Source organism: Vipera ursinii (assembly GCF_947247035.1).
Source record: "Vipera ursinii genome assembly, chromosome: 5".
Classification (NCBI taxonomy): Eukaryota; Metazoa; Chordata; class Lepidosauria; order Squamata; family Viperidae; genus Vipera; species Vipera ursinii.
This window is the reverse complement of record NC_139518.1, coordinates 4,007,266-4,064,796: the sequence shown is the minus strand read 5'-3', so window position 1 is coordinate 4,064,796 and position 57,531 is coordinate 4,007,266. Positions and strand designations below refer to the sequence as shown.

Below are 57,531 nucleotides of genomic sequence, written 5' to 3'. Positions count from 1 at the left end.
AAGGGGAGAAGCAACCTGGAACTAAGGAGGAATTTCCTGACAGTGAGAACAATTAACCAGTGGAACTGCTTGCCTCCAGAAGTTGTGGGTGCTCCATCACTGCAGGTTTTTAAGGAGAGATTGGAGACAGCCATTTACCTGAAATGGTTTAGGGCAGGGGTGGGCAACCTCGGCTCTTTTATGACTCATGGACTTCAACTCCCAGAATGGCTGGCTCAGGAATTCTGGGAGTTGAAGTCCATGAGTCATAAAAGAGCCGAGGTTGCCTACCCCTGGTTTAGGGTCTCCGGCTTGAGCAGCGGGTTGGACTAGAAGACCTCTAAGGTCCCTTTGAACTCTCTTATTCTGTCTTATCTCCTGCCTGTTTTTCGTGCCTTAACATCTTGTTGAAAGCTAGCCGGTGGGTGAATTGACATCTTGACATGGCATAAGTAGCAACTCTCAACTTTGGCCGCTTGATGATGTATGGACTTCAACTCCCAGGACTCTCCAGCCAGCAAAGAATTCTGGGACTTGAAGTCCTACACACTGTTAAGCAGCCACAATTAAGAACCATTGGTGTAGAGCAGGGGTCTTCAAACATGGTCCTTTTATGACTTATGAACTTCAACTTCCTCTGGCTGAGGAATTCTGGGAATTGAAGTCCACAAGTCATAAAAGGGCCACGTTTGAAGACTCCTGGTGTAGAACAAGAAGCAGATCAAATGTGTTGTACAAACGGAGTTATAGGGATCTGTTGCAAGTGAAGCACATGGACTGATCCCTTGATGTGCCATGCGCTGGTTCCTGTCATAACCTAGATTAGGAACAGCAGGTGAGATGAGGAAGCGGGGTTAACCTGGTGGTGCCTACAAAGGCCATTGAGGTGTTTTGCATGCCCGAATTCTTACGGAGTTTTATTTGATGGGTTTACGTGTGTGTTGTTTTCACTGTTTGGTGGCCCTTCAGGGCGGTTGCAAACAATGTGGGCAACCGAAGAAGTCTTTTTCTGCCTTTGAGGATCAACCATCCAGGGTTCAGGAACAAGCAGTCAAGAAGCACGCTGCAGACGAGCACTTAGTAAGGCAGTCATTCAGATGCCATCAAGTAACAATACGTACTGTTGAAGGAAAAATCTTCATCAGGGTCCAGTCCAAGCCGGGAATAAATGAAATGGAGACTGCTTTAGAAAGAAGGTTGCAGTTTATCGAAGAGGAGAGCCAGAGAGAAAGATGGCTCTGGAGAAACTGACCACATGGAGCAGGGAGTGGTGGGATTTTATATCTTCTGGGGCTCGAGGTTGTTTCCTGTTCCTATTTGAGGCTTTGTATTTCCTGTGTCGTGTACATTTCAACCGAGTCTGAGTGTGCCCCTTTGGCATCTGTGGGTTGATCCTATTATGTTCTGTCTTAAGAGTTTGGGTGGGGTATGCGGATTTTAGGTGTCTTTGTCTTCCTAACCTTCTAGCTCAGGGGTCGGCAACCTTGGCTCTTTTATGACTGGTGGACTTCAACTCCCAGAATTCCTGAGCCAGCATGGCTCAGCTTGGAAACCTCTCCCTTTTCCCTCAACATGGCTGCCTCAGGAATTCTGGGAGTTGAAGTCCACAAGTCATGTTGATAACCTATCTGGTAACCATAGTGAAGGACATATTAACACTTGAACATGGGTGTTCAAGTTGCCAAAACCCAAAAGGGGTTTAGCCTCACACAAGAAGATAAGATTGAACAACTATTGCATCACTGCAACATGGAGGATGCTAAACCAGTGAGTACACCCATGCAAACCGATTTTCACAACTTGACACATGAACGGAGTCCTGAGTTCGAAGATCAAACACTTTATCGCTCAGTCATTGGGTCACTGCTGTATATCAGTAGTTGGACTAGACCCGACATTGCAATTAGTGTTAATCTCCTATCACGACACGTAGGCAAAGCAAAACAGTTTCATTGGACATGTGTTAAGAAATTATTGAGATACCTAAAACACACCAAAGACATGAAGTTATTGTTAGAACCTACACATACTGACTATGCAGAGTTATGTTGTTATGCAGATTCAGATTGGGCAAGTGATAAGAAATCACGGAAAAGCACTTCAGGTTATATGATGTTTTTAAACGGATGTCCTGTTTACTGGCATGTGCGTAAACAGAATTTCGTTTCTTGTTCCTCTACAGAAGCTGAGTATGCTTGTGTTTCTGATGCATGCAATTCCTTAACCTGGTTTGATGCTTTAGTCCAGGGGTGTCAAACTCAATTTCATTGAGGGCCGCATTAGCATTGCGGTTGCCCTCAAGGGGCCGGGTGGGTATGGCCAGGGTGGGCGTGGCCTACTGGGTGGGCATAGCTAGAGTGCGTATGGCCTACTGGGTGGGCATGGCCAGCTCTACATCATTCGCATCAAGGGTGCCTATGGGGGCCTAGGCAGGAGTGGGACAGATCTGAGGGTCTCTGGCAGGAGGAGGGTCTCTGGGCCAGGGCCAAGGCAGTGGGGGCCGTTCCCTCGCTGTTTCCAGGATGGCTTTGCGGGCCACATGAAACCACTTCGTGGGCCGGATCTGGCACCCGGGCCTTGTGTTTGACATGTCTGCTTTAGTCACAGATATCTGGACACCTCCAATTCGACCGATCACTGTGATGGAAGACAACAAATCTGTGGCTTACATCTCCAAGAATCTATTTACAGGTTCCAGGTCCAGACACATTGACATCCGTTTTCAAAACATAAGACAAGCAGTTTTGTGAAACTGCAGTATGTGCCCACACGTGATCAAATTGCTGATATGTTAAACAAACCACTACCTGCAGCCCAACACGAGTATCTGCGTGAGAAGATGTGCCTTACCTGAATCTTCGCTTTGCTGACGAAAGAAGGGGATGTCACTGCACGTTTTTTTAGTTCGTCCGTAAAGCTCAATTCTAATTGTACATTTCCTTCTGTTCTGCACCTGTGTTGATAACCTATCTGGTAACCATAGTGAATGTCATGTGGTCTAGCTACGTTATGAGTTAGCTTTGCTGTGTGCGCAAGCGTTAAAAAGTTTTTCTAGTCTTTGTCTTTTTTTTTCTTTTTTTCTTTTACTGTCTGATGAGAGAGGATGTAGTTAGTTCTTTGTTTATATTTTTTTTTTCTTTTGTGATTAAAGGTTTTTAACAGAATATGCGTCGGGCTTTATTTTCCTTCACCCACACACATTATGCATCATCTGAAGCACGGTCCATCGCCCTCTGGTAGGAAGAATTATTCCTTGACAGGTGGTTAGTAGCTGAAGTGGGGTTCCTTCAAGAACCCCGAACCTCTGGCGTTTGTTCCACTCCGGCCCAAGGGGGGCTGGGGGATTCTGACAGCACTTAATGTACGAAATTTATTTCCGCCGGACGCCCAGCGACTCTTGGAGTTCACGTCCACCTGTCTCAAAGTTTCCGAGGTTGACCAACCCTGATCTAAAAGGATTGGAAGGAGTTCTCGGTTGCCACCCCAACTGAGGCACATCCTGAAGAACAGGCAGGTATCTCTAGAGCCCTCCACTTCCAGCAGCCAGGTCTCCTCGGGAGCCAGTCTTGCTCCCTAAATGTTCACATGGTCTTCTGGATTTCGGGCTTCCTTGGCAGGACGTCCCTGGTTTGGCCTTCCCAGCAGCGCCCTCCGGCTAGGTCTTCAAAATTCCCAAGGCCAGAGCAATGATTTCCGGCATGCTCCGGTAGAGCGAGTCCTGTTCCAGGCCCACCAGACCAGGGAAGCTGGTGGCCCTCCGTCCAACGATGGCTTGGATGTGAGCTCGGTAGAGGCCCTTGGAATTCTTGGAGGCCAGGTCCACCAGGATCTGAGGGAACAGGGGAGAAGAGAGAGCAGGAGCTAAAAAAAAAGCTAAGAGGGTCCTTGGTTGTATCAACAGAGGCATAGAATCAAGATCGCCCGAAGTATTAGTACTGCTTTATAAAGCCTTAGTGTGGCCACACCTGGAATACGGCATCCAGTTTTGGTCACCATACTGTAAAAAAAGATGTTGAGACTTCGGAAAAAGTTCAGAAAACAGCAACTAAGATGGTTAAAGGCCCGGAGACTGAAACATATGAAGAACGGTTGCAGGAATTAGAATAGAATAGAATAGAATAGAATAGAATAGAATAGAATAGAATAGAATAGAATAGAATAGAATAGAATAGAATAGAATAGAATAGAATAGAATAGAATAGAATAGAATAGGCTGGAAGGGAGCTTGGAGGTCTTCTAGTCCAGCCCCCTGCTCAAGCAGGAGAACCAATACAAATTCAGACAGGTGATTGTCCAGTCTCTTCTTAAAAACCTCCAGTGATGGAGTGTCCACGATTAAGCTGTTCCACCGGTTAATTGTCCTCACTGTCAGGAAGCTTCTCCTTAATCCCAGGTTGCTTCTCTCTTTGATCAGTTTCCAACCATTGTTTCTCGTCCTGCCCTCTGGTGCTCTGGTGAATAAAGTGACCCCCTCTTCTTTGGGGCAGCCCCTCAGATATTGGGATACTACTATCGTGTCTCCCCTATTTCTTCTTTTCTTTAGACTGGCCACCCCAAGTCCTGCAGCTGTTCTACAGAAAAGAAGGACTAGGGGGGACATGGTAGCAGTATTCCATTATTTGAGGGGCTGCACAAAGAAGAGGAGGGGGTCCACTTATTTTCAAGAGGTCCAGAGTGCAGGACAAGAAGCAACGGATGGAAACTCATCAAGGAGAGAAGCAACCTGGAATTAAGGAGAAACTTCCTGACAGTCAGAACAATTAACCGGTGGAACGGCTTGCCTTCCAAGGTTGTGGGTGCTCCATCACTGGAGGTTTTTAAGAAGAGACTGGACAATCACCTGTCTGAGTTGGTATGGACTAGAATCTCCTGCTCGAGCAAGGGGTTGGACTAGAAGACCTCCAAGGTCCCTTCCAGCTCTACGCTGATTGAATTCCAAGCCTGGGTTCACACAACACTCGAAACCCCTAAACATAATAAAAAGGTAAAGGTAAAGATTCCCCCGCACATGTGTGCTAGTTGTTTCCGACTCTAGGGGCTGGTGCTCACCTCCGTTTCAAAGCCGAAGAGCCAGCGCTTGTCCGAGGACGTCTCCGTGGCCATGTGGCCGGCATGACTGGACGCTAAAGGCGCACGGAACGCTGTTACCTTCCCACCGGAGTGGTCCCTATTTTTCTACTTGCATTTTTTTACGTGCTTTCGAACTGCTAGGCTGGCAGAAGCTGGGACGAGTAACAGGCGCTCACTCTGCTACGTGGCACTCGGGATTCGACCCGCCAAACTGCCGACCTTCTGATCGACAAGCTCAGCGTCCTAACCCGCTGGGCCACCGCGTCCCCTAAACATAATGACGTGGTTCAAACAGGTAGCGCCCCGGCAAAGAAACTCTGTGTTGGTTTCATGAGATGGCCTGGAAGCCAGAGTAGGGCTGAACCGAGGTTTCGCACTAACTAAGCTTACTTAGTGTGCTGTGCAAAGTCTGTCCCTGAGGCTCCACCTGATCTGGCTAAGGCTCCTGGTGAAGACAGCCAATCTCTGTCTGCCCTTGGAAGGTCAGAAGGTCAAAGGGGACCCCAGGGCTTGGCTTCCCCACGGACCAGGGTCTGCCAGGAAGTCCCGGCAGAAGGAGAAGAACCTAAGACGGGGCTGGGCGAGGTCTTGCTTCAAGCTCTCCCCAAATCATGAGGCTCAGTGTGGAAAAACCACTGAAATGTAAAGTCTTCCCTAAGCGACGACCGCATTCCGGGCAACCTTTTTAGTTGGTTTGAGATTTTTCCTCCTTTTTTCCCCACCCCTTCCCTTTCCGTTGTTGACTCTCTTTTTTTCCCCCGCCTGCTCTCTGTCTCCTTTCCTTCTTTCCTTTCCTCTCCCCCTCCCTTCCCTGGCCTTCCCCTCACCCTTCCCTTCCTCGCCCTTCCCTTCCCCACCCTTCCCCACCGTCTTTCCCTCCTCCTTCCTTTTCCTCCATCCTCCCCTTCCTCCCTCTTCCCTTCCCTCTCCCCTCCCCTTCCCTTCCTCCCCCTTTCTTTCCCTTCTCTTTCCTTCCCTCCTCTTTCCTTCCCCTTCCTTCCCTTCCCTCTCCCTCTCCCCTCCCCTCCCCTTTTCCCCTCTACTCTTCTCTTCCTCCCCCTTTCTTTCCCTTCTCTTCTCTTCCCCCTTTCCTTTCCTTTCCTTCCCTTCCTCTCCCTTCCCTTTCCTTTCCCTCTTCCCTTCTTTCCCTTCCCTTCCCTTCCCCCTCCCTCTCCCCTTTCTCCCTCTTCTCTTCCCTTCCTCCCCTTCTTTCCCTTCTCTTCTCTTCCCCCTTTCTTCCTTTCCTTCCCTTCCCTCTCCCTCTCCCCTCCCCTCCCCTTTTCCCCTCTACTCTTCTCTTCCTCCCCCTTTCTTTCCCTTCTCTTCTCTTCCCCCTTTCCTTTCCTTTCCTTCCCTTCCCTCTCCCTCTCCCCTCCCCTCCCCTTTTCCCCTCTACTCTTCTCTTCCTCCCCCTTTCTTTCCCTTCTCTTCTCTTCCCCCTTTCCTTTCCTTTCCTTCCCTTCCCTCTCCCTCTCCCCTCCCCTCCCCTTTTCCCCTCTACTCTTCTCTTCCTCCCCCTTTCTTTCCCTTCTCTTCTCTTCCCCCTTTCCTTTCCTTTCCTTCCCTTCCTCTCCCTTCCCTTTCCTTTCCCTCTTCCCTTCTTTCCCTTCCCTTCCCTTCCCCCTCCCTCTCCCCTTTCTCCCTCTTCTCTTCCCTTCCTCCCCTTCTTTCCCTTCTCTTCTCTTCCCCCTTTCCTTTCCTTTCCTTCCCTTCCCTCTCCCTCTCCCCTCCCCTCCCCTTTTCCCCTCTACTCTTCTCTTCCTCCCCCTTTCTTTCCCTTCTCTTCTCTTCCCCCTTTCCTTTCCTTTCCTTCCCTTCCTCTCCCTTCCCTTTCCTTTCCCTCTTCCCTTCTTTCCCTTCCCTTCCCTTCCCTTCCCTTCCCCCTCCCTCTCCCCTTTCTCCCTCTTCTCTTCCCTTCCTCCCCTTCTTTCCCTTCTCTTCTCTTCCCCCTTTCCTTTCCTTTCCTTCCCTTTCCTCTCCCTCTCCCCTTCCCTCCCTCTCCCCTCCCCTCCCCTTCCTCCCCCTTTCTTTCCCTTCTCTTTCCTTCCCCCCTCTTTCCTTCCCCTTCCTTCCCTTCCCTCTCCCCTCCCCTTTCTCCCTCTACTCTTCTCTTCCTCCCCCTTTCCCTTCTCTTTCCTTCCCTTCCTCTCCCCTTCCTTTCACTTCCCTCTCCCCTTCCTTTACCTTTCTCCCTCTTCCCTTCTTCCCTTCTTTCCCTTCCCTTCCCTCTCCCTCTCCCCTCCCCTTTCTCTTCCCTTCCTCCCCTTCATTCCCTTCCCTTCTCTTCCCCCTTTCCTTTCCTTCCCTTCCTCTCCCTTCCCTTCCCTTTCCTTTCCTTCCCTTTCCTTTCCTTTCCTTTCCTCTCCCTCTCCCTCTCCCCTTCCCTTCCCTTCCCTCCCTCTCTCCTCCCCTCCCGTTCCTCCCTCTTCCTTTCCTTTCCCTTCCCATCTCTGATCCACCCAGCCTGACCTTGCTCATCTTTGGATCCCTGCTGTGGCATGAAATACGTTGAAACGCAGGCACATCGGCTCAGAAACCTAGAAATTTAGCCTTCCCCCCATTATTCCCCCGCGCACACACACACACACACACACACACACACTTACAGTTTAAACACTGCTCCGTTGCATCCGTCTTTTCACCCACCGTGCCTCTCCTCCTCTCTGGCTTGGAAGAGAGATGCCCAACCTGTCAATCAAGGCTGATAGATCTGCAGAATGGGGCCTCCCCCACCCCCTTTTTATAGAGGTTAGTCTTGCAAGGGCGGTTCGCTGCCTTCCATGACAGAGGTTGTGTGTGTGTGTGTGTGTGTGTGTGTGTTTGTGTGTGTCCTGGAAGCGTGGAGTGCTCTCCCCAAAAGAGAAGCCACAGAGTCTTTACAACTACAGCTAGTTCTCAGCTTAAAAACGTTCGCTTAGTGACCGTTGGAAGTTACAATGGCACCGGGGGGGGGGGGAGGGAATTGTGACCGTTTTTCACACTTAACGACCATTGCTGCATCCCCGCGGTCACATGACCAAAATTCAGACGCTCGGCAACTGATTCGTATTTACGACGGTCGCAGCCTCCCGGGGTCACATGACACTCCACCCCCACCACCACCCTTTTGCACCCTCCTGACCAGCCAAGTCAATGGGGAAGCTGGATTCACTTCACCACAACGGGCAGTGATTCGCTTTATGACGGTGGTGAGAAAGGTTGTGAAACGGGCCAAAATTTATTCGATATCTGTCTCGCTTACCAACAGAAATTATGGGCTCAGTTGTGTCGAGGACTACTGAAACCTACTGAAATGGCATAGGGTTTCCTGCCTGAGCAGGGGGTTGGACTAGATGACCTCCAAGATCCCTTCCAACATTATTATTATTATTATTATTATTATTATTATTATTATTATTATTATTATTATTACTATTACTATTATTACTATTATTATTATTATTATTATTATTATTATTATTATTATTATTATTATTATTATTATTGATCATCGCATAGTCAGCCAGATGTTCAGACTGGATTTGGCATTTTTGTCTACCTATCGAGTCCTTACCAAGGACCTGGGATAGGCAGATGTGGATGTTTGACGGTATTACAGATCTCGTCACAGGATGGAAGCAGTTCCTAGTAAGGCCGCCTTTTGCAACTGACTAATGGCGAATTTGTCAGTGCCGATGATGGTGTTCAAGTGGTGCTCCAGTTGTTTTGGGATTGCACCCAAGGCGCCTCTTACTATTGGTACCACCCTTGCTTGCCTTTGCCACAGTCTTTCTATTTCTATTTGTAGGTCTTTGTATTATTATTATTATTATTATTATTATTATTATTATTATTATTATTATTATTATTATTATTATTATTACCTTCGTTCATTCCGCCGGGACCTGAAGACCTGGCTCTTTGAGCTCTCCGGCCCAGGCTGAGAATTTTTAACTGAGGTTTTTAGTTAAGGGATAATTTAATCTGTTTTAATTGTTTTTTAACTTTTGTATTTTGTACTGTTTGATTTTAAATACCCTGTAAACCGCCCTGAGTCCTTCAGGAAAGGGCGGTATATAAATTTAATAAAATTAAAATTAAATTAAATCATCATCATCATCATCATTATACCCCCTCCTGCTTGCTGGCGGATGGGGAGGGCAAAGGGGTGACAAGGTCTCAAGGTTGAATTGCAAAGAGGCTTGCTAACCTCTGTCGCTGTTCCACTTGCCATACAAACTTTGGGGAGGGAGAGCCTGGGCCCAAGGTCATCCAAAGCAGGTGCCTGACGGAGAAGCGGACCGTTCCCATAACCAATGTGATTGGGCCACGTGAACACATGGTGGGTGTTGGTTATGACAAGTTATGGTTAACCATCCAGATTTTCGCGCGGGAAAACTAGGTTTGATTTTACTTCTTCGGTGCCGGGATGTGTACTCAATAAAGATCATCTCTTATGACCACCTCGAGGCCGTAGAGCAGGGGTCTTGAAACTTGGCCCTTTTATGAATTGTGGACTTCAACTCTCACGTGTGCCTGGCTGAGGAATTCTGGGAGTTGAAGTCCACGAGTCATAAAAAGGCCACGTTTCAAGACCCCTGTGTAGAGAATCCACTTGTATTAAAGCTAAAGTCCTAGAAATTGTGACCGACACCCTGTTGTCCGTCTTTCAGTTCTATCAGCAGATGGTAGCAGAGACACCAAGAAGCTCAGACATTTCCAGCTTCAAAACACAGATCTCCATGCCAGCTTGAATGGACACGTTTTTCATATGTCGGCCTCAGGTGTTTGTACTCTTGGTTGAATTGGCAACCATTCTCTTCCCACCATCTTAAAATTGGACTGCACAGAATATTAGCTTTTATGTTCAAACTAGGTCAGGGACTACAGTTCAAAGACCTTTCTGATACTCACCGTTCCTGATTGAATCTGGCATTAGCACATGTATTATCAACACCAGGGGTCTTCAAACTTGGCCCTTTTATGACTCGTGGACTTCAACTCCCAGAATTCCTCAGGCAGGCACGCGTGGCACGCTGGCTGAGGAATTCTGGGAGTTGAAGTCCACAAGTCATAAAAAGGCCAAGTTTCAAGACCACTGCCGTTTTTTTAACGTTGAATTCGCCAGCCGGACAGTTGACACTCACCTTCTGGAAGTTCATGGTGAGGTCCTGCTCTGGCACTTGCAGAATCCAGCGGTAGTTTTCCCGCACCGAATGGACACGCTGGGCGGATTCATTGACTCCATGGCAGCTGGAGTTTGTGGTCAGGGCTGGGGAGAAGAAAGATACGGCGTCAATTGTTAAGATGCCTGCTAATTTCTATCACTACTCAACTTGGCATAGAAACAGGGGGGAGGGGTACAAAGCATAGGGAGGAAATGAAAGTCCAAGAAGGCGTCCATGGACCGTGAGAGCCTACAAGATTGCAAAGGTCACTAACACAGGTATCTGACGGAGAAGTGGACCCTTCTCATAATAAACCAAAGGTATATAATTGGACAACCTGAACACCTGGTGGGTGGGTGGGGTTAAGGGAAGCTACTGTTAACTCGGCAGATTTTTGCAAATCAGAGCTGGTTTCGCTTCTTCAGGTCTGAGATGTGTACTCAATAAAGACTGATCATTCATGGCACTTCGAAGATTCTGGGGTTGATTGCAGGGGTGAGAGTGAAATATAATTTTAACGTATTTTTTTTATTTATTTATTTATTTATTTATTTATTTATTTATTTATTTATTAAATTTTTATACTGCCCTTCTCTGCATCTTAAATTGCCCTATTTGATTCTCGATTCACATTTATGACCGTCGCAGTGTTAACTCGATCCCCTTTTGCGACCTTCTGACAAGCAAAGCCAATGTGGGGGGGAAGCCAGATTCGCTTAACAACCATGTGACTTAACAATGCCAATGGTTCGCTTAACAACAGTCGTACGACGGGGCAGAACTCACTTAGCAGGCGTCTCACTTAGCAACATAAAATATCGGACGCCTTTGGGCTCGTAAGTCGAGGAGAGGTGTACTCAGATCCCTTTTTTGCAATCTTCCAAAGTAAACAAGCATAAAGATTATTTTTTAATAAATAAATAAATAAATAAATACCCCATGGTGGTAGATTCTCCTTTTCTTCCAGGGGAACAAGCCCCAAGCTGCGTTTCTCTCGCCGAGGAGGGGCCTCGCTCACCAGGGAACCTGTCACAAAGCGAGGCGGGAAAGAGATAAGTTTGGCCCATCATCCCAAACTTTAACCCTCTAGAAATGAATTTCAGGCGTTAATAGTTACCGACATCCGGACAATCCTCAAGCTGATAAGAGGCGGCGAACCGAAGGTGCAGACTTATACAGATAATCCTCAACTTGCAACTGCTCATTTAGTGACCATTCAAACGGCACTGAAAGACGGCACCAAGGACTGCTTTGCGAATTTACGACCCTTGCAGCGTCCCCACGGGATCAAAATTCAGACGCTTGGCAACCGGCTTAGATTTATGAGGGCGGCAGTGTCACGGGGTCCCAGGAATCCCCTTTTGGCGACCTTCTCACAAGCAAAGCCAGTGGGGGAAGCCAGTTTCACTGTGTTATTAACAACTACGGTGGCCAGAAAGGTGGTAAAATGAGGTAAAACTCACTTAGCAGATGTCTCATTTAGCAACGTAAAATTTTGGACTCCTCTGGGGAGCAGCTGTACTAGAGCCTTGGTGGAGCAGTGGGCTAATGCCTCCTTAAGTAACACCAGCTGCCTGCAGTTAGTGCAGGTTCGAGTCCCACCAGGCTCAAGGTTGACTCAGCCTTCCATCCTTCCGAGGTAGGTAAAATGAGGACCCAGATTGTTGGGGGCAATTAAGCTGACTTTGTAATAATGCCGCTTGGGGTGTGTGTGTGTGAAAGCCCTAATAAGCAGGCATATACATAGAATGAAGGCTACTGCTAAGCTTGTAAGCCGCCCTGAGTCTTCGGAGAAGGGTGGGATATAAATGGAATTAAAATAAATAATAAAATAAAATAAATAAATAAATCAACATTTTGGCTTATTTAGTTGTGAGTTCTCCTTCTCCAACTTGGCGCATTGCAAATTCGTAGGCCGGGGGTCCCCAAACTATGGTCCGCGGCCTAGGACCGGGATCATTGGCTAGTGGGCCGTGGAAAAGGCTGGCTGGTGCATGCATGTGTGAGCGCGCATTCCCCCCCCACTCGCGCTAGCAACCGCGGCTTCATTTGTGCATGTGCACGGGCGCAAACGGGGATACTACCGCGGGGCAGGTGTCCACAGCCCGTTTGCTCACGTGCTGCTAGCCTGGGTGGTTTTCGTGGCCCGTTTGCACATGAGCAAACGGGCCGCTAGCTGCCATGGGTGGCAGTGCACAGCCGTTCATGCATGTGCACAGCACCAGCACGTGCGCTGACAGGGTTGCTAGTGCCACGCCAGTGTGAGTGGCCCTGTGGGCGCACATGCGCGCACGCACACCAATTTTGAAGCCGCTCTCCTTCCCTCTGGTCCTTGAGCGGGGAAAGGATGGAGATGCCTGGCACAGGCTACACTACTTGAATGGTTACAAATTAGGGAATTTGCTGCCCAGCAGACTTAAGAGAATAACAGAACAGAATAACAGAGTTGGAAAGGGACCTTGGAGGTCTTCTAGTCCAACCCCCTGCTCAGGCAGGAAACCCCTATACCATTCCAGACAAATGATAGTCCAATCTCTTCTTTAAAACGTCCAGCGTTGGGGCATTCACAACGTCTGGAGACTTAGAATTCTGACACCAGGCTAGAAATTTCCTAATGTCTCTCCACGTTTCACCTTGAATTTATATCTCTGCTTTGGGCACTGCCGTGTTTCTCAACCCAAACAAGCCGGCATGGCCGCTGCTGAGAATTCTGGGAGCTGTAGTCCATCCTTCTGAAGCCGACCAGGTGAGAAGAATTGATGTAACTGATAAAAAGGAACTGCCTGTCCAATACAGGGTGTCCTTGAGTTAAGCGACCGCGGTGGAGCCCAAAATGTATGCACCAACGCTGCTAACATTGGATGTTTTTTGCATTGACAACAGATGGAAATGTAGTCCTCTTTTTCCCTTTCGCTTTTAGAGTTAGATGATGCTGGAAAGGGGGGGATGTGAATGAGAGTCCAGCTAGACATAACAACACTAAACTTAGCGTGAGAATCAAGGTTACTGAGCCCAGAGCTGATAAAGAATTGGTGAGTCGGAGAGGAAGCCTGCGCTTCCAGCTAATTGGAGAATGTGATTTATGACTGTTAATTGGAGGAGGGAATTGTGTTTTGATACTAGGTGCTGGGGGGGAGGGGGGATTCAGTTTTTGGCTTCAATTGTTTAAGTGCCGATATCATGCTACTCGAATAAAAGACCCTTTAAGGTAAACAATGCCTCAAAGTTCTTTTGAAGAGCTTCATCTGTCGGGACCATGATATTATGTTTGCTAAGTGAAATGTTTGTGAAGTGAGTTTTGCCCCCTTTTACGACTTTTCTTGACGCAGCTGTTAAATGGATCGTCGCTTCCCCCGTTGACTTTGTCTCGATCAGGTCGCAAAAAAGGGGATCGCGTGATCCTGGGGACGCTGCAGAGGTCATAAATATGAACCAGTTGCCCAGCGTCTGAATTTTGACCACATGACCCTGGGGGATGCCGCAACGGTCTTCAGCGCAAAAAAACGGGCACAGGTTGCTTTTTTCCAGCGCCGTGGTAACTTTGAACGGTCAATAAATGAACTGTTGTAAGTTGAGGACTTCCCCTTTGGCTTCGGCCAAAGTAAGGTTGGCAGTTGATTTGTTCCCACAAATTTTGAAGCCTCGGCGCACCCCACCATCCTCTTCTTCTCCCATGGCCCTCCTGCTTGAGCAGGCACTTAGAACATAGAATGACAGAGTCGGAAGGGTCCTTGGAGGTCATCTAGTCCAATCCCCTCCTTGAGCAGGAGACGCTATGCCAGGGGTGTCAAACTCAATTTCATTGAGGGCCGCATCAGCATTGCGGTTGCCCTCAAGGGGCTAGAGTGCGTATGGCCTGCTGGGTGGGCGTGGCCAGCTCTACATCGTTCGCATCAAGGGTGCCTATGGGGGCCTGGGCAGGAGTGGCACAGATCTGGGGGTCTCTGGCAGGAGGAGGGTCTCTGGGCCAGGGCCAAGGCAGTGGGGGCCGTTCCCTCACTGTTTCCAGGATGGCTTCGCGGGCCGCATGAAACCACTTCGCGGGCTGGATCTGGCCCCCGGGCCTTGTGTTTGACATGTCTGCCCTATGCCATTTCAGACAAATGGCTGTCCGGTCTCTTCTTGAAAGCCGCCAATGATGGAGCATCCACAACTTCTGGTGGCAAGTCGTTGGTACGTTTCCATCCATTGTTCCTTGTCTTGCCTTCTACTGCTTTGGAAAATATTTTGACACACACACCTCTCATCTTCGTGGCAGCCCCTCAAATATTGGAATATGGGGTTGGACTAGAAGACCAGTGTTGTTATTTTTCTTATTATTCTGTTAAAGAAGTAGCCGGGGCGGGGGGTGGGGGAGGCGGCCTCCAATCCTGCTTGAACTTGGGCATGTACCATTCAGGGGAATCCTCTGGTCCTCTCTCTGGAGTTCCACATCTGGAAAGTCATCCTGGTGCAGTTCTTTTTCCAGCTGCTGAAGGAACATCTGACCTTGGGCTCGCAGTTCATCCACCTCCTCTCCTGTCAGCTAGGAGAAGGAAAAGGAAGAGTGAGATCAAAGGAGCAGACCTAATCACAACGGGCTGAGAAGATAAGGTCACTGTCCAGAACAACAGAGTTGGAAGGGACCTTGGAGGTCTTCTAGTCCAACCCCCTGCTTGAGCGGGAGAACCCAGGTGGAATTGGGTACGCCTAGTTTAATGAAGGGAAGGGCGAGGGGGTGACATGATAGCGGCGTTCCAGTATCTCAGGGGCTACCCTAAAGGAGAGGGAGTCAAGCGCTTCTCCAAAGCACCTGAAGGCAGGACAAGAAGCAACGGATGGAAACTCATCAAGGAGAGAAGCAACCTGGAACTAAGGAGGAATTTCCTGACAGTGAGGACAATTAACCAGTGGAACAACCTGCCTCCAGAAACTGTGGGTGCTCCATCACTGGAGGTTTTTAAGAAGAGATTGAATAAAATGTCTGAAAGTGTATATAGGGTTTCCAGCTTGAGTAGGGGGTTAGACTAGAAGACCTCCAAGGTCCCTTCCAACTCTCCTATTATTCTCCTATCCTCTTAGTCTGTTATAACCGCAACTGAACCGAACATTTTCGTCGCTAAGCAAGGAGGTTGTTAAGTGAATTCTGCCCTATTTTACGATCTCCCTGGCCACATTCTTAAGGGCATCGCTGCACTTGTTAAAGTGTCAAACACAAGGCCCGGGGGCCGGATGCGGCCCGCGAAGTGGTTTCATGTGGCCCGCGAAGCCACCCTGGAAACAGTGAGGGAACGGCCCCCACTGCCTTGGCCCTGGCCCAGAGACCCTCAGATCTGTCCCACTCCTGCCCAGGCCCCCATAGGCACCCTTGATGCGAATGATGTAGAGCTGGCCACGCCCACCCAGTAGGCCATACGCACTCTAGCCACGCCCACCCAGTAGGCCACGCCCACCCTGGCCACGCCCACCTGGCCCCCTGAGGGCAACCGCAATGCTGATGCGGCCCTCAATGAAATTGAGTTTGACACCCCTGTGTTAAACGATCATTTGATCAGTAAGCGAATCTGGATTTTCCCATTGACTATGCTTGTCGGCAGCCAGCTCAGAAAGTTAGAAAAGATGATCACATGAAACCAGGACACTGCAACTGTCGTAATTACCTACCCGTTGCTATTCTCCAAAGCGCCCGAAGGCAGGACAAGAAGCAACGGATGGAAACTAACCAAGGAGAGAAGCAACCTAGAACTAAGGAGAAACTTCCTGACAGTGAGAACAATTAACCAGTGGAACAGCCTGCCTCCAGAAGCTGTGAATGCTCCGACGCTGGAAGTTTTTAAGAAGAGACTGGGCAGCCATTTGCCTGAAATGCTATAGGGTAGCGATGGCGAACCTTTTAGAGACCGGGTGCCCAAACTGCAACCCCAAACCCACTTGTTTATCGCAAAGTAACAGGCCGCATCAACATTGTGGTGCCCTCAGAGGGGGCAGGGGGCGTGGCCCACTGGGTGGGCATAGCCGAGGTGGGCATGGCCGCCTCAATGTTGCTAGTGGGGGGGAATGCCTGTGGGGGCGGGCAGGGTTGGGGGAGATCCAGGCAGTGGTGGGATTCAGCCGGTTCGGCAGAACCGATACCTAATGTATCGTTCGGTTCGGCGAACCGGTTGTTCAAGAGCACTTGAATAAAAGCGGAGTCCGTGTGCGGGCAACGGCAGCTCCTGTGCCACTAGGCTGGTCTGGTGAGTGGGATTACCTTCCATCTTCCCTGCCGCTGGATTGGCAGCTGGTATTGCCCTCCCGAGAGGCAGGCACGGTGATTGGTTGGCGGCAATGCCACGGATGGGCATTGATCATCCCCCAAAATCCCAGCGCTGTCAAACAAGGAGGAGGAGAAGGAGGAGGAGGAGGAGGAGGAGGAGGAGGAGGAGGAGGAGGAGGAGGAGGAGGAGGAGGAAGAACGGGGAGAAGAAAGAGGGAAATTGGCCGAGCCGGCCAAAGCACCGAAGCCACGCTGAAAAAAAGCAGAGGCTGCACTATCCAGGACTAGCTGGATACCAGGGTTTCATGGCTGGCTGAGGAATTCTGGGAGTTGAAGTTGCCAAGCCCGAGAAAGACTGAACTACAAACCACCATGCGGCCGGTGGCACCGTGGTTAGAATGCAACATTGCAGGCAAACTCTGCCCACTGCCAGGCTCAAGGTTCACTCAGCCTTCTATCCACTGTGGGGCAGTATATAAGTATGTACGTCTAAGTGCTATTGCCCTTCCTTCCTTCCTCCCTCCCTCCCTCCCTCCCTTCATTCATTCCTCCCTCCCTCCCTTCTGTGGTGGTGCAGTGGTTAGAGTGCAGCATTGCAGCCTGACTCTGCTCACTGCCAGCAGTTCGATCCTCACCAGCTCAACCTTATGCCCGCGGGAGACCACCGTCCCTCAGATAGTCGGGTGTGAGTCTCTCTTTTTGAGGTTTGGTTCGGGGGCGCAGTTGGGCTTGCTGCTGGTGTACGTTTCGCCTAGTCACACAGCGGCAGCCCTGCCTGAGCTACTCGATGTCCTCTCCGGTTTGGTGATTGAGTTCCCCAAACTTTTAGTTTTGGGTGACTTCAATCTACCATCCCTGGGAGGGTCATCTGAGTTGGCTCGGGAGTTCATGGCTTCCATGACGGCCATGGACCTGACGCAGGTAATTTCTGAACCAACTCATGAGGGAGGCCACACCCTGGACCTAGTTTTTTTATCTGGACGATGGCTGGATGATCTTGGTGGGGGCTCTCCATTTATCATGCCCCTGTCATGGACGGATCATCACCTCCTGCGGCTGGTCTTCCGTTTTACCACCCCCCGCCGTGGGGATACGGAACCAATTAGATGGTACCGCCCCAGGCGCTTAATGGACCCTGATGGGTTCCAGGCAGTGCTGGGATCCCCACCTGCTTCCGTCGCTCACAACTCGGCGGATGCCTTAGTGGAAGCCTGGGAAAGGGCAGCCACTGAGGCACTGGACCGAGTTGTACCCTTGCGGCCCCTGACCCGGCGCAGATCCCATCGAGCTCCATGGTTCTCCGCGGAGCTCCGGGAGATGAAGCGTCGGAAACGGGGCCTAGAGAGCTGCTGGAGGTCCAGCCGATCCGAATCCGACCGATTGCGGTTAAGAACCTATATTAGGTCTTATCTCGCTGCGATGAGGGTGGCGAGGTGTAATTACTTCTCCACCCTCATCGCGTCCGCAGATAATCGCCCGGCCGCCCTGTTTAGGGTGACTCGCTCACTTCTTAATCAGGAGGTGAGGGGGGATCCCTTACAGGGTCGTGCCGAGGAGTTTGGTCAGCATCTGTCGGACAAAATCGCTCGGATTCGGACCGGTTTGGACTCCAGCTGGGCAGAGTCTGACGATCAGGACACGGGCGGTCTTGTCAATGTTATCTGGGAGGAGTTTGATTCTGTGACCCCTGATGAAGTGGACAGGATTATGGGGAGGCTGAGCTCCACCACATGTTTATTGGACCCGTGCCCTTCCTGGCTGGTTTATGCAGCTAGGGAGAGGACACGAGGCTGGTTCCAGGCGGTGATATCTGCTTCTTTGAGTGAGGGTAATTTCCCCACCGTCTTGAAGGAGGCGGTGGTGAGACCCCTCCTCAAGAAGCCTGCCTTGGACCCAGCTGTGTTGAACAACTTTCGTCCAGTCTCCAACCTTCGCTTTCTTGCGAAGGTTGTTGAGAGTGTGGTGGCGCACCAGCTCCCTCTGGTCCTGGATGAAGCGGATTATCTGGACCCGTACCAATCGGGTTTCAGGCCCGGGTACAGCACGGAGACGGCATTGGTCGCTCTGGTGAATGATCTCTGGAGGGCTCGGGATAGGGGATGTTCCTCTGTCCTAGTCCTATTAGACCTCTCAGCGGCTTTCGATACCATCGACCATGGTATCCTGCTGCGGCGTCTCAGGGGATTGGGAGTGGGAGGCACAGTTCTTCGGTGGTTCTCCTCCTATCTCCTGGGACGTTCGCAGTCGGTGTTGGCAGGGGGGCAGAGATCGGCCCCTAGGTCTCTCGTTTGTGGAGTTCCTCAGGGGTCGGTTCTCTCGCCTCTCCTGTTCAACATCTACATGAAACCGCTGGGTGAGATCATTCGTGGTTTTGGAGTTGGGTATCATCAATATGCTGATGATACCCAACTTTTTATTTCTACCCCAAACCACCCCAGTGATGCCCTCGCTGTGATGTCCCGTTGCCTGGAGGCGGTTCGGGTCTGGATGGGGAGGAACAGACTTCAACTCAACCCGGACAAGACTGAGTGGCTGTACATTCCGGCATCCCGGGACATTCAAATTGTTCCATCCCTTTCTATGGGGGGTGAGCTGTTACCCCCCGTGGATAGGGCTCGCAACTTGGGAGTCCTCCTAGATTCACGACTTACCTTGGAAGATCATGTAGCAGCTGTGACTAGGGGGGCTTTCGCCCAGGTTCGCCTGGTGCGCCAGTTGCGGCCCTATCTGGACCGGGATGCCCTGTGTACGGTCACTCATGCGCTCGTGACCTCTCGCCTTGACTACTGTAATGCTCTCTACATGGGGCTTCCCTTGAAGACCACTCGGAAGCTCCAACTGGTACAGAATGCGGCCGCGAGAGTTGTCTTGGGAGTTTCCCGGTACTCCCATGTTACACCTTTGCTCCGCGAGCTACATTGGTTACCAGTTGTCTTCCGGGTGAGGTTCAAGGTCTTAGTGACGGTTTTTAAGTCCCTACATGGCATGGGTCCGGAATACCTCGGGGACCACCTGCTGCCGGCGTCAACCCCCCTCCGCCCTGTGCGTTCCCACAGAGAGGGCCTCCTCAGGGTGCCTCCAGTCAGAGAATGCCGGCTGGTGGCCCCCAGGGGGAGGGCCTTCTCTGTGGGCGCCCCGGCCTTATGGAATGAACTGCCGGTGGAGCTCCGGATGGCACCGGATCTCCGCTCCTTCCGGCGCGGGTTAAAGACCCACCTGTTTGAACAAGCTGGCCTGGCCTGATGGGGAGTTAATTTGGGTTTTTAAATATTTGTATATTTTACTGTTTTATCTTGGGCATTAATTTAATTCTATTTTAACTTTTGTAGTTTTGTACTTTTATTATCTGCCCTGTTCACCGCCCTGAGTCCCTAGGGAGAAGGGCGGTATAAAAATTTAATAAAAACTAAACTAAAACTAAACATTGACTCAGCCTTCCATGCACTGTGGGATAGTATATAAACCTAAGTGCTATTGCCCTTCCTTCCTTCCTTCCTTCCTTCCTTCCTTCCTTCCTTCCTTCCTTCCTCTTCCTCCCTCCCTCCCTCCCTCCCTCCCTCCCTCCCTTTTGTGGTGGCACAGTGGTTAGAATTCTATGCCCACAGCCAGCAGTTCGATCCTGACAGGCTCAAGGTTGACGCAGCCTTCCATCCTTCCGAGGTGGGTAAAATGAGGAGCCAGATTTTTTTTTTTTTTTTTTTGGGGGGGGGGCAATACACTGACTCTGTCAACCGCTTAGATAGGGCTGTAAAGCTCCGTGAAGCGGTACATAAGTCTAAGTGCTATTGTTAAGGCTTCGACAACTCCTGCTCCTTTGGTCCTTTGCGTTGCAATCCGTTATTCTTCTCAAGAGACAATACCTGCCATGTCAGCTTCCGTGGCTCCGATCCCCATACCTGGAGGAAGCGCTGGGTCTCCTGTCCAACAGGTGCCGCTGCCAAGTGCTCAGCTGGGGTGCTCAGCTCTTGCACCCAGTCAGCCAGGTTGGGCCCGACGCCTCGGAACAAGGAGGCAAAGGAAGGGAGGAGGGGAGGAGGGGGGCTGTAAAAGGGAGGAAAAAGGGGGTCAGCCCGAAAAACAGGATCTTGCTTTCTGTCTTCCATCAATGGAGAAGCACAGGCAGTCCTCGGCCTACGGCCACAGTTGAGCCCCAAATTTCTGCCGCTCAGCAGACCGCCGCTAAGTGCGTTTTTCTCCTGTTACAACCTGTCTTTACGCAGTCGTTCAGCGAACCCCTTGGAGTTGTTCAGTTAGGAACAGGGCTGTTAAGTGAAATCTGGCTTTCCCACTGACTTCGCAAAAGGGGAATCACATGACACACCCACGGGCTGCCGCAACCGCCAATTAACCATGAGCCAGTGGCAACCGTCCAAATTTTGACCACGCGACCGCAGGGAGGCTGTGACGGTCGTCAGTGGGGAAACCAGTCCTAAATCCCCCCCCTTTTTTTTCTTCAGGGCCGTTGTACCTTCGAACGGTCACTAAACAAATGGCTATAAGTTGAGGACTACCCTATAGTAGAAGCCGGTTTGGGGAGGATGGGCAGGGGCCCAGCAAGGAGCATGGAGACCCCACCAGTTTTATCAGGTGGGAAAGACCTTGTCTATGCCTTGGAAAGGCCACACTTGGAATACGGCATCCGTATTTGGTCACCACGATGTAAAAAAGATGTTGAGGCTCTAGAAAGAGGGCAGAGAAGAGCAACAAAGATGGTGAGGGGACTGGAGGCTAAAACATATAAGGAACGATTGCTGGAATTGGGTATGTCTAATCCAGGGGTAAAGTTAGAAAATTTCGGACGTGTGACGCAACACCCAGAAAAATACGGCATACTCCATTTAATCCTCCAGGGAAAGCTTGAAGGTGAATGAGGTCCAGGCAGAAGAAGAACATCATGGCTTCAAAATCCAAAGGGACCGATTTAGGCAAAACTCAGCCACACATTTTCGTGCGGCTGCTGATAAAAACAGGATCGCCAACGTGATCGCCAACGTCCAATAACGGATATGGCACAAGAAGAAGTAGTAGTCCAGGGGTCTTCAAACGTGGCCCTTTGATGACTTGAGGACTTCAACTCCCAGAATTCCTCAGCCAGCGTGCCTGACTGGGGAATTCTGGGAGTTGAAGTCCACAAGTCATCAAAGGGCCAAGTTTGAAGACCCCTGGTCTAGGCTAGTGAAGAGAAGGGTGAGGGGGTGACATGATAGCAGTGTTCCAATATCTCAGGGGCTGCCCCAAAGAAGAGGGAGTCAAGCTATTCTCCAAAGCACCTGAAGGCAGGACAAGAAGCAACGGATGGAAACTAGGCAAGGAGAGAAGCAACCTAGAACTAAGGAGAAACTTCCTGACAGTGAGGACAATTAACCAGGGGAACAACCTGCCTCCAGAAGTGGTGAATGCTCCAACACTGGAACTTTTCAAGAAGAAACTGGACAGCCATTTGTCTGAAATGGTATAGGGTTTCCTGCCTAAGCAAGGGGTTGAACTAGATGACCTCCAAGGTCCCTTCCAATATCAGCATCATCATCATCTTGTTGTTGTTGTTGTTGTTGTTGTTATTATTATTATTATTATTATTATTATTATTATTATTATTATTATTATTTATTATGTTGCAAGGAACCTTGGAGGTCATCTAGTCCAACCCCCTGCTCAGACAGGAAACCCTATACCATTTCGGACAAATGGCTGTCCAGGTTCTTCTTAAAAACTTCCAGTGTTGGAGCAATAACCGCTTCTGGAGGCAGCTTGTTCCACTGGTTAACTGCTAAGCTTGTAAGCCGCCCTGAGTCTTCGGAGAAGGGCGGGATATAAATGGAATTAAAATAAAAAAATAAAATAAAAACTGTTCTAACTGTCAGGAAATTTCTCCTTAATTCCAGGTTGCTTCTCTCTTTGGTTAGTTTCCATCCGTTGCTTCTTGTCCTGCCTTCAGGGGCTTTGGAAAATAGGCTGTCAAGCACTGTGAAGCGGTATATAAGTCTAAGCGCTATGGCTATGGCTATTAAGCTCTGCTCCTTTGTCCCAAAATCAGTGTTTCAATTGCATGGACGTGGCCACCATCTTGACTCTTTTAAACTGCCTTTCCCCACCACCCTCCCCGACAGTTGCCCTTGGGGTGTGCAGACAGACCCAAGAAAGACCCAAAAACGGAGCCTTACCTTTTAATAAAAGTCTGGGCCTCACGCTTCTGCATTTTCCTGAACTGAGGCACGTGACTTCCTTCTCCTTTTGCAACTCCAGCTTCTGTGTCTGCAACCTGGCCTTTAAGGTAACACAGGTGTTAATTGGGGAAAGAAGGCCGCTGTCACCTTCTCTGCGACAAGAAGCAAGATGGCTGCAGCCGTGCTAATTGGTAGAGCTGACAGCCCCTTCTCCTCGTTGCCTAGGAAGGCCTGGATTTCAAAAGCTGCGCAGAGGGCTCTAAATTTGAGCTGGCGTTATTCAACCTTGGCAAGTGGAAAATGTTGGAACTTCAACTCCCAGAATTCCCCAGCCAGCTATCCCAGCTGAGGACGCTTGCGAGGTTTGAAAGAGGGGTCAAAGTGCTCTTTTATGACTCGTGGACTTCAACTCCCAGAATTCTTGAGCCAGCCAGGCTGAGGGGAAAGGGAGAGGTTTCCAAGCTGAGCCATGGCTGGCTCAGGAATTCTGGGAGTTGAAGTCCACGAGTCTTAAAGTTGCCAAGTTGGAAGGCCCTTGATCTAGATCAGGGGTAGGCAACCTTGGCTCTTTTATGACTGGTGGACTTCAACTCCCAGAATTCCTGAGCCAGCCATGGCTCAGCTTGGAAACTCTCCCTTTCCCCTCAGCATGGCTGGCTCAAGAATTCTGGGAGTTGAAGTCCACCAGTCATAAAAGAGCCAAGGTTGCCTACCCCTGATCTAGGTCAAAAGTGAAGAGCCCTCTCTCAACAGAGGAAGTGGGGGATACAACTCCTACTATCTCCAGTCTACAACACAGTCCTTTCCGCAGTCCCAAGAAGGCTCCACACCAATTTGCACCACTCAGGTGACCCTGAGGACACAGGTAAACCTCCAAGTGGCCTCAACTCCTCTCTAAAAGAAGGCAAATGACCAGCTGTCTGCAAGGAGTATAAATCCTTCCATTCCCCACCATCCAGTCAGAGCTGCTTCTGGGATGAGAAGCGAAACAAGAAAGAAGAAAAACAAGAAAGTTCAGTTGCCTTATGAAAAAAGCACGTTTGGGACAACCACGATCTGGATGTCTGAGAATCTCTGTAGATATCAAAACTTTTTGGTTGGGCAAAAAAAGTTTGTTTTAACTGCCTGTTCACAGCCACCATTGCTGAAAACTAATTTGAGTTATTTAAATGCAGTCCTGTTCCCATGATACATTTTCTCAAGCCCTGTAAAGCACCGCTGCGTTCACACAACACATTAAGCTTGGTTAAGGTTAAACCTGGTCAGCCACACCGCTGCATTCATATAACACATTAAGCGTGGTTAGGGTTAAACTTGGTCAGCCACACTGTTGCGTTCACACAACACATTAAGCTTGGTTAGGGTTAAACCTAGTCAGCCACACCGCTGCGTTCATATAACACATTAAGCTTGGTTAGGGTTAAACCTGGTCAGTCACACCGCTGTGTTCACACAACACATTAAGATTGGTTAGGGTTAAACCTAGTCAGCCACACCGCTGCATTCACACAACACATTAACCTTGGTTAGGGTTTAACTTGGTCAGCCACACTGCTGCATTCACACAACACATTAAACTTGGTTAGGGTTAAACCTGGTCAGCCACACCGCTGCGTTCACACAACACATTAAGCTTGGTTAGGGTTAAACCTGGTCAGACACAGGTACGACAACCTTTCCGCCCCACCCTACTCCCCGAAATTCAGCAAATACCTGGGGGGTCCGGGTGCCCTCGAGGGGAGAAGAGGTACCCATAAACTTCTTCCACAAATCGGGGGACAGAATGTGTGAAGAAAGAGAAATCGATCCGGGTGCGGAAAAATTCTTCCGCCCGGCGCAGGAAATCCAGCAAGCTCTGGAGGTAGGAACGAAGTTCTGAGGAGAAACGATGGTTAGGGTTGTTAGACAGCTGGTCCTCGACTTACAATGGTTCATTTAGTGACCGTTCAAAGTCACAACGGCACTGGGAAAAAAAGGGACTCGGGACTGTTTCTCGCACAACTGCTGCGGTCTCTCCACAGAGGCAGGTGATCAGAATTCAGACACTTGGCATCTGACTCACATTTGTGACCGTCGCAGTGTCCCGGTGGCGTGTGTGTGTGTGTGTGTGGTGTGGTCCCCTTTTGCGACCTTCTGACAAGCAACGACAATGAGGGAACCCGATTTGCTTAACGACCGTGTGACTAAACTCAACAATGGTAGTGATTCCATTAAACGTTTGTGGTAAGGTCGTTCTTCCGTTCAAAAAAAAAAGGTGCCGGAACGCCATTCCGTGCGTTCTTTGACCAAAAAAAAGCCACTGCAATTATCTAATCTTTTAAGTCTGCTCAAAACATTTTTTTCCACTGAATTTTTCTCAAGATCAATTACGCTCCAGTATCTAAAACGTTTCCTTTATATAAACTATACCAACAGCCAATCTCAAGGTATATACATGGTTGTACCTTGACAATAAAGCAGGGGTAGGCAACCTGAGCTCTTTTAGGACTCCTGGACTTCAACTCCCAGAATTCCTGAGCCAGCCATGCTGAGGGGAAAGGGAGAGGTTTCCAAGCTGAGCCATGCTGGCTCAGGAATTCTGGGAGTTGAAGTCCACGAGTCATAAAAGGGCCAAGTTTGAAGACGCCTGCTCTACAGTCTATGCCAGGGCAAGGCAACCTTGGCTCTTTTATGACTGGTGGACTTCAACTCCCAGAATTCCTGAGCCAGCCGTGCTGAGGGGAAAGGGAGAGGTTTCCAAGCTGAGCCATGCTGGCTCAGGAATTCTGGGAGTTGAAGTCCACGAGTCATAAAAGAGCCAAAGTTGCCTACCCCTGCAATAAAGGTTCATTCATTCATTTTTACATTTCTTTTTTTAATCCGTGGGAAGGAGAGGATAAGAACGAGGCAGGGATCTCTCTAGGTTGGGCTGGGGGGGGGCGCAGCCTGAAATCTCCCCCCCCCACTTCCAGCTGGGCTCAGAGGAAGCTGAGAGCGGGGTGGACGCCTGGTCCTCGACTTACGACCACGTGGGACCACATGGACACGGAGATGGGGCCGTAGCTTGAGCCGTTGTGCACGAAGGTCTTGGGTTTGGCAGAAGTGTGTGTGTGTGTGCGTGCGTGTGTGTGTAGCATACCTTTTGCACCTGGCCTCTCCCTTCCCCTAGTCCTCAGCTTACAACGGTTCATTTAGTGACCGTTCGAAGTTGGCAACGGGACTGAAAAAACGTGACCTGCGACCGCATTTCACGCTTAACGACCATCGCGGCCTCCCTCGTGGTCACGTGGTCAGAATTCACTCTGCAACTGACTGACTCGTGTTTATGACGGCGGCAGTGTCCCGGGGGGTGGGGTGGGTCACGTGATCCCCTTTTCTGACCAGCCAAGTCAATGGGGGGGAGGGGGAGGGGAGGGAAGCCAGATTCATTTAACGGCCCTGTGACTTAACAGCGGGAGTGATTCGCTGAACAAGGGTAGCCAGAAAGGTCGTAAAACAGGGAGAAACTCACCTCACAAATGTCACCCTTGGTGACAGAAATTCTGGGCTCGTGGGTCGTAAGTCGAGGACCGCCTGTATTGTGGGCCCCATTTTAGTCGGGATTTGAAGGGGAGGGGAGGGAATTCAAATTCTTCTCCTTCCTTCTTTCCTTCCTTCCTTCCCTTTCTCTCCTACACTCCTTCCTCCTTTCTCTCTCCTTCCTTCTCTTCCATTTTTCCTTCTCTTCTTCGTCTTTCCTCCCTCTCCTTTCTCTTCCTCTTTGAATCCTCTTCCCCATCCTCCCTTCCCTCCCTGTTTTTCTTCTTCCTTTTCTTCCTCTTCCCTCTTCCCTTCTCTCCCTCCCCCTTCGGTCGTTCCCCTCCCCTCCTTTCCCCTTCCCCTTTTCTCTCTCCTTTCTTTGCTCTCCTTCCTTGCGATTCCTCTCCCCTCTCCTGTCTTCCCATCACTCTTTTCTTTCCTTCCTTCTTCTTCTTCCTCCCTCTATCCTCCCTTTCCATCCTTTCTCTCCCATTTCTTCCTTTTCTCATCCTCTTACCCTGCTTTCCTGCCTTCCCTTGCATTTTTTCTTCCTCTCTCTTCCCCTCTTTTTTCCTTCTCCCCCTCCCCTTCCCTCCCTCCCTCTCCCTCCTCCCTCCTTCCCTCCCTTCCTTCCTTCCTTCCTTTACCTCCTTTTCTTCCTCCCTTCCTCTTTTCTTCCTCCCTTCCTCTTTCTTCCCTCCTTCCTCCCTTCCTCTTTTCTTCCTTCCTTCCTTACTCCCTTCCTCCCTCCCTCCCTCCTCCCTTCCTCTTTCCTCCCTCCCTTCCTTCCTCCCTCCCTCCCTCTTTCCTTCCTCCCTTCCTCCCTCTTTCCTTCCTTCCTCCCTCCCTCTTTCTTTCCTTCCTTCCTCCCTTTCCTCCCTCCCTCCCTTCCTTCCTCCCTCCCTCCTCCCCCTCTCTTTCCTCCCTCCCTCCCTCCTCCCTTCCTCTTTCTTTCCTCCCTTCCTCCCTTCCTCCTTCCTTCCCTCCCTCCTCCCTCCTTTCCTTCCTTTCTCCCTCCTTCCCTTCCTTCCCTCCCTCCTCCCTCCCTCCCTTCCTTCCTCCCTCACTTCTTTCCTTTCTCACCATCCCTTCCTCTTCCTTCTTTTCTTGCTCCCTTCCTCCCTCCCTCCTCCCTCCCTCTTTCCTTCCTTCCTTCTTCTTTCCCTCCCTCCCTCCTTCTCTCCCTTCCTCCCTCCCTTCCTTCCTTACTCTCTCCCTCCCTCTTTCCTTCCTTCCTTCCTCCATCCCTCCCTCCCTCCTTCCCTCCCTCCCTCCCTCCCTCCCTCCCTTCCTTCCTTCCTTCCAGATCAAACCAGGGGTGTTTTTTTGCCTCATCTGCTTCTATTATAATCCCATAAAGAAAAATGAAAGCTTCTATTCCTTGCAATCGAAAAAGAGGGATTCTTGCCTTGTTCAGACTAATGCTATTAAAATCAGCCCATTTAAAAAGAGGCTAAATAGCAGAGACGTGCAGCAAAGTAGCCGTCTGCCTGTTGCAGGTGTTTCAGAGAGGCTAGGAAAAAGGAAAAAGTGTAGCATTTATGGGGAAATTAACATTATCTAAAAAAAAAAACCTGATGTGAGAAAGCAGCTAATGTATTTTGTACAGAATCGCTCCATTTTCTACACCCCAAGATGATAAATGTAGGAATAAACGTCGTACAAAACTCATTATTTTCTCATTTTGCCGAATCCCTCATTGTAAATTGCCACCCTGAAAATCATGGTTTCACAGTGTAGGAAAGAGTGTGTGTGTGTGTGTGTGTGTGTGTGTGTGTATTCAAACTGTTTCCTGTAATCCCCCCTTTCCCCAATCACGGAATCGAAGCCAGGCACAACAACCTCAAAACAAGAATCAGGTTTTAATCACATACTTGCACCCATCACCTTTATCTCGCCCCCATGGATGGCCAGTAGCAGATCCTGGGTGGACTAGATGACCTTTAATGTCTCCTCTATGATTCTAGGATTACAGGTAATCCTTGACCTTTTTTGTTATTTTTTTGCATTCAGGTCAGAAGCAGTGAGGCTTCCGGGTCAGACGCACCGAGGCTTCCGGGTCAGAAGCACGGAGGTTTCCGATTCAGAAGCACCGAGGCTTCCGGTTCAGAAGCACGGAGGCTTCCGGGTCAGAAGCACCGAGGCTTCCGGGTCAGAAGCACCGAGGCTTCCGGGTCAGAAGCACCGAGGCTTCCGGGTCAGAAGCACCGAGGCTTCCGGTTCAGAAGCACGGAGGCTTCCGGTTCAGAAGCACCGAGGCTTCCGGGTCAGAAGCACCGAGGCTTCCGGGTCAGAAGCACGGAGGTTTCCGATTCAGAAGCACCGAGGCTTCCGGGTCAGAAGCACCGAGGCTTCCGGGTCAGAAGCACCGAGGCTTCCGGGTCAGAAGCACCGAGGCTTCCGGTTCAGAAGCACCGAGGCTTCCGGTTCAGAAGCACGGAGGTTTCCGGGTCAGAAGCACCGAGGCTTCCGGGTCAGAAGCACCGAGGCTTCCGGGTCAGAAGCACCGAGGCTTCCGGGTCAGAAGCACGGAGGCTTCCGGTTCAGAAGCACCGAGGCTTCCGATTCAGAAGCACCGAGGTTTCCGGGTCAGAAGCACCAAGGCTTCCGGGTCAGAAGCACCAAGGCTTCCGGGTCAGAAGCACGGAGGTTTCCGGGTCAGAAGCACCGAGGCTTCCGGGTCAGAAGCACCGAGGCTTCCGGGTCAGAAGCACAGAGGTTTCCGGGTCAGAAGCACCGAGGCTTCCGGGTCAGAAGCACCGAGGCTTCCGGGTCCGAAGCACCGAGGCTTCCGGTTCAGAAGCACGGAGGTTTCCGGGTCAGAAGCACTGAGGCTTCCGGGTCAGAAGCACAGAGGTTTCCGGGTCCGAAGCACCGAGGCTTCCGGGTCAGAAGCACCGAGGCTTCCGGGTCAGAAGCACGGAGGTTTCCGATTCAGAAGCACCGAGGCTACCGGTTCAGAAGCACGGAGGTTTCCGGGTCAGAAGCACCAAGGCTTCCGGGTCAGAAGCACCGAGGCTTCCGGTTCAGAAGCACCGAGGCTTCCGGGTCAGAAGCACGGAGGTTTCCGGGTCAGAAGCACCGAGGCTTCCGGGTCAGAAGCACAGAAGTTTCCGGGTCCGAAGAACCGAGGCTTCCGGGTCAGAAGCACCGAGGCTTCCGGGTCAGAAGCACGGAGGTTTCCGGTTCAGAAGCACCGAGGCTTCCGGTTCAGAAGCACGGAGGTTTCCGGGTCAGAAGCACCGAGGCTTCCGGTTCAGAAGCACGGAGGTTTCCGGGTCAGAAGCACCGAGGCTTCCGGGTCAGAAGCACCGAGGCTTCCAGGTCAGAAGCACCAAGGCTTCTGGGTCAGAAGCACCGAGGCTTCCGGTTCAGAAGCACGGAGGTTTCCGGGTCAGAAGCACCGAGGCTTCCGGTTCAGAAGCACGGAGATTTCCGGGTCAGAAGCACCGAGGCTTCCGGGTCAGAAGCACCGAGGCTTCCGGGTCAGAAGCACCGAGGCTTCCGGGCCAGAAGCACCGAGGCTTCCGGGTCAGAAGCATGGAGGTTTCCGGGTCAGAAGCACCGAGGCTTCTGGGTCAGAAGCACGGAGGTTTCTGGGTCAGAAGCACCGAGGCTTCCGGGTCAGAAGCACGGAGGTTTCCGGGTCAGAAGCACGGAGGTTTCCGGGTCAGAAGCACCGAGGCTTCCGGGTCAGAAGCACAGAGGTTTCCGGGTCCGAAGAACCGAGGCTTCCGGGTCAGAAGCACCGAGGCTTCCGGGTCAGAAGCACGGAGGTTTCCGGGTCAGAAGCACCGAGGCTTCCGGGTCAGAAGCACCGAGGCTTCCGGGTCAGAAGCACCGAGGCTTCCGGGTCAGAAGCACCGAGGCTTCCGGGTCAGAAGCACCGAGGCTTCCGGGCCAGAAGCACCGAGGCTTCCGGGTCAGAAGCATGGAGGTTTCCGGGTCAGAAGCACCGAGGCTTCTGGGTCAGAAGCACGGAGGTTTCCGGGTCAGAAGCACCGAGGCTTCCGGGTCAGAAGCACCGAGGCTTCCGGGTCAGAAGCACCAAGGCTTCCGGGTCAGAAGCACCAAGGCTTCCAGCTTGAAAGGGTTAGCTGGTGACATCACTGTTGCCCTGGGGTTGCCCAGCTGGGGGCTTCTTTCATGTCCTTGCAGGAGCTAGAGGGAAGGATAAGAGCTCAACCCTGACCCATGTCAACTCTTGGATCTTGAACGCGGACTTACTATAACCTTCTTCCCAGCGTTCTAGCCATTCGAGCCACCATGCTCCTTGGTAATCCTTGACTAAACAACGGACATAAAATGGCGATGACCAGGCTGAGCCCAAAGGAGGGGTCGAATGCGTCATAAGTCACGTGCCCCTGCTCCCTCGCCAGAGATCTCAGTCCAGCCCGCCTTGAATGCCTGTCTTATCTCCCACTCATTTCCCTTGACTGTTAGTTGGCCAGATTCTTGGATTAATGTCAAGCACCGGGGAAATCAGGAGAATTCAGGCAGTTCAAAAGACTATAAAGATGTATGCAAACTTAAACACTCTACAAGAATCTGACCAACTAACAGTCGAGGGAAATGAGCGGGAGATAAGAAAGAAATTCAAGGAGAGCTGGACTTTGATCTCTTGAGGGCGCAGAGACTTGTTTGACCCCTCCCTCAGGCTCAGTCTGGTTATCGCCTACAGGTTGGTCACATGAGTCACTTTACGACCATCATGACCTACGACCGATAAGCAGCCAGTCCTCGACTTACAACCATTTGGCCTCAAAGTTCAGTCAGAACTGAGGAAGCTTTTGGGATGAGAAGCAAAATGTCCTCAAGGAAAAACAAAGAAAGTCCACTTGCCTTTTTTTTTTTTAAAAAAAAGCACCTTTCTACAGGAAGTCCTCCACTTAGTTCCTTTAGCGACTGTTCCAAATTACAACAGCGCTGAAAAAAAGTGACTTACGACCAGTTTTCATGCTCACAACCGTTGCCCCCATCGTCACGCGATCAAAATCTGGACCCTGTGCAACAGGCATGTACTTATGACAGCTGCACTGTCCCTTAGTCACGTAATCACCCTTTGTAACCTTCCCAGCCAGCTTCCCACGAGCAAAATCAATTGGGGGAGGGGAGCCAGACTCGCTTAACGACCGAAGGAATCACTGAATCATGACTGCAGCAGATGAATGAATCACGGCCGCAGTGATTTGCTTAACAACGTGGCAAGCAAGGTGGTAAAATAGAGCAAGACTCACTTAACAACGTTCTGGCTTAGCAACAGAAATTTGGGGCTCAATTGTGGTCGTAAATCGAGGACTACGTGCATAAGCTTCTTCAGGGGCCACGCCACTCACCACATTGCTGTCTCTTCCCTTTGCACTTCTCCTCAGCAGCCTGGGCACAAGCTGATGAGCCGGGCAGCCGGGTGCACGGCTGCGCGTAGAAGGCGCATAAGCGACGGACTTCTGCCAGCTGTTTGTCTCTCGGGATCTGAGCAGCAGCCAGCCACTCTGAACAGCTGGGCTCCCAGCTGGAGGGAGATCCTGAGCGGGAAGAGAGAGGACAGCAGCTGGGGGACAGAAAACTTATATAAAACTTGGAAATTATAAAATGTTAAATTTAAAAATTAATGGGAAACTAAAAATTGGGAAAAACTAATTAGGACATCGATTGCCAACAAAGATGGAATGTCAAAATAACTAGGATCTGTACAAACTAAAAATTATTGATAAACGTCAAGGAAGTTATTTTTTATTTTACTCGACATAATAAGCATTGTACTAGTTTAAATAGTAAAAGGTAAAGGTTCCCCCGCACATGCGTGCTAGTCGTTTCCGACTCTAGAGGCCGGTGCTCATCTCTGTTTCAAAGCCGATGAGCCAGCGCTTGTCCGAGGACACGTCTCCGTGGTCATGTGGCTGGCATGACTAGACGCCAAAGGCGCACTGGAGCGCTGTTACCTTCACACCGTAGTGGTCCCTATTTTTCTACTTGCGTTTTTAGGTGCTTTCGAACTGCTAGGTTGGCAGAAGCTGGGACGCGTAACAGGCACTCACTCTGCTACGCGGCACTCGGGATTCGACCCGCCAAACTGCCGACCTTCTGATCGACAAGCTCAGTGTCCTAACCCACTGAGCCACCGCGTCCCTTTTTTACTAGTTTAAATAGGAGACAATAAATACGAAGGGGTAAAGAGAGGAAATATTTCATGTAATAGCACTAAAGATACTCGTATGTTATTGAATTGTCGATTAACTCGGCCGCCAGGTTGCTTTTTAAATATTTAAATGTAAAACTAGAAAATCAATAAAAGTTTCTTTAAAAAAAAAAAAAACTTCCCCATTGGCTGTTCCTAAACCACAGGGAGGACCCCATACGTTCCATGAGAACATGGCCGCAAGATCTGGTTTATAACAATAGCACTTAGACTTATATATCGCTTTATAGCACCCCCTCTAAGCAGTTTGCAGAGTCAGCATATTGCCCACCCACCCTCAACCATTTGGGTCCTCGTTTTACCGACCTCGGAAGGAAGGCAGGTTGAGTCAGTCTTGAGCCAGTGGGAATTGAACTGCTGGCAGTGGGCAGAATTAGCCTGCCATACTGCATTCTAACCACCGCGCCACCACGGCTCATGGGTCTGGTTAAACTAGGTTTGAGTCTTTGCAAGCTGTATCAGTCCAGGCCAGCGTTTCTCAACCCTGTCAAATTTAAGATGGGTGGACTTCAACTCCCAGAATTCCCCAGCCAGCCCTCTCGAACAAAATGAAGTCCAATGCTGAGAAAAATAAGATTTTTACACTTAGGCAAGAAAAACCAAATGCACAGGTACAGGAGAGGTGGTACCTGAGACTCAATATTAGTAACTGTGAGAGGGATCTCGGAGTCCTCGTGGACGATCCCTTAGATAGGAGCCAGCTGTGTGCTGCAGCGGCCAGAAAAGCCAACACAGTGCAAGGCTGCATTAACAGAGGAATAGAATCGAGATCACGTGAAGGGTTAATATCACTTTACAATGCCTTGGTAAGGCCACACTTGGAATACAGCATCCAGTTTTGGTCACCACGATGTAAAAAAGATGTCGAGACTCTACAAAGAGTGCAGAGAAGAGCAACAAAGATGATCAAGGGGCTGGAGGCTAAAACATATAAGGAACGGTTGCTGGAATTGGGTATGTCCAGTTTAATGAAGAGAAGGACGAGGGGTGATATGATAGCCGTGTTCCAATATCTCAAGGGCTGCCACAAAAAAGAGGGGGGGGGCGGGTCAACCTACTTTTCAAAGCCCCTGAAGGCAGGACAAGAAGCAACGGATGGAAACTAACCAAAGAGAGAAGCAACCTGGAACTAAGGAGGAATTTCCTGACATTGAGAATAATTAATCAGTGGAACGATTAATTGCCTCCAGAAGTTGTAGGTGCTCCAACACTGGAGGTTTTCAAGAAGAGACTGGACAGCCATTTGCCTGGAATGGTAGAGGGTTTCCTGCTTGAGCAGGGGGTTGGACTAGATGACCTCCAAGGTCCCTTCCAACCCTGTTATTCTGGGGAATTCTGGGAGTTGAAGTTCGCTCATCTTAAACTTGCCAAGATTGAGACACACTGATCCAGCCCTTTGGTCTATTCTGCCCCCTGCTGGTGAGGCTGGAGAAAGACAGCCCCTGGCACTCACTCTCCATCTGTTGTCGGATCCAGTCTGCAAAGGCAGTGATGCGAGTGTACACCCCCGGTTTCCCACGCTCCCCGCAGCCAGAGCCCCAGGAGGTGATTCCGTGCAAGACGTAGCGCTCCAGCAAAGGGTCCCAGCACATGAGGGGCCCTCCAGAGTCCCCCTGAAAGGAGAAACAGTTGCAAGTCCAAAGCAGAAGGCGAAGGCAGCTGTGTCCCAAGAATGAATCCCACCCAACCATCTTTTTGGGGTCAGCAGAGTCAATGAAGGTCAGGGATCCAACTACAAATACAGTTGTGCAACACCTCCCCCCCACCAAAGTGACTTTTCGGAGACAAGAGAGAGAAGAGAGAGAGGAGAAAGAGGGGGGGAGAGAAAAAGCGAGAGAGAAGACAGAAGAGAAGAAAGAGAGGAGAAAGAGGAGAGAGGAGAGAGGATAAAGTGGAAAGAGAGAAAAGAGAGAGAGGAGAGGAGAAAGAGGAGAGAGAGAAAAGACAGAAAAGACAGAAGAGGAGAGAAGAGAGAGGAGAGAGAGAGAAAAGAGAGAGAAGACAGAAGGAGAGGAGAGAGAGAGGAGAGAGGAAAGAGAGAGAGAAGACAGAAGAGGAGAGAAGAGAGAGAGGAGAAAGAGGAGAGAGGAGAGAGGAGAAAGAGGAGAGAGAGAGAAAAGAGAGAGAAGAGAGAGAGGAGAGAGGAAAGAGAGAGAAAAGACAGAAGAGGAGAGAAGAGAGAGAGGAGAAAGAGGAGAGAGAGAGAAAAGAGAGAGAAGAGAGAAGAGAAGAGAGAGAGGAGAAAGAGGAGAGAGGAGAGAGGAGAGAGGAGAAAGTGGAAAGAGAGAGATAAAAGAGAGAGAGGAGAAAGAGGAGAAAGAGGAGAGAGAGAAAAGAGAGAGAAGACAGAAGAGGAGAGAAGAGAGAAAGGAGAGAGAAAAGAGAGAGAAGACAGAAGGAGAGGAGAGAGAGAGGAGAGACGAAAGAGAGAGAAGACAGAAGAGGAGAGAAGAGAGAGAGGAGAAAGAGGAGAGAGGAGAAAGAGGAGAGAGAGAAAAGAGAGAAGAGAAGAGAGAGAGAGGAGAGAGAGAGAAAAGAGAGAGAAGACAGAAGAAGAGAAGAGAGAAGAGAAAGAAGAGAGAGGAGAAAGAAGAGAGAGAGAGAGAGAAGAGAGAAAGAAAGAAGTAGAGAAGAGAGAGAGGAGAGAGAGAGAATGTGACCGCCTTCTGCAACCTGACAAGCACAGTTAACAACCCTGTTACTAAATTAGCAACTTCACCGATTCACTTAAAACATGGGGGGGGACTCACTTAACCAATGTTTTGTGTCACAGGAGAAATTTTGGGTTCAATTGGGGTCGTAAGCTGAGGACCACCTGCGCAGCAACTTTCCCACTGCACCCACCAGTCTTCCTTCCCCAGGCAGGGGGGGCGGCCCTCACGTCCCTCGCCTGCACCCCCCCCTCGCTCTGGGACCCTCACCTGACAAGAGTCGATGCCGCCAGAGAGGTACCCAGCGCAGAACATGGCACTGCTCACCAGCTGGCTCCCTAAAGCCCCGCGACACAGGTCTTGTGCCAGGATCGGCACCCGCGCTTCCATCACCACCTCAGCGGGCGGCCCGTCTAGGAGAGAAGCAGATGGAAGCGTGAAGGGCCACACCGCCATTTGGCTGGTTCCCCCCCCCCCACTTGGCAGGTGAGATGCGAAAGGTAACTGGGCCCCAGGTGAGACGCTGCAAGAGGACCATGTCAGCCCTTCCTCCTCCTCCTCCTCCTCCTCCTCCTCCTCCTCCTCCAATCCAGGTCCAGATTTGATGAACAGCCCGAGAAGTTTCAGAACGCTGATAAAAGATCTACAGAGATTCCCACTGATCCAGGTCACAGTTTGTCCGAAAGGTGCCTTTTCATAAGACAATTGGACTTTCCTTGGTTTTCCCTTGAAGGCGTTTCGCTTCTCATCCCAGAAGTTTCTTCAGCTCCGACTGGACGGTGAGGAATGGAATAATTTATATGCCTTGCAGACAACCGGTCATTTGCTTCCTTTTAGAGAGGAGTTGAGGCCACTTGGAGGTTTACCTGTGTCCTCAGGGTCACCTGAGTGGTGCAAATGTGTGTGTGGGGCCTTCTTGGAACCGCTGAAAGGACCGTGTTGTAGACTGAAGATAGATGGTGTCGTATCCCTCCCCCTCTGTTGAGAGAGGGCTGTTCAGTTTGGACATAAATGGCCTCCAAGTGGCCTCAACGACCCTCTAAAGCAGGGGTCTTCAAACTTGGCCCTTTTATGACTTGTGGACTTCAAGTCCCAGAATTCCTCAGCCAGGCACGCTGTCTGAGGAATTCTGAGAGTTGAAGTCCACAAGTCATGAAGGGGCAGGAATTCTGGGAGTTGAAGTCCACAAGTCATGAAGGGGCCATAGTTTCCCCATGCTGGCTGAGGAATTCTGGGAGTTGAAGTTCACAAGTCATGAAGGGGCCAAAGTTTCCTCCATGCTGGCTGAGGAATTCTGGGAATTGAAGTCCACAAGTCATAAAAGGGCCAAGTTTGAAGACCCCTGCTCTAAAGGATGCAAATGACCAGCGGCCTGCAAGGAGTATAAATCCTTCCATTCCGCACCCTCCAGTCAGAGCCGAAGAAGCTTCTTGGATGAGAAGCGAAACGTCTTCAAGGAAAAACAAGAAAGTCCAGTTGCCTCCTGAAAAAGCAACTCTGGGATACAACAGAGTCCTTTCAGCCGTTCCAAGAAGACTCCACGCCCATTTGCACCACTCAGGTGATCCTGAGGTAAACCTCCAGGTGGCCTCAACGACCCTCTAAAAGGATGCAAATGACCAGCTGTCTGCAAGGAGTATAAATCCTCCCACTCCCCACCACCTAGTCCAGGGGTCAGCAACCTGAAACAGTGAAAGAGCCACTCGGAACCGGTTCCCTCACAAAAGGAAAAACTGGGAGCCGCAAAAAATGTGTGTGCAGGTGCGTACATGCGCACATGCGCAGAACAGGGTTTGACTGAAGAGTGGAGCCAAGGCGAGATATGCACCTACCCTGCATATTTGAATTGATTGGTTGAACTTTTTTAGTCCCACTTTTTTTTTTTTTGGACTGCACATGGCAGAGGACTGGGAGCCGCAGGAGACGGCTGAAAGAGCCGCATGCGGCTCTGGAGCTGCGGGTTGCAGACCTGTGACCTAGTCAGAGCTGAAGAAGCTTCTGGGATGAGAAGCGAAACGCCTTCCGAGGAAAAACAAGAACGTCCAGTTGCCTCCTGAAAAAGAAACACTTTGGGGACAACCCTCATAAATATGAATCACTTGCCAAGCGTCCGCATTTTGAACATGTGTCCCCGGGAATGCTGCAATGGTCATAAAGGTGAAAAATGGGCATGCTTCTTTTTCAAGTGCCGCTGTAACTTAAAATGGTCTCTGGTTGTAAGTCAAGGACGACCTGCATGTAAGTAGAATTTAATAGATTTGTGCTTTCCGTCCTGCAAGATTCTGCCAGTGTAACATGGCATAAAAAAGTAGATTTAGCTCACTGAGGTATGCTTCCTGTCTGGTTCACCTAGCAGGGCAGACAGAAAATCTGTTAGGCCAGTGGTCCCCCGATCTTTTGGGCACCAAGGACCGGTTCCATGGAGAGAGTTTTTTTCCCACGGACCAGAGGGAAGCGTGATTTTGCTGGCTGCCTGCATCCCACAGAGGGGGCTTTGCTTGTTTGCGTGGAACAGTTTTTGGCATGCCGTGGACTGGTGCCGGTCCACGGCCCAGGAATTGTGGACCCAAGGGTTAGGTGATCACTGTTCTGTCCCAGCCTATGAGTCCTTGTTAACTCCCAAGGACAAACCCCTCTTTTAACAAGTAGGCTGGAAATGCAGGAAAAAACAAACCCCTTTTATTATTATTTACAGACCTGCAAAATGTCCCGAAAGCAAAGGCAAAGAAAACACAATTCAAACGGAGAATTGTCCAAAGGCAAACAAAACACGATTCAAACAGAATTGTTCACAGGCAAGACAAGCAGAACATGATTCCATGAAACTGGAGTCCTTTGCAAACGGTTGCCTTCAACAACCAGCACCGCCCATACCTTCCCTTTTTATTACGCAGCCCCAAGGCCTGGCTTCTCAATGCCTTCTCCTCCTCCCCTGGAGCCGCCCCATTGCCTCCCTCTGTCCTGCTCTTGTAACCTGCAAGCGTCTAAGATGCCTTCCAGCTGTGAGTCCTCAGCCTGACTCAGCTTCCCAGCACAGCTGGGTCTCAGCCTCAGCACAAGTGGAGGGGCCAGGCTCTTCATCAGATTGTAAGTCCTGGGGCTCATCAGAGCCTTCCTCCGATGGCTCTCCAGGCCCCTCCTCCTCCTCCTCTGATCCCCCAGACTCAGCTGCCGGATCCACTGGCTGGCAAGGAATCACAAAAATCGCTAGGAATTCAAAGTGACTTGATGGCACATATTCAATTAATCAACCGGTCACCTTTTCTGAAGTTTTGGATATTACAGGCAATCCTTGATTTCCAACAGTTCATTTAGCAACCGATCGGAGTTACAGTGACTTACGACCACTTTTCACACTCATGACCACTGCAGCATCCCCATCACCGTGGGGTCAAAATTCAGACACTTGGCAACCGCCTCGCATTTGCGGGATCCCCTTTTGTGGTCTTTGGACAAACAAAGTCAATGGGGGGGAAGCCAGATTCACTTAACAACCACGTTATTAACTTAACAACCGCAGTGATTCACTTCCTCACATGGCCCAAAGGTTGTAAAATGGGGCCAAATTCACTTAACAACTGTCTCACTAAGCAACAGAAACGGGCTCAATTGTGGTCGCTAAGTGGAGGACTACCTGTAATTCCCCGGCCTGGAAGGCTTTAGAGCAAGGGGTCCCCAACCTATAGGCTGCAGCCCACAACCGTGCTGCAGGCTTTGGGCCAGTGGGCTGCGGAAATGGCTGGGCAATGCGCACAAATGTGTGCATGCACTCCCCCACTCGTGCTAGCACCCGTGGCCCCATTGGCGCATGCACACGGGTGCAAACGGGGCCGCTAGCACCGTGCGGCTGTGCACGGCCCATTTACGAATGCGCGAATAAGGCTGCTAGTGCCATGCTAGTGTGCGCGGTCCCGCTTGCGTGCATGCGTGCGAACCAATTTGGAATCTGCTCTCCTTCCCTCTAGTCCGCGAGCCTGGAAAGGCTCTGCTTTAGAGCCTTCATCCAATCTATCTCAAAGGGGAGCCAAGGGTCTTCACCTCTTAGCTGCCCAGCCCCAAAGCTACCTTCATAGAGCGAGCCCCAGCCGACAATGTAGCAGAGTTCCTGGCTTGTCTCCGCAGCCTGGTTCGGGAGGCAGACGGGAGTCACCCAAGCCGAGGGGCGCACAGGATTGGTCAGTTCCAACAAAGCCACGTCCCCATGGAAGGTCTTTGGGTCGAACTACAGAAAGAGAAACGGGCCGTTGCAGTGAGGGGGAAGAGCATCAAGCAGCAATAGGGATTAGGGTTGGGGGTCTTCTGCAAACGATGGGTAGGAGCAGACCCCAGACTTACCTTGGGGTGCGTCAGGATGCGGCTGACGGGCACCACCTGTTCACCTTCATCCCGCTTGGTTAGATCATAGTCACCCAGGACCACCGACCAGGCCAGCTCGTTTCGGCTTCTACCAGCAGAAGAAAAACCAAATGTGGTCGTTAAGTAGGTGTTAAGGTATTGATTTAACAGCTAACCAGCTTATGCAATGTAAGATATAAGATGTAATGATAGGAATGACTCAGCAGGGTCGGAGTCTCTTTAAGAGCCTTTGTACAAAGAGAAGGCTCTGCTGATGTGTTCTTTCTTCTTCCGTTTCCTGCTGTAACTGCTGTGTGTTGGATCCTGCTATATTAACACGTGGATGTATATTGTTCCTGGTGTATGATATTGTGGATAATGTAAGATAAAGCACCATATAATATAGACCACTGTTTACTGTGTTTACTCCTGGGTTATCTCAGCGCAATAAGACTGTGCGTGCTGTGACAGATTAACAGAGGTACTTACGACCACAATTGAGCCCCAATTTTTTGCTACTAAGCCAGACAATTGCTAAGTGGATTTTGCCCCATTTTACAACCTTTCTTAACAGTCATTAAGTGAATTGCTGCCGTTGTTAAAGTCAGTGATATGGTTGTTAAATGAATCTGGCTTTGTCAGAAGGTCACAAAAGCACATGACCCCGGGAGTCTGCAGTCGTCATAGATATGAACCAGTTGCCAAACATCGGAATTTCGATCACGTGGCAACGGGGATGCTGCAACAGTCATGAAGTGTGAAAAATGTCACTTTTTTCAGCGCTGTTTGTAACGTTGAACGGTCATTAAATGAAACGCTGGACTACTGGTATTTCTCCCCATATAGAATGGCCTGAGCTTAGGATTGCTGATAGATGACCCATCCCCAAATTCCACTAGGTCTGGCCTTGTTTACTCTTTGGATGGGCACCACTAGGAAAAGCCTGGGGTGCAGGGAGAGGATCAGGTAGAATTGGGGTCAGAGTTAACCGAGTCATTAGCCTAGAGTCGTTACGTTCCCATAAAACAGGGCTGTCCAAACTTGGCAACTTCTGGACTTGTGGACTTCAACTCCCCGAAATCCCCAGGAATTAAAGCCAGGTGGGCTTTGGTTAAACAGAGTTGGAAGGGACTTTAGAAGTAGAAGTAGAAGTAGAAGTAGAATAGAATAGAATAGAATAGAATAGAATAGAATAGAATAGAATAGAATAGAATAGAATAGAATAGAATAGAATAGAATAGAATAGAAATAGAGAAAAGGAATAGAATAGAATAGAATAGAATAGAATAGAATAGAATAGAATAGAATAGAATAGAATAGAATAGAATAGAATAGAATAGAATAGAATAGAATAGATATTGGAATATAGAATAGAATTAGAATAGAATAGAATTAGAATAGAATAGAATAGAATAGAATAGAATAGAATAGAATAGAATAGAATAGAATAGAATAACAGAGTTGGAAGGGACCTTGGAGGTCATCTAGTCCAACCCCCTGCTAAGGCAGGAAACCTTATACCATTTCAGACAAATGGCTGTCCAGTCTCTTCTTAAAAACTTCCAGTGTTGGAGCATTCACCGCTTCTGGAGGCAGGTTGTTCCACTGGTTAATTGTTCTAACTGTCAGGAAGTTTCTCCTTAGTTCTAGGTTGCTTCTCTCCTTGATTGGTTTCCATCCATTGCTTCTTGTCCTGCCTTCGGGCGCTTTGGAGAATAGCTTGACTCCCTCTTCTTTGGGGCAGCCCCTGAGATATTGGAACACTGCTATCATGTCCCCCCTCGTCCTTCTCTTCGTTAAACTAGACCTACCCAATTCCAGCAACCGTTCCTTATATGTTTCAGCCTCCAGTCCCCTGATCATCTTTGTTGCTCTTCTCTGGCCTCTTTCCAGAGTCTCAACATCTTTTTCTTTAATCATGGCAACCAAAACTGGCCTTACCAAGGCATTCATAAAACCACACGAGGGAAAGGAGGAAAGAAGCAGAGAACGGAAGAAGGAGTAGAGGCAAGCGACAGAAGGAGCCAGCCTGTCACCTGAAGCAATGAGTTCTTCGCTGGAGGTCTTCAAAGAAAAAGTCGGTGGGTCCTCTATCAGGCAGACTTTTGTGGGCCCACCCTAAGCAGGGGGTTGGACTGGATGACCTCCCTGATCTCTCCCATAGAGACGGGACCCCTAATTAGGCCTTACCCAGTGAAGCAGTGGGCGGCTGTGACAATCCACGCGTTCCCCAGCAGCACCCCACTGCACATCAGCTCTCCGTTCAGCATCACCGACACCAGCCACGGCCAGGCACCCGGCTTTGCACGGCTGCCCCCCACAATCTTCCCCTTGGCCAGCGTCACATTAGGGGCAGGGACCACACGGTGCCCGCAGGATTCTGCAAACAGAGGCGAGGAAAGGGTTAGATGCCAGTAACCGGTTGAAGGATGTCAGAATCAACTCTCTAGTCCCCAAGCTGCACGTTCACACAACCCGTCGGACTGGGTGTCAGAATCCACCCAGGTTCCGGCCTTGCAGACTACAACCAGTAACTAAGAGGGTTGAGTGAAGATTAGAGCGGTCTTTCCTAAGCTTAGCCATTTTCAGATGTGTGGACTTCAATTCCCAGAATGCCCCAGCCAGCTGTCATTGTTTGCAGCATTGACATCGGAACCCATGACACCAGCATTGCTGGCTGGGGCATTCTGGGAGTTGCAGTCCACACAACTTAAAATTAAGTGAATCTGTTACCCAGCAAGGCTTAGGTAACAGAGGCTACGAAGACAGGCAAATAGTAGGCAGCTTTCCATATACAGGCAGTCCTGGAGTTATGACCACAATGTGGCTCCAAATTTCCGTTGCAAAGTGAGACAGTTTGTTGGGTGCATTTTGCCCCATTTGACAACCTTCCTAGCCATAATCTTGACACTGTCTGGGCACAAGTCTCCTTCTGCTCCCTTCTGTCAAGCTTAATCCCAATTAAGAGGGTGACTGGACTGTCCCGTAAGGTCAGCGTTCAGCTTGGCGGCCTTTTCAGACCCAACGCTGACCTTGCTCCTAAAACAAAAAACAGCGGGGAAACGAAACTGGCTGTTTCTCCAGATCCCCGCTGCGGGTCCGACGCTGCGAAAGAGAATGGTTGCGATCACTCCACACATGCACAGAAGCAGAGGAACGAAGCGGGAATCTCCCTGTTACAGAGTCCTCGACTTACGACGGTTGACTTGGGGACCGTTCAAAGTTACGACAGGGCTGAAAAAAGGGAACAGGGTGTTTTTTTGTTCCCCGCAGCCGTGAACTTTTGCAGCATCCCCCATTAGTCACCTGACCAAAATTTGAACGCTCGGCCATTGATTCCTATTTACGACAGCGGCCCTATTTACGACAGCGGCCCTGGGATCAAAATTCAGAAGGCGGGCAACTGGTTCCTACTTGCGACCGTTGCAGCATCGCAGGGTCACATGATCCACTTTTGCGGCGTTCTCACGGGAAGCCGGATTTGCTTAACAATCAAGTTACTAAATCAGCAGTCCTCAACCTTTTTGGACACCAGGGACCGGTAACATGGAGAGGGGTTTTTCTGCAAACTGGAGGGTGCCTGGTTTTGTGTGCTGCCTGCATCCTGCCGATGGGGCTTTGCTTGCTCGTGCGGACCGATTGCTGGCATCCCGTGGCCCAGTATTGGTCCACGGACCAGGTGTTGGGGACCCCTGGACTGAATGATCAACTGCAGTGTGTCCCTTGGGAACGGTGGCAAGGAAGATCGTGAAACGGGGTAAAAAAAAATCGCTTAACGAATGTCTCACTTGACAGCAGAAATCTGGAGCTCAATTGTGGTCGTAAGCCGAGAACTACCTGTACTCTGAGGACAGGTGACTGAAATGGTATAGGGCAAGGGTGGGGAACCTTGGCTCTTTTATGACTGGTGGACTTCAACTCCCAGAATTCCTGAGCCAGCATGGCTGAGCTTGGAAACCTCTCCCTTTCCCCTCAGCATGGCTGGCTCAGGAATTCTGGGAGTTGAAGTCCACAAGTCATGAAGGGGCCTAGGCCAGGGGTAGGCAACCTTGGCTCTATTATGACCGGTGGACTTCAACTCCCAGAATTCCTGAGCCAGCATGGCTGAGCTTGGAAACCTCTCCCTTTCCCCTCAGCATGGCTGGCTCAGGAATTCTGGGAGTTGAAGTCCACGAGTCATGAAGGGGCCTAGGCCAGGGGTAGGCAACCTTGGCTCTTTTATGACTGGTGGACTTCAACTCCCAAAATTCCTGAGCCAGCATAGGAGAACTATGGCCCCTTCATGACTTGCGGACCTCAACTCCCAGAATTCCTGAGCCAGCATGGCTCAGCTTGGAAACCTCTCCCTTTCCCCTCAGCATGGCTGGCTCGGGAATTCTGGGAGTTGAAGTCCACGAGTCATCAAAGAGGCAAGGTTCCCCACCCCTGGTATAGGGTTTCCTGCCTGAGCAGGGGGTTGGACTAGATGACCTCCAAGGTCCCTTCCAACTTTTATTGTTGTTGTTGTTAGTATTAGTATTAGTATTATCCCTGCCAATCGGCTCAAGGTTGCACCCTAACCTGGAAGAGGCTGATCAGCCACAACATTCGGAGCGCCCTCCTCGTTTTCCAGGTCTGCAAAAGAATAAGAAAATGACAGTTAAAATCAACAAAGTCCCAGCCAGCTTTTAATTCTGGGACAAGAATGCACAATCAGCCATTTTTGTGTACAGGTACCGTTCCTTTAGCGACCAAAGTCACAACGGGACTGAAAAATGTGACTTATGACTGTTTTTCATACTTAGGACTGTTGCAGCATTTCCCACCCACCCACCCCCGCCCGTGGTCACGGGATCGAAATTCAGACACTTGGCAACCGACTCACATTTACGACGGTTGCCGTGTCCGGGGTCACGTGATCCACTTCTGCGACCTTCTAGCAAGAAAAGTTAATGGGGGAAACCCGATTCACTTAACAACCGTGTGACTGACTTAGCAACTGCAGTGATTCACTTAACGACGGTGTCAAGGAAGGTCGTAAAATGGGGTGAAATTCACTTAACAACTGTCTCGCTTAGCAACAGAACGTTTGGGCTCTGTTGTGGTCGTAAGTCGAGGACTCACTGTGTATCGTCCAAATTCAAGATTTTGCATGGCTCTTTGATCATGAATGGCACATGAAAAATGAACTAGAATTCTTTTTTTTTCTTTTTTCATATGTGTGTGTGTGTGTGTGTATACTGTATATATGTATATATGTATGTATGTATATATGTGTATATGTAGTGAATATGTTTGTGTGTGTGTGTGTGTATGTATGTGTGTATATATATATATATATATAAAAGGTAAAGGTTCCCCCGCACATGCGTGCTAGTCGTTTCCGACTCTAGGGGCCGGTGCTCATCTCCATTTCAAAGCCAAAGAGCCGGCGCTTGTCCGAGGACGTCTCTGTGGTCATGTGGCCGGCATGACTAGACGCCAAAGGTGCACGGAACGCTGTTACCTTCCCACTGTAGTGGTCCCTATTTTTCTACTTGCATTTTTACGTGCTTTCGAACTGCTAGGTTGGCAGAAGCTGGGACGAGTAACAGGCGCTCACTCTGCTACGCGGCACTCGGGATTGGACCCGCCAAACTGCCGACCTTCTGATCGACAAGCTCAGCGTCCTAACCCACTGAGCCACCGCGTCCCTTGGATTTGTAGTTGATCTTAAAACCTTTATATATATATATATATATATATATATATATATATATATATATATATATATATATATATATATATACACATACATACACACACACACACATTTATATACATTCACACGTTTAACAATGATTAATAGTAATTCATTTCTATAATTCCATAGTTAACATGCCAGATAGTAACAGACTTCCTTGATCCTCTTTTCTTTCAGTAAAATTCTAATTTTGTATGTGCCGATAGTATCAAGAACTGTATTTGCTTAATGTTGGCAGAATTCTTTTTTTTTTTAAAGAGGGTTTTAGGGGATTTCTGAGGGCTGAAAGAGCCTCTATTTATCAGACAAATGCACAAACTAGCCACTCCACATGTCCCACCCATTTTCTCTCTGCCTGGCCTTTGGGGACCCCCGTGTGTGTCGGGGGAGGGGGGGCTCAGTCCACCAACGGGGAATCCCGCAGAAGACCTAAGGGTGTCATAGGTGTGACATCCCCCCCTCCCAGTTGAATGGGAACAATTTGTATCACCCGTGTCATGTCACAAGGGACTTGCCGCTGCCCATCCTAGGGATGTTTACGTGACCCGGCTGTACTTTGATCAGTGGGGAGTCCACGCTGCTGGCCGACTCAAGGGGGGGAGGAGGATCTTGCACCGGCCCCCTCCAACAACCAGAGGGATCAGGAAACAGCGCAAAGAAAGAGGTCGCACCCACAAAAAGATCTCTAGCACCAGATCCTACCTGCTCAGTGTGCAAATCTCAGCAGGAAGACCGGGGCGGTGTGGGCAAGGATGTGAGGTTTTAGAGCGGGGTGGTGGGGTGGTGGGGTGGGGGGCTGCTACGCTTGGGGCAGCCTGCCATGGAAAAGCCGGAGGAGCTGGCCCCCCTCCCTTTGAGCTTTCGGAAAAGGCGCAGAATTGGAACTGGGACACAAAGTCTTGGGCTACAATGGCATCATCAGAAGGCCAAGCACCCCTGTGCCTGCTGTGAGCCGGACGGGGACCGGATTGGCCCCCCAAGAGATAGCGGCCCCCTTTCATTGTGCTCTGCCAGCAGGCTTTGTGAAGGGAGGGAGGAATGAGAGGAAAAAAAGGGACGGAGAGAGGAAGGGAAGCGAAGGGAAGGGAAGGGAAGGGAAGGGAAGGGAAGGGAAGGGAAGGGAAGGGGGGAGGAAGGAAGGAGGGAGGGAAATGAGAGGAAAGAAGGGAGGGAGGGAGAAAGGAAAGGAAGGGAAGGGAAGGAGGTAGGAAAGGAGGAGAGGCCGGGAGGGAGGGAGGAAATGAAAGAAGAGAGGGAGAGAGGAAGGAAGGAAGGAAGGAAGGAAGGAAGGAAGGAAGGAAGGAAGGAAGGAAGGAAGGAAAATAAGAGGAAAGAAAGAAGGGAGGGAGGGAGGGAGGGAGAGAAAGGAGGGGAGGGAGGAAAGAAGGAAGGGAGGGAGGGAAATTACAAGAAAGAAATGAAGGAGGGAGGGAGGAAGGAAGGAAGGAAGGAAGGAAGGAAGGAAGGAAGGAAGGAAGGAAGGAAGGAAGGAAAATAAGAGGAAAGAAAGAAGGGAGGGAGGGAGGGAGAGAAAGGAGGGGAGGGAGGAAAGAAGGAAGGGAGGGAGGGAAATTACAAGAAAGAAATGAAGGAGGGAGGGAGGAAGGAAGGAAGGAAGGAAGGAAGGAAGGAAGGAAGGAAGGAAGGAAGGAAAATAAGAGGAAAGAAAGAAGGGAGGGAGGGAGGGAGGGAGGGAGAGAAAGGAGGGGAGGGAGGAAAGAAGGAAGGGAGGGAGGGAAATTACAAGAAAGAAATGAAGGAGGGAGGGAGGAAGGAAGGAAGGAAGGAGTCAGAGAAGGAGGGAGGAAGGGAAAGAGGAAGGAAGGAAGGAAGGAAGGAAGGAAGGAAGGAAGGAAAGAAGGAAGGAAGGAAGGAAGGAAGGAAGGAAGGAAGGAAGGAAGGAAGGAAGGAAAGAAGAAAGGAAGGAAGGAAGGAAGGAAGGAAGGAAGGAAGGAAGGAAGGAAGGGAGGAAGGAAGGAAGGAGTCAGCTTACGGGTGCAAGGCCTGCTCCGGTCCCTGCAGTCGCCCGAGAGGCAGGATCCGCACCGCTTGCACTCCTGCAGACGCCGGCCGTGTTCTGACAGCGCCTCCTCCAGGGAAAGCAGGGCGGCCTTCATGGCGGCTTCAAGCACCAGGGTGCCCCGGCTGGAGAGGGCTGGGGGACGAGAGGGCAAAGCAACAACGCCTGCTGTGCAACCGGCTTCCCTGCCCATCAGCTCAAAGCGGGGAATCTCCAAACGGGGCTACTTTAAGACTTGTGGACTTCGACTCCCAGAATTCCCTGGCCAGGACTGATCTCGCCTCAAGAACAGCTGGGGGGGACGCTGGTCCCGAAGCTGCTCAAAAGGGCAGCTTGGATTGCCCTCAGTGAGGACTAGAAGTCTGCAGGCTGCTCTTACCTCAGAAGGCATTGTAGCGGGTCAAGGGGAAAAGTCCCTTGCTGAGGTGGGAGCTGCATGGATGTACATCAATGAGGACTACAATGCTGCCCGCTGCTCTTACTTTGCAAGATGCTGGCAGGCAGGGGGAACTCATTGGTGGTGGTGCTGGTGGAAACCATACAGATCGGCCTCAGTGAGGGCTAGAAGGCTGCCAGCCGCTCTTACCTTGCAAGATGCTGGCAGGCGGGGAGGGGGGAGTTCCGGGGGGGGAGGGAGAGACAAGGCTGCTCTTATCTCGCAAGACAGTGATGGGCAGGGAGGGAAGAGCCCCCTGGGGGGAGATCTGCATGAGGACTAGAAGGTTGCTGCCCTCTCATACCTTGCTAGAGGCTAGAGGGCAGGGTGAAGAGCTCCTTGCCAGGGAGGGAACCTCAATGAGGACTATAAGGCTACAGGCTGCTCTTACCTCGCAAGGTGGGGGAAGACTCCTTGCTGGGGAGGGAGCCTTGCGGATCAGCCTCCCTGAGGACTAGAAGGCTGCCAAGCCACATGGATCGATCTCCATGAGGACTAGAAGGCTGCTGGCTGCTCTTACCTCCCAAGACAGGGGGAAGACTCCTTGCCGGGGAGCGAGCCTTGCGGATCGGTCTCAATGAGGACTAGAAGGCTATGGGCTGCTCTTACCTTGCAAGACGGGGAAGACTCCTTGCCGGGGAGGGAGCCTTTCAGGTAGGCCTCACTGAGGACTAGAAGGCTGCCAGCCACTCTTACCTCACAAGATAGGGGGAAGACTCCTTGCTGGGGAGGGAGCCTTGCGGGTCGGCCTCCGTGAGGACTAGAAGGCTGCTGACCGCTCTTACGTCCCAAGACAGGGGGAAGACTCCTTACCGGGGAGAGAGCCTTGCAGGTCGGCCTCCCTGAGGACTAGAAGGCCGCCTGCCGCTCTTCCCTCCCTCCCAAGACAGGGGGAAAGCCTCCTTAGCAGGGAGAGAGCCTGGCGGCTCGGCCTCCCTGAGGACTAGAAGGCTGCTGGCCGCTCTTCCCTTCCTCCCAAGACAGGGGGAAACCCTTCTTACCAGGGAGAGAGCCTTGCGGGTCGACCTCCCTGAGGACTAGAAGGCTGCCGGCCGCTCTTCCCTCCCTCCCAAAACAGGGGGGAAGCCTCCTTAGCGGGGAGGGCGCCTTGCGGCTCGGCCTCCCTGAGGACTAGAAGGCCGCCGGCCGCTCTTACCTCCCAAGAAAGGGGGAAAGCCTCCTTAGCGGGGAGAGAGCCTTGCAGGTCGGCCTCCCTGAGGACTAGAAGGCTGCCAGCCACTCTTACCTCATAAGATAGGGGGAAGACTCCTTAGCGGGGAGGGAGTCTTGCGGGTCGGCCTCCCTGAGGACTAGAAGGCTGCCGGCCGCTCTTACCTCCCAAGACAGGGGGGAAGCCTCCTTAGCGGGGAGGGAGCCTTGTGGGTCGGCCTCCCTGAGGACTAGAAGGCTGCCGGCCGCTCTTCCCTCCCTCCCAAGACAGGGGGAAAGCCTCCTTAGCGGGGAGGGCGCCTTGCGGGTCGGCCTCAGTGAGGACTAGAAGGCCGCTGGCCGCTCTTACCTCCCAAGACAGGGGGAAGACTCCTTACCGGGGAGAGAGCCTTGCAGGTCGGCCTCCCTGAGGACTAGAAGGCTGCCAGCCACTCTTACCTCATAAGATAGGGGGAAGACTCCTTGCCGGGGAGGGCGCCTGGCGGCTCGGCCTCCCTGAGGACTAGAAGGCTGCCTTACCTCGCAAGACGCCGGCGGGCAGGGGAAAGAGCTGCTGGCCGGGGGCAGCCGCGGGGGCCGGATCCGCCGGGCGGGTCAGCCCCAGCAGCAGCATCAGCACCAGCGGCTCCATGGGCGGCGTGGGGAGGAGGAAGAGCATCGCTCGGGCTTCCTCGCGCGGGGCGATCGGAGCCTCGGAGCGGCTGGAGATATATATCGGCCCGCGGGGGCCACCTCTTCCCGGGGCCGGGCTCGGAGGGGCCGGGGGTCGGGCCGCGCTTCGTTAGGCTGCTCTGGAAGGGAGCCGGGCGCTGCTGCCCTCCGCTGAATGGGACCTTTGTTCTCGGGTCCCCCCCCCCCCGAGGCTGCGGACCCATCAAAGGCGCCACCAGATCACAGGCGGCCGCCGCCCTTGATCGTTTCCAACCGGGACAGCCGCCCCGGAGGAAAGCGGGACGGGGGTGGGGGGGCTTTGGAGGGGGGGGGGCGACGATCGCGGAAGAGGCGGGCCGGCTTGAAACGGGTTCACACGACCGCTCAACCCCGCTTCAAGCAGTAAAGAAGCCCGACCTCCGTCTGGCCGGGCAAGACTCAAGGGCTCGTTTGTTCTGCCCCCTTTCTTGGGGTCTGTGTGTGCGGGAAAGGGGGGCGGGGGTGTCGTGAACCCCGGAAAATGGAGGATCCCAGGAACAGGGTCGAGGCAGCGTCCAGTGTTTGGGATCCGGGTTAAGTTAATAATAATAATAATAATATAAAGTTGGAAGGGACCTTGGAGGTCATCTAGTCCAACCCCCTGCTCAGGCAGGAAACCCTATACCATTTCAGACAAATATCTATCCAGTCTTTTCCTGAAGACTTCCCGTGTTGGAGCATTCACCGCTTCTGGAGGCAGGTTGTTGTTCCACTGGTGAATTGTTCTGTCAGGAAGTTTCTCCTTAGTTCCAGGTTGCTTCTCTCCTTGATCGGTTTCCATCCGTCGCTTCTTGTCCTGCCTTCGGGCGCTTTGGAGAATAGTTAAGAGATGCCTTCACACCACCACTCCTAACTGGGTCAAGGACTTGGGTTCTCCTGTTTTCCGGATTCCCGGGGAAACCTTAAGCCAGATCAGACAACATCCTAGCCCATGCGTTCACACGGACGGGCTTATTAGCCTGGGTTAGGTTTGCGGCAGTGGGTTGTTGTTATTTTTTAAGGGTTTGCTGCATTGTGTTTGAGTACCAACTCTGGCCTTACTAAGGCTTGATAAAGCAGCACTAATAGTTCTGATCCTATCCTCCTGTTAATGCAACCTAGGATTGCGTGGGCTTTTTTGGGCAGCTGCCCCACGCTGCTGGCAGTCCTCGACTTACAGCAGTTCGTTTAGCGACCGTTTGAAGTTACAAGGGCACTGGGAAAAATGGTCACAATTACGACCGTTGCAGCACGTCAGCACGTCAGAGTCACGTGATCAAAATTCAGACGCTTGGCCGCTGATTCATACTTACGACGGTTGCAGCGTCCCAGAGTCATGTGATCCCCTTTTGAGATCCTTTGACAAGCAAAGTCAATGGGAAAGCTGGATTCACTTAACAAACATAGCAAGAAAGGTTAAATGAATGGAATGGAATAGAGTGGAGTGGAGTGGAACCGAAGGGAAGAGAAGAGAAAGCAGAATGGAATGGAACGCAGAACGGAATGGAATAGAACGCAGAATAGAATAGAATGGAATGGAACGCAGAATAGAATGGAGAATAGAACAGAATAGCATTGAATGGCATAGAATAGAATAGCATGGCATGGCATGGCATGGAATGGAACACAGAATGGAATGGAATAGAACAGAACAGAATGGAACAGAACACAGAATACAATAGAATGGAATAGAATGCAGAATAGAATGGAATGGAACGCAGAATAGAATAGAACACAGAATGGAATGGAGAATAGAATAGAATGGCATAGAATAGCATGGCATGGCATGGAATGGAATGAACGCAGAATAGAATAGAATGGAACAGAACAGAATAGAATAGAACACAGAATAGAATAGAATAGAATAGAATAGAATAGAATAGAATAGAATAGAATAGAATAGAATAGAATAGAATAGAATAGAATAGAATAAGAAATGGAACAGAACATGGGAACAGAATAGAATGGAATGGAATAGAACACAGAATGGAATGGAATAGAATGGAATAGAATGGAATAGAATAGAATAGAATAGAATAGAATAGAATAGAATAGAATAGAATAGAATAGAATAGAATAGAATAGAATAGAATAGAATAGAATAGAATAGAATAGAATAGAATAGCAAAGCATAGCATGGAATGGCATGGAATGGAATGAACGCAGAATAGAATAGAATGGAACGGAACGGAACAGAATAGAATGCAGAATAAGAGCTGGAAGGGCCTTGGAGGTCTTCTAGTCCAGCCCCCTGCTCAAGCAGGAGAACCTATACCATCTCAGACAGGTGACTGTCCAGTCTCTTCTTAAAAACCTCCAGTGATGGAGCACCAAGGATTTCTGGTGGCAAGCTGTTCCACTGGTTAATTGTCTTCACTGTCAGGAAGTTTCTCCTTAATTCTCCTTAATGCTTCTCTCCTTGATCAGTTTCCATCCATTGTTTCTTGTCCTGCCTTCTGGTGCCAATCAATCAATCAATCAATCAATCAATCAGAATAGAGCTGGAAGGCACCTTGCAGGTCTTCCAGTCCAGCCCCCCCGCCCCCCCACCCCGCTCAAGCAGGAGACCACATACCATTCCAGACAAATGGGGCTGTCCGGTCTCTTCTTAAAAACCTCCAGGGATGGAGCGCTCACAATTTCTGGTGGCAAGCTGTTCCCCTGGTTAATTGTCCTCACTTTTAGGTAGTTTCTGCTTGTCCTTGATTAGTTTCCAACCGTTGTTCCTTGTCTTGCCTTTTGGTGCTTTGGAAAATGAATTGACCCCCCTCCTCCTTGGGGCAGCCCCTCAAATACTGGAAGACCCCCCATCACGCCCCCCCCCCCGCCCCAGTCCTTCTTTTCTCTAGATTACAGGACATCCTCGACTTACGACCCCGGAATTTATGTTGCTAGGTGAGAAATTGGTTAGGTCACTTTCCTGCCCTTTTCTTGCCACCATTGTGAAGCGAACTTTGGCGGTGGTCAAGTTGGCAACACGGTTCTTTTAAGTGAATCTGGCTTCCCCTGCGGACTTTGCTGGTCAGAAGGTGGCCCAAAAGGGGGGGGGGCGGAAATCGCATGACCCCGGGGGAACGCCGCCGTAAATACGAGTTGTCAGTTGTCAAAAAACGTCTGAATTTTGATCGCGTGACCTTGGGGATGCCGCAACGGTCGTTAAGTGTGAAAAACTAGCTTCCCGTGCCGTGGTTAACTTTGAACGGTCACTACATTTAATTTAATTTTAATTTTAATTCCATTGATATCCCGCCCTTCTCCGAAGACTCAGGGCGGCTTACAAGCTTAGCAGTAGCCTTCATTCTATGTCTATGCCTGCTTGTTAGGGCTTTCACACACACACACCCCAAGCGGCATTATTACAAAGTCAGCTTAATTGCCCCCAACAATCTGGGTCCTCATGAACGGCTGTAAGTCGAGGACAGCCTGCACTCGATCAGAACAATCGAGAGCCGCCTTGATAAGCGGGTCAAAGGTGTCGTGCGAAGGGGGCTGACTCTCCGCCTCGGAGGAAAAGGGGGTCCCCACCCCTTGGCCGTTGCTCGGGCGCCGGTGGAGGGGGGGTGGGACGTGTGTGTGCATGTGTGTGACAGAGACAAGAGAGAAGAGGCGGCGGCTTTTAATCTTCGCCTTTTTCTCCCCACGCTAGTGCCAGCTATTTGGAGCCCCCCCCTTGCCCCCCCTCGGCGCTCCTTGCAATTACAGCCTTTTGATCCACCGGAGAAGCGCGTCTATTGTCAAACAACACTCCCTGCGACAATTAAGGGCTCTGGGAGAAAAAGGGACAATTTGCAGCAGGGAGGGAGACGGGCTCAGCGGAGGGGGGCGGCCGCATAAACGCCCCCCCCAGGACCTCCCCAGCCTCCACCCCCCTCCAGCTCTGCCACTTCAGGAGGGGAGACACTCAGCAAGCCACGTTTCCCTCCCTCCCTCCCGTACCCCCACCCCCTCAAGGTTCCTGCAGGCATCTCCAAGCCAGGGCCTCTGAAGCAGGCTTGCTTGAAAGGGGGAATTGGGGAGGGGGGAAAGGGGGGGGGTCCGAAGGGCAGCGACCATTTGCTGGGGTTTGGCAAAGTTTGGACTGCAGAGCAGGATGGAGGCTCCCCCCCTCCTCAAAACTTCAGGCAGAAGCTCTTCTCTCTCTCTCTCTTTCTCTCTCTCCTCGTTCTCTTCTTTCTCTCCTCTCTCTCTTCTTTCTCTTCTCTCTCTCTCTCTCTTTCTCTCTCTCCTCGTTCTCTTCTTTCTCTCCTCTCTCTCTTCTTTCTCTTCTCTCTTTCTCTCTCTTCTCTTTCTCTCCTCTCTCTTTTCTTTTCTTTCTCTTCTCTCTTTCTCTCTCTCTTCTCTTTCTCTCCTCTCTCTTCTTTCTCTTCTCTCTTTCTCTCTCTTCTCTTTCTCTCCTCTCTCTTTTCTTTTCTTTCTCTTCTCTCTTTCTCTCTCTTCTTTCTCTCCTCTCTCTCCTCTCTCTCTTCTCTTTTTTTCTCTTTCTCCTCTTTCTCTTCTTTCTCTCCTCTCTTTCTCTCTCTCCTCTCTCTTCTTTTTCTTTTCTCTTTCTCTTCTCTCTTTCTCTCCTCTCTCTCCTCTTTCTCTCTCTCTTCTCTTTCTCTCCTCTCCTTTTTCTTTTCTCTCTCTCTCCTCTTTCTCTCCTCTCTCTTTCTTTCTCTCTTCTGTCTCTCTCCTCTTTCTCTCCTCTCTTCTCTTTTTCTTTCCCCTTTCTCTCCTCTCTCTCTCCTCTCTTTCTGTTCTCTCTCTCCTTTCCCTCCTTTCATCTCTCTCTCTTTCTCTCTCCCCTCTCTTTCCTTTCTCTCCTCTTTCTTCACTCTCTTCTCTCTCCTTTCTCTCCCCTTTCTTCACTCTTCTCTCTCCTCTATCTCTTCTCTTCTCTTTCCATCCTCTCTTCTGTCCCTCTCCTCTTTCTCTCTCTCTCTCTCTCTCTCCTCTCTTCCCTGCAAATAGCCCATTCAGCTTATCTCAAGTGAGAACCACTTGAGGGCTTCACTTGATGGAAAGCATTAGACTGCTGAGTCCGGCTCCAGATTACAAAATTGAAGAATTCCCCACCCAGGAAGCAAAATGCAACGAGCATTAAGCCGCTCTTAAGCCTATAATGGGAGCCGTCGCTGCCTCCAATCAGATCAGGATATGGAGGCAAAGGCGCCTTGCTTGGGAAAATGGCCAGGATGGGCAGCAAGACGTCACTAAAAATTGTCATTTTAATGCAAATCTGGTTCCTCGGCTGGCTCCTAGGGACCAAAGGGATTTCCTTTCTGGGCTGTTTACGTTTACATGGGGTCCCATTTTGGGGACCCCTGGGCACGATTTGAACCTTAATCTTAATCTAAGGAATAAATTGACCCTTGCAGATGTCCTATAGGTCAGGGCTCCTCAACCTTGGCAACGTTAAGACTTGTGGACTTCAACTCCCAGAATTCCTCAGCCAGCCACACGTTCCCCGGCATGCTGCGACCGTCACAAATATGAGTCATGGTCAAATGTCCGGATTTTGATCCCGTGACCGTGGAGATGCTGCTCCAGGCGCTTTGCCAGTCCAGAAAGTGGGTTATTTCAGCTCAAGACCAGCCTCCTTGGGCTTCTGCACAGATCCTGGATAAAGGCGCCCTAGAGAACTGAAGACTAAAAACGTACGAAGAACGGTTACTGGATTTGGGTATGTCTTGTTTAATGAAGCGAAGGACGAGGGGGGACAGGATAGCAGCCTTCCAGTATCTCAGGGGCTGCCCCAAAGAAGAGGGAGTCAAGCTATTCTCCAAAGCATCTGAAGGCAGGACAAGAAGCAACGGATGGAAACTCATCAAGGAGAGAAGCAGCCTAGAACTAAGGAGGAATTTCCTGGGAGTGAGGACAATTAACCAGTGGAACTCCTTGCCTCCAGAAGTTGTAAATGCTCCAACCCTAGAAGTTTTTTAAGAACAGACTGGACAACCATTTGACTGAAATGGTGTAGGGCAGACATGTCAAACACAAGGCCCGGGGGCCGGATGCGGCCCGCGAAGTGGTTTCATGTGGCCCGCGAAGCCATCCTGGAAACAGTGAGGGAACGGCCCCCACTGCCTTGGCCCTGGCCCAGAGACCCTCCTCCTGCCAGAGACCCCCAGATCTGTGCCACTCCTGCCCAGGCCCCCATAGGCACCCTTGATGCCAACGATGTAGAGCTGGCCACGCCCACCCAGTAGGCCATACGCACTCTAGCCACGCCCACCCAGTAGGCCACGCCCACCCAGGCCACACACACACGGCCCCTTGAGGGCAACCACAATGCTGATGCGGCCCTCAATGAAATTGAGTTTGACACCCCTGGTGTAGGGTTTCCTGCCTGAGCAGGGGGTTGGACTAGATGACCTCCAAGGTCCCTTCCAGCTCTTCTTGTTATTCTGAAAATAGCTATCCCTGTTCAAACGCCCTGTTCAAACACCCGGCTCTTTGGAGAGCCCCATAATACTGGGAAAAATGGAAGGAGGAGAAGATGGGAGGAGGAGGAGTCAGACTCGGTTACAGTAGCGATAAGGACCAAATTGGCCCCAGGTCGCCACGGAGAAAACCTGCACGGTCGCTAAGTGTCAATTCTCCTTGATGGACGCCCAGCAGCGGAACAACCTGCCTCCGGAAGTTGTGAATGCTCCAACACTGGAAGTTTTTAAGAAAAGATTGGACAAGCTATTTGTCTGAAATGGTATAGGGTCTCCTGTTTGAGCTGGGGGCTGCACTAGATGACCTCCAAGGTCCCTTCCAGCTCTGTTATTCTGTATTCTGCTCCGGATCCTAAGTGTCGCCTTCTCCAAACAGGCTTTGCCTCCCGCACTTTTGTGCCCACTTCCCACTAACCGGACCACCCTGTTCCGGCGCTTCTTTTCCAGCCCTTAATTGTGGTTTTCTCGTATCTCCAGCCCTTCTGCGTAGTGGTGGGTCTGCAGCCCGCAAATCAAGGCAGGAAAAGCTTTGAAGCAGCAGGGTCTCTGGAAAGCAATCGGCCCGGGAAGGATGCTGGAGAGAGACGAAAGTGGGCAGGGTAAAGCTTCCCTCCCCCAGCGAGGATCGCTCAGTTTTCCTGGCCTCCATGGTGGAAGGGGTCAGTGAGCAAGCCAAGGCTGGGGTCTCCAGTACAGCATCCCAGGAGCCTTGACTCCTGTCCCCTTTGCATCCAGTGGCAGCCGGTGCCTGAATTCTGTGGGATATGAATTCACACAGGACTTTGCACCCAGGATGGGTTGGCTTAACATGCTGTTAAAGAACCTCAGAATCAACCAGTAAAGGGGAATATTTGCAGCTCAGGGTTGAACTGAGGGGTCCTTGCTGTTCTCTGAGCTTGGTTGTTTAATTGCAGATGTTTCATTACCCAACTAGGTGACATCATCAGTACTAGAAGGGATGAGATTTGTGGAGGGAGGGGGAGGAGGAGGAGGAGGAGGAGGAGGAGGAGGAGGTGACTGACAACTGTGGGGTCCTTGGAGCTCTCTGAGCTTGGTTGTTTTCTTGCAGACATTTCATGACCCAACTAGGGAACATTATCAGTGCAAGAAGGGATGGGATTCAGGAGTGGGGAGAAGGAGAGGAGGAGGAGGAAGAGGAGGAGGTGATTGACAACTGTGGGGTCCTTGGTGCTCTCTGATCTTGGTTGTTTTCTTGCACACATTTCATTACCCAAACTAGGTAACACCCTTAGTGTTAAAAGGGAGTGGGATTTGCAGAGAGGAGGAGGAGGTGGGGAGGACGACTGTGGGGTCCTTGGTGCTCTCTGAGCTTGGTTGTTTTCCTTCAAACGTTTCATGACCCAACTAGGTTACATCATCAGTGCTGGGAGGAGGAGGACTGTGGGGCCCTTGGTGCTCTCTGAGCTGGGTGGTTTTCCTGCAGACGTTTCATCACCCAACTATGTTACATCATCAGTGCTAGAAGGGATGAGGTTTGCGGAGTGGAGAGGAGGAGGAGGAGGAGGAGGAGAACTGTGGGGTCCTTGGTGCTCTCTGATGTTGGTTGTTTTCCTGCAGACGTTTCATCACCCAACTATGTTACATCATCAGTGCTAGAAGGGATGAGGTTTGCGGAGTGGAGAGGAGGAGGAGGAGGAGGAGGAGGAGGAGGAGGAGGACCGTGGGGGTCTCGGTGCTCTCTGAGCTGGGTGGTTTTCTTGCAGAGGTTTCATCACCCAACTATGTTACATCATCAGTGCTAGAAGGGATGAGGTTTGCAGAGTGGAGAGGAGGAGGAGGAGGAGGACTGTGGG

At 50.7% G+C, this 57,531-nt stretch overlaps 1 protein-coding gene across 1 annotated transcript; it reads right to left on the bottom strand.

The window, feature by feature from the left end:
• Window positions 1-2,726: 2,726 nt before the first annotated feature.
• PRSS56 (serine protease 56) lies at window positions 2,727-49,284 on the bottom strand (the record flags this gene model as incomplete). Its single annotated transcript, XM_083364922.1, has 16 exons — window positions 2,727-3,808; window positions 10,176-10,300; window positions 11,133-11,222; window positions 14,589-14,721; window positions 20,328-20,451; window positions 22,593-22,695; window positions 24,309-24,470; window positions 31,430-31,618; window positions 33,746-33,905; window positions 35,214-35,356; window positions 39,009-39,165; window positions 39,279-39,387; window positions 41,469-41,658; window positions 43,839-43,892; window positions 46,994-47,155; window positions 49,146-49,284. The coding sequence occupies 16 exons, from the start codon at window positions 49,282-49,284 to the stop codon at window positions 3,635-3,637; spliced, it is 2,214 nt and encodes a 737-aa protein (XP_083221048.1). The 3' UTR covers window positions 2,727-3,634.
• Window positions 49,285-57,531: the final 8,247 nt, after the last annotated feature.